Here is a 54187-nt window from a genome sequence, read left to right on the forward strand (position 1 = left end):
GAGGTTAGTGGAGGAAAATACATCTGCTTTATTTATTTATCTATCTATCTATTTATTTATTTATTTATTTATTTATCCAAGACAGTCACATGATGTTACACCCAGAGATGGTGCCACTGTCTTCCTCACATCTTAAGGGGTCAACAAGAGAGGATATGAATGGATTCATTGTATTAGTCAGGGTTCGCTAGAGGAACAGAACTGATAGACTATATTAAAGGGACTTTGTGGGGCTCAAGAGATGGCTTAGTGGTTGAGAGCACTGGCTGCTCTTCCAGAGGACCCAGGATCAATACCATCTGTAACTCCAGCTCTAGGGAATCTAATGCCTTCTGGTCTCCACGGGTACCAGGCACACACTTGATGCAGAGACACACATGTAGGTAAGATACCCGTAAATGTAAGATAAAGTAAAGAAAATAAGGGGGTTCAAGATTATCCTGGACTATGTTGTCTCCAAAACATGACACAGAGCATCATGGGAAGACCCTGCCCCTCATGATTAGGAAGGCAAGAGGGTCACCATACCCCGTGAATATGTCTCCTACCCTTATACATGTTTGTAACCCTCCCTTATTAAACAGCAAGCCCACAATCTCCCACTTGCAATCCCTGCCCTGTATCAGCAGGAATCATGGCTTCTTACCGTGCCAAATCCACACCTGCTTAAGATGCTCTGTTTCTTTGATGAAGTCCTCTCTTTTGCAGAAGTCACAAACTGAGAAAAACACCCCCTACCACACCCTCCCTACTCCCCCCCCCCCGTAGGGGTTGAAAAGATAACTCAGTGGTTAAGAGCAGCTACAGTTCATGCAGAGGGCCTGATCTGGGTTTCCAACACTCACATCTGGTGGCTCACGGCATCTGTAACTCCAGCTCCAGGGTATCTGGTGCCCTCTTCTGGCCTCCACAGGGACATACACACACACACACACACACACACACACACATAATTAAAAATAAACCTTAAACATTTTAAATACCCATAGTGTGTTGGACTTTCCCACCTACCTGACCAATCAGCAATCATGAAAACACCCTACAAATTTGCCTCCAGGTCAATCGGATGGAGGCCTTTTCTCAGTCGAGGTTCCCTTTCCGTCTATATATCTAAGTTTGCACTGATTTGACAAAGACCAACTGGCACAGCTACTCTGCCCTAGGGATGGATGCCTAACGGTTTTCTTTCCTTCTCTGAGCAAGTTTTAAATGGCCATCTTGACATCTTTGCTGAATTTGACACTTGGCAATCTTACAGGCCATCTCTGTTGCCTGCATTTTTCTCAGCCTATGGGACGCACATTCCTGGGCCTTCTCGTGTCTTATAATTCTTAAAAATAAATACATTCTGTCATTACTCCTGCCACCGTTGCATATTTAGAGCCTGTCGACTTGAGCGATCGTGTATTTTTAGTGGAATTTTCATATTTATGCGCTCCTTCAGAATGTACAACTCAGTCAGTTTCCTTGACAGGCAGTGGGAAGGGCAAGTGAGTTTGTCAGGCAACATGGTCTCTGCTCTCATTCTGTTTCTTTCTTTGGGAGGAACCCACCGATCCCCCACATCTTTGTCAGAGCATCAACAATACTTGTGCAAGTTTTTGTGGCTGCAGTTGAGCTACCTTCCCCATTTTCCACGGCTGTTTCAAACTTTTGCCCTTTCTCTTCATTTTTAAGATTTTTTTTGAAAACTTCATACATGAGTACCATATTCATATCACGTTCCCTCTTTCCTTCTCCAACTCCCCTTGTGTTACCCTACATCCTCTCAAATCCATGGCATCTTCTCTCCTTATTACACGTAGGTGCAAATGTGTATTTACACACACACGCACACACACATACACACACATCAAAATAAATTTTAAAAAAAGAACAGAAAGAAATCCATGCCCATGAGAACTTGGCCTGTGCTCCTGCCGTGTCTTCGCAGGGGCAGTGTGATTAGAGAGGACACTTGTTTGCTCTATTAGATCAAGGCAATGAAGTCACCAACTGGAAACGACACCAGTGCTTTATGGAATCCAAGCCACGGCTGAGACTCATGAAAGGGTCCACAGTGTAAGTCTTCCAGACACATTGCAACCACAGTATTCCGTTTCTACTTAAAACATATTATTATTTATGTTTCTGTGTGTATCTGTCACGTGTGTGCAGGTGCCAGCCGAGGCCAGAAGAGAGCCAGACTTCTGGAGCTGGAGTACTAGGCTGTTGTTGGTGCTGGCAACTTAACTCTGGTCCTCTGCAAGAATTGTGTGCACCCCTAAGCCACAAGCCATCATTGCAGCTCCCCCCCCCCCCCCCGCATTGCTGCATTTTAGTACTTGCCTGGTTGCAGGCTGCAGGTGACTTCATCTGTGTGGCATGCACAAGGCAGCTCAAGCCTGACTCATGATGCCGCTGGAGACTGATTAGGGTCCCACGAGACAATGTATTTGTGATTTTTTTTTTTTTTGTGGATTTTTTGAGACAGGGTTTCTCCGTAGCTTTTTTGGTTCCTGTCCTGGAACTAGCTCTTGTAGACCAGGCTGGCCTCAAACTCACAGAGATCCTCCTGCCTCTGCCTCCCAAGTGCTGGGATTAAAGGCCTGTGCCACCACCACCTGGCTTGTATTTGTGATTTTTTTTGTTGTGTTTTGTTTCTCTTAGTGCTGGGCCTGGAAAGCAAGCCTTGCCCATGCTAGGCAAGTACTTTATTGTTGAGTTACTGGGATTTTGAGACAACCTCTCATTATGTTGCACAGGTTGGCTTGGAAGATTGTTTTCCCGCCTTAGCCCTCCCCAGTGCTGGGATTCACATGTGTACCACATGATTGGCTACTGCCAATCTTTTGTTTGTTGTTGCTAAACATGCAGAGGTTTTGTTTTTTTGAGACAGAATCTCCCCATGTAGCCCTGGATGGCTTAGAATTTACATAGATCAGGCTAGCACAGCAGGGAGCTGCACCAGCCTCCGCCTCTGGTGGGATTAAAGGCACAGGCCACCACAACTTGCAATCTTTTAGTCTCAAAGTTTGACACCGCCCCTTATGAAAACTATGACTATAGCATCCAAGGACATTTTTTTTTTTTTGAAAAGCGAATTAGATAAATATTAACTGACTCAAGAAAACTTCACCCCCCCGTGCTTTTGTTGACACTGGGAAAATGTCCCACTTCAGAGTGGCCTCTGTGGCCTCACCACCCACCTGCTGCATCTGCCACTCCTGGGTGCCACACTCTCTGGTTCATGCACCTGGGAACTGGCTCACTCAGCTCAGTCCCTGGGGGCTTCACCGGGTCAGCTCTCACACTGACCTAGCTGCCATCTCAGCCGATTGCCCTGATGCTCCCCTCCCCTATTTTCAAGCACTTGGCATTTTCTTGTGCTTTTCCAACCCAGTGCCTGACGGGTCCTCCACTGTAATGTTGAGTTCAGAGAGAACATGGACTTCATCCGCACTGTCCACGGGTGGGAACCCAAAGCCGCAAAGACTAGCAGGTGAGCCAAGCGTGGTGGCACACACGTGGGGTCCCACCACGCAGGAGGATGAGGGTGACAATGGATGATCATGAGTTCTTGGCCAAGCTGTACTTCACAGAGAGACAACAGAGCAAAACAAATTACAGCGGAAAAAAAGAGACCAGTGAATGGATTTAACCAACCGGGGAAGCCAACCTGGGCTAGGTTGTCTGTAACTGGGTATGAGTCCCAAAGCTGGCACACTTCCTCAAAGGTCATGGTAATAGATTTACTGTTTACAGTTCTAGAAATGGAACTCAAGGGCTCAAACAACCTAGGCAGGGGCTCTACCACTGAGCCACACCCCAGTCCTCACTGGGGGATTCTAGGCAGGGGCTCTACCACTGAGCCACCCCCCAGTCATACCACTTTTATTCAGTCAACTAGGGGATCTTTTAGTTCTGGAGGCAGAATCATACTAGCTCAGGCTGACCTGGAACTCACTTTACAGATCAGAGTAGACAGGAATTTATAGTGGTCATCTTACCTCGATCTTACAAATGATGAGATTGTCTAGGTGTGGACCACCATGCCCAGCTTTGGGAATCGTTCTTATTCATGTTAGCAACATAAAACCCCCTTTCTAATACCTTATCATCAGGTGTCTTTTGGCTCAGAGGACTAGGTAAGTTCTCACACTCCTGGTGTCTGCCACCCAACTGGCTCTTACAGATGTGCGAAGACACTGAGATCTGGACTGGAGAGATGGCTCAGTAGTTAAGAGCACCAGCTGCTGTGGCAGAGAACCTGGGTTTGATTCCTAGCATCGCCACGGCAGCTCATAACTATCTGTAACTCTAGTTCCAGGGGACCTGCCACACTCTCCTGACTTCTACCGGCACTGCATACATATGGTACACAGACAAGCATCCATACACAGTAAAGAAAAAAGAAGAAGACTCAAACATTTTCTTCACTAAACAGGCAAGACCACCGCTTACAAAGACAGCAGAGCAAATACAGAGGGTTTCCCCAAAAGGGCTGCACTGACCATTACCCACAATCCCCAGGTAGAGATCAGGTGCTGGAATAAAACCCACATCACTGAGCACTAAATGAGCACCGCTTATGTAAATAATCTTAGTAGCAATAATAAGAGAGATAATTGTTCACAGGTGTCATTTCCTGGGGAAAAAAAATCCACCTTTTCTTCTGAGAGGAAATGCTAATAGTTTCATTCAATTTATGAGTCTTAATTAGCGCACTGCTGTTCTAATTATTGTGCGGGGCCTGAAATCATTTTCCTGCACTCTTTTCCCTCTCCTGCACATCCACACTCAATCAGCCCCTTCTCTCCTTTATGAATATGCACTTCTGGGCGTGTGCACACATCTGCGCATGTCAATCACACAGCACAAAGTGACGGCGTTTGGAAGGCAATCTGTCAGTCTTCGTCTTTGTCAATGGCCCTTTCCCAACTTCTCTTCTCGTGCTCATATACACACAGGCGCAAATGTGTCTTGATTTTAAAGATGTGTTTATTTTTTTTATGATTTAGTGTACACTGGTGTTTTTTTGCCTGCATGTGTATCTGTGTGAGGGTATTGGAACCTCTGGAACTGGACTTACAGAGTTGTGGACTGCCATGTGGGTGGTGTTAATTTAACCCAGGTCCTCTGGAAGAGCAGCCAATGCTCTTAACCACTGAGCCACCTCTCCAGTTTCACAAATGTATCTTTTCTGGCAATGTAAATAAAAACCTTGAGACAGACTCAACTGTTCTACCCTTTTCTACGTCTCTGATGGCTTTGGTGGGAAGATGTCCCCTTAATTTTACGTGTCTGTTGGTGGCTCTGTTTGAATTTCGTGCATACTGCAGTGCACATGAGGAAGTCACTTCTCTCCTTCCACTGCTGTGCTGTGTACTACGGCTGGCTGGGAAGCCAGTGACCTCGCAGTCCTCCTAGCTGCTCCCATCTTGCTGTAAGAGTGCTGGGATTACAGATGCACACCAATGTATATATATGGCCTTCCTAGATTTTTAACTATGTGTATACATTTATCTCTGTGTGGGTGTGTGCACTCAAGCCCAGGTGCCCCCAGAGTCTAGAAGAAACTGGATATGGTTGTGAGCTGCCAAGTGGGTGTTGGGAATTGAACCCAGGTCCTCTGCAAGAGCAGACAGTGCTCTTAACCACTGAACTATCTACCCAGCTACTGTGTCTGGCTTTCTACATGGGTTATAGGAATCAAAGTTGGGTCTTTGGGCTTGTCTGGTAGTACTTTTACCCACTGAGCCATCTCCTTGGCCGCCAGGTTTTTGTTTATTTTTTATTTTATTTTTTCAGTGGTTAAGAGTACTGCCTATTCTTCGGAGGATCAGGGTTTGCTTCTCATCACCCACATGGCTACTCACAACCACCTATAACTCCAGTTCCAGGGCATCTAGTGCCTATTTCTGGCTTCCATGGACACTGAATCCATGTAGTATACAAACATACATGTAGACAAAACACCCATATGCATAAAATAAATCTTTAAATATTTTTATAGAGTTGGGTGTGGTGGTGCAGCCCTGTAAGCCTGGCTTTTGGAAGGCTGAAGCGGGAGAACCCTGATGCTGAGGATAGCTTGGGCTACACAGCAAGGTCTGGGGGAGGGGGAAGAGGCCAGCTGGAGAGAATGAGTACAGCAATGCGGGGACCTCACTGCTCCCATCACTGGTGATTGCTCTGCCGGCACAGGTCTCCACCCGCTCCAATCTGACCTTTGAAGCAACGGAAGACACCTCGGATCATTGCAAAGAGCTTTATTTAGTATATAATCTCCATACAATTCAGTACAACAGATTAGAAATGCTGTCTAAGCTTTTCCCCAAAGGGTGCCACAAAGGGAAGGCCAGCTGCTGCCCCCCACAACAGACCAGCGCTTTCCCCCAGCCACAGGCTGCCATGGCTGGAGCAGCCATAGGCGTGTGATACCACAGACAGCGTCTACTTCTATGTTCCCTCTGGTTCCCAGCTGTGATTTAAAATCAAATGTTTCAAGTACACTTTGCTAAAGATGAGCTACATTTTTGGGACATATCTTTAACGGCCTTGTTGTTTATGCGCTTGGCTAATACATCTGAAATCAAATGGTGGTGCCCCAGAACCTCCGGCGGTCATGGAAGCAGTGACTGTCTGTCTTATGGTTACCACAGGGAACGGTCACCGGCGGTGGACACAGTACCCTGTCTATCTCATGGTTACCGCAGGGAATGGTCACCTGCGGTGGACACAGTACCCTGTCTGTCTCACGGTTACCACAGGGAATGGTCACCGGCGGTGGACACAGTACCCTGTCTATCTCATGGTTACCGCAGGGAATGGTCACCTGCGGTGGACACAGTACCCTGTCTGTCTCACGGTTACCACAGGGAATGGTCACCGGCGGTGGACACAGTACCCTGTCTATCTCATGGTTACCGCAGGGAATGGTCACCTGCGGTGGACACAGTACCGTCTATCTCATGGTTACCGCAGGGAATGGTCACGGGTGGTGGACACAGTACCGTCTGTCTCACGGTTATCACAGGGAATGGTCACGGGCAGTGGACACAGTACCCTGTCTTGTCTCAGTCACCGCAGGGAATGGTCACGGGCGGTGGACACAGTACCCTGTCTTGTCTCACAGTCACCACAGGGAACGGTCACGGGCAGTGGACACAGTACCGTCTATCTCATGGTTACTGCAGGGAATGGTCACCTGTGGTGGACACAGTACCTTCACTCACTGATCTTTTGATGAGAAGCCAGGGCCTTTTACTTCACAGGAGTCCTTGTCTGCAGCTCTCTATCTTGCATAAATCACACCAATAACATGAATGGGAGAAAAACGTTGAGTCTTCCTGTCAGCGGAGACTTTTTCCTCCAGTGCTAGGGACAGAACCCAGGACCTCACGCAGACTAGTTCTCTACCTGAGCCACATGCCAGCTTCCGGCTTAGACATAAGAAAGGTGGGGGACTACATGAGTTAATTCTATGAAGGAACCTAAGCTCGTTAATCTCCTTCATTTCCATCTCCTAATATTTAATAACTTTTCTGATCACATTTACTTTAAAAAAGTTTTCCTATTCTTTGAATTATTTGTGTCTGTGTGGGAATGGGCATAAGTGCAGTGTCTGTAGAGGCCTGAAGAAGGCACTGGGTCCCCCTGAAGCTGGAGTTACAGGCAGTTGTGCGCTGGCCACCATGGGTGCTGGGAACCAAACGAGGGTCCTGTGTGTGAGTCATATACTCTCTGAACTACTGAACCACTTCTGCAGAGTGGAGCACATTAAATTTAAGTGCAATTTTGATGAGAAACCGACCTTATCAAAGTATCTGACTTTAATTTTTGCAAAAGTATCTCTTTTTCTGCCTGTCTTCTGCAGTGCTGGGGATCAAGCCGAGGGCTTTGTGCAATGCCGGGCAAACACCCTACTGTCAAGCCACACACACCCTGGCCCTCTTGTGACTGGGCTCTGTATTCACAATCAGAAGCGGGAGTGTGTACCCAGAATCTGGGTTGGGCTAGGACTGGAGCCTGGCGCCAGGAGCGCAGGCACAAGGCAGGGCCACCTGCCGGATTGCAGCAGGTGGCTTCCAAGAGGGCTGGAGACTTGAGGCTCTAAGGAGTCAGAAGTGGCGCTAATTAAGAGCACTTCTGTTGTACTTAGAGATTCTCCCGAGAACTCAGAAGCAAAGCCTAGTGCCTGTTCTATCCAAAGCCACAACTGAATGTCATTACCAAGACGTAATGGTGCCCTGGGTCCGAATGGCAGGGAGTGAGGCCTACAGGGCATGGGGGCAGCAGCCAAGGTGGGTCCTCTTTCCTCCTGTGTGCTCGATGACAAGGTCACAAGCTAGAGTCCCGATCAGTGCTAAAAATATCAAACGTGATTCGCTGAAAGATTTGGTCACCAAGAGTAAAAACTTGTCCTGTACACATCACAGTGTCTCGGGGAGAGGCCGGGGTGAAGACTGGTTTCGGCACTTCTCATGACTTAGGAAACGGTCTGGCAGCAATGGCGCTGTGGGGAGCCAGCGCTGATGAGCACAACCACGGTAAGGGTGTGCATCCAAGTTAAGTCCACGGCTCTTGGATACCAAGACGCCAAACAGAGCGATGAGACAAACACATACAGGAATGTTTAAGACAGATGCAAACTCACCCACAAAGTAACAGTCATGAGACACTGTGCCTTACCTGCGCTGTGTTTTCTTAAGAGTAAGGCACTGGCCTAGAATGTTCCACCAGTGCCGGCAGCCGTGGCAGGCATGCGACATTGCTGGCTTCATTAAAGTTTTGGCATTGATGAACATGTTTTCTTGCTGTGTTACCCCAGATTGTAGTGGTCTCCAACCTCAGGGGTCCAGAAAAGGCAGGACTCCAAAGTTCCAGTGGCCTAATTTAAAAACCTAGCTGTCGATGTTTTCTTTAAATGAGTTTTGCATAAAAACCCTGAGCCTGAGGAGACAATGAAATGCATTTCTGGAAGCTACTTAGGTAGCAGCCGAGCAGCAAGTCATTGCATGCGCTGCTCTCCATCCTGATGCTCAAGGGATTTATTGCACTGACGTGAGGAGAAACACTTAAATCACTTCCAAATGGCAAGAGCAGGAGAGAAAGTTAATTTCATTAGCTATCTTGATTTAATTAAGCGGACAATGGTGCCTCTATCAGCAGCTTTTACATGCCCCCACCATTAGAAATGAATTATAAAAGCAATTATCAAAAAAACTCCGAGCAGGTAACCACTCCTCTCCGCTGTTTACAGTCGAGTGCGGCTCAGAGGCACTTGGTCACCTTAGGGAGGGAAGTGGCATCTCTGGGGCCGAGAGGGAATGCTGGAGCCCACAAGTCAAAGGGCATGAAAATGCCATACTGAACTCGAGGGCTCAAGATACAGTGTCTTAAAAAGCCCCCAGACTTTGCAAGTTTCTAGGCTATGAAAAAATACAAAGGCTAAAAACGCAAAAAGTTCATCAAGTTTTGCAAACCCAGTAAATTGCAATGCGTAAGAAATGAAGCAAAACTGTTCTCCTTGCAAGAGAGACGAAATAGCACGGAAGGGCTTGAAAACGGGCCTGCAACAGCAGCACAGGCTACCAGGCTCCATGCACTCTGCCCTCGCAGACCTGGATGAGACCTGTGACACTTGCTGCTTTGAGACAGGCTCTCTCTGCACAGCCCAGGCTGGCCTGGATCGCCTCCGAGTGCTGGGATTAAAGGAGTGCGCCACTACACCTGGCCCAGGAACACCCGGGCTGTTGAGTCCAGAACTAAAACAAACACACTCCAAGTCTGCCCCACACTCTGCACACGTGTGCAGTTTTAGAGCACAAATGGAATATTTAAGATATAAAGACCTAACGTGATTTGTTTCTTCACACGTGAAAGCATGGCAAATTGGAAAATGTTATAAAATTTTAACGAGATGGGACAATAACCTTTTAAAAAGCCACCGACTGGTCTCAGTGGTGAAGAAATATCAATGACCGAGCCGTGCAGCCTGTCAACTACGCTCACTCATAACTGGCTCAGGTTCACTGAAACCCCAGGCATTTCAGTCTTAAATAGGCTCTCATTGTCCGGGCCAGCAGTGGGTTCCACACGACGCCCTCAGGCGCATATCCCCAAGCAGTCTTGGACAGGTGCACATAGTTGGCTGAAGAACACTTGTGGAAAAGAGACAGGATGGAGACTGATGTCAACGTCAGAGGACGGCGGGACTGTCTGCAGCTGCCTGGGACCCCAGTGTTCATGCCCCGCTCCTGACTCACAGACACGTCTCAGTCAGCTGTGGATGTGCTGTGGTTTCAGGAATGGACATGGTCACTTGTTTCTGGAGAGTCTGTAGACGTGGAATGTCTTGTTCTGGAACACCCTAGTGAAGTGAGCTGCATAGGAAGGCAGGTTCCTCTTAATCTCCTCACAGAAGCGAGGGTGGTCAGCAGGCCTCAAGTCGGGGTCACTGTCTCCTGGCCCATCCATCTCCTGAAACCAAAACAAACACAAACAGAGCTGGAGTGGTGGTGACCACCCACCTACCTACCCATCCACTGTGGCTTTTGTGTATTCCTTTGCTTAGTTTTGAAACAGGGTCTTTCTGTGTAGCCCTGGAACTCCAGATATAGCCTTCCTCTGCCCTCTGCGCGCTGGAATTTAAAGGCATATGCCACTATGTCCGGCCCATATCACGGTTTTTGGGGACAGGACCTCACTATGTAGCCAGGCTGGCTTAGAGCTCTTGATCCTCCTGCTCTAGCTTCACGAAGGTTGGTTCTTAAGGCACCGGTCCCCACACCAGCTGGGGCAAATATCACATTTATAAAGGCCACAAAAATCAGGGTAGGTGCTGGGCTTTCTTAGGGATGTGATGCTATCAGATAAAGGGTATTTCAGGGCCAGCTCCGCTCAGAGATTAGACGGCTGCCTCGCTCTCCTCCCTCCAAAGAGCAAACCAAGGCTGGAAAGAGAATCCTGTGTCATGAGACTGTCACTGCCGACGGCAGATCAGAACCAGAACTCAGATCTCCCTGGATGCTGGCTAGTTTTCTGTCAACCTGGCAAAACTAGAGCCATCTTCCGGGTGGTGGTGGTGCACACCTTTAATCCCAGCACCCGGGAGGCAGAGGCAGAAGGATCTCTGTGAGTTTGAGGCCAGCCTGGTATACAGAGTAGGTTCCAGGACAGCCTCCAAAGTTACATGGAGAAAACCTGTCTCAAAAAACCAAAACCAACCAACCAAACAAACAAAAAACTAGAGCTGTCTGAGAAGAGAGGATGTTAAGAGAGGGACTATCTCCACCAGATTGCCTGTAATCAAGTCTCTGGAGCACTCTGTTGATTGACGTGGGAGGGACTAGCACTGAGGGTGTCCTCTGTGCCACCCCTGACTGGTGGTCTTGGGTTCTGTATGAAAGCAGGCTGAGGTGCCTTCAGGAAGGGCCGTAAGCTGTAAGATAGACTAAATCCTTTTCCCTTGTCTTAGGGTTTCTAACACTGTGAAGAGACACCATGGCCATGGCAACTCTTATAAAGAAAACATTTAATTGAGGCTGGTATGCATACAGTTTCAGAGGTTCAGTCCATAATCACCATGGCGGGGAGCATGGTGGCGTGCAGGCAGACATGGCGCTGGAGAGCGCTACATCTTGATCAGAAGGCAACAGGAAGTGGCCTCAGTGTCACACTGAGGGAAGTATGAGCAAAAGAGACCTCAAAGCCTAACCCCATAGTGACACACCTACTCCAACAAGGCCACACCTCCTAAGAGTGCCACTTCCTTTCAAGCTGCAGAGCCTCTCAGGTATTTGCCGCAGCACTGAAAGCTAACTGAGCCATGCTGCTCCTAGAAGCACGCTATCCTGTTCCATCCACAGACGTTAAACACAGAGAGCTCCAACAACTGGAGTCAATTCCCTAACTCAGATGCCGAGGGAGGAAAAGTGACGGGCAGACTGCACACATACAGGCAGGTGCGGGTTCTGCTCAGCCTCCGGGAAGTCGCTGCTTATTCCTCTTCTTGGGTACGGAACCTCTACTTTTCACCTTCAGGTTGTTTGTGGATTTAGGTTGGTTTCCATACACTATTAGCCACGCCACATCCCCAAAGGGACCAAGATCCCATTTACCGTGACCTGGCTCAGCTCCCAATTTCCCTTTCTCTAAGGGAGACACAGCTTGTTCTGCTGTGGAGGGCAAGCTTAGTTACCCTGAGGCTGCGTGTATGGTGGATAAGAGGGAGCAGGATGTATGGGTCATAGAGCCTGGGAAGAAGAGAGGGGCCCGCTGCCTTGTATTTAAAGATGTGCCAACAAGATGCTTTGGAACTGTGTTGATAGGCAGGTACGTTGTATACAGCAGAAAGATATTCTTTACAAATAAAATGTGCGCAGTGTGGCACCATGCCAAACAGCCAAAGGCAGAGAGGTACTCTGGACCCTTCCGGTCCCCTGGCCCAGCCCCTGCTGTCACTAAAGCCCAGGTCTACAAACGTCTGCTCATGATGCCATCCACACATGTGGTCCAAAGTGAAGGGCACCACTTGGGATGCATCCTGGATTTCCGCCCTCTCTGAGGGATCCCTGAGATGAAGAAGCAACGTGCTCACGTGTCCATTGGCGACGTCCAGCAAATCACGCAACCGGCAGCCCCTTTGGTGCCTGCGTTCATAGCAGATACTATCTTCTAGGATCACAAAGTCAGCGCCGAAGGACCTCAGGAGTGAGTGCACTTCCTCTGGGGACCGCTTGGCGTAGATCTGATAAACCTTCAAAATGAGATAAAAAAGGAAAAGGACACAGTCTCCCAATTGCCTGGGAGTTGATGGAGGAAGGGAGGAACATCCCCAAGGGGCGGTGCTAAGACCTGACACTCAAATCCCCATGCTGTCCAGGCCACTCTTGTCCTGTCAATCACAGTCTGGAGTAGGAAGGTAGGGAATTTCCAAATGGATATTGTAATTATCCAACAGGAAGAGGGAACAGGAATCACAATGGACATATCTAGCTTAGATGTAAAAAAATTCCTGGATCCAGAGTTAATCATTGTAGGTTTCGAATATATTTATTAGACGATAATTCTAAGAATTATTAAACATGGGTGAGTCAACAAGACAAGCAGGTTGGTGGTACCATTTGGCTCATGTGTCTGAGAGGGATGATGTGGGAGTGTCATATATCAATCTGTTGATTTCATTGGTTAAGCAATAAAGAAACTGCTTGGCCCTGATAGGTTAAAACATAGGTGGGAGGAGTAAACAGAACAGAATGCTGGGAGGAAGAGGAAGTGAGCTTAGAGACGCCATGCTCCCCCTCGCCCAGCCAGACACACGCCGATGAAGCTCCGACCCAGGATGGAAGTAGGCTAGAATCTCCCTGGTAAGCCACCTTGTGGGCTACACAGATTATAAGAAATGGGTTAGTCCAGGTGCGAGAGTTAGCCAAGAAGAGGCTAGATATAATGGGCCAAGCAGTGTTTAAAAGAATGCAATTTGTGTGTTGTTATTTTGGGGCATAAGCTAGCTAGGCAGCCGGGGTGCCGGGGACGCAGCCCCACCACTCCAATTACAACAGAGGGAGACCTGGCTTCCCATTACAGCAAGTGGGAACAGGGACCCAGGAAATCTGCAGTAGCGGCCTTTCCCTGGGGTGCCCTGCCCTCTTCAGGTTCACCATCATGTATCTTGAGCACACACTCCTGGGAGAAGGCATCTTGGGGCACAGCACGGGGATGTGAGAGGTGCTGCTTCCTCTGTGGCCCTGAGTCCTGATTGATGGCTGTGTGAGAGGGCCTGATACCCCAAGAGGCATCCATACCACTCAGGTCAGCAGTGGGCCTTGGCTGAAGTATACCAAAGAGTCTAAGTCACGACTGATGGCAGGGGCTGGAGAGAGGGCTCAGAGGTTAAGAGTGTATACCGTCTTGCAGCGGGCTGAGTTCAGTTCCCAGCACCCATGCTGGATAGTTCAAAACTGCCTGTAACTCTAGCTCTAGGATCTGATTGATGCCTTTGGCTTTTAAGGGCACTATACACACCTACACAACCAGCAACACCCACAAAGAAGACCCCATCTATACATAATTAAAAATAAACTTTAAAAAGAAAAGTAGCGGTTAGTATGAACCAGGCACATGAGGACTAGTAATCCTAGTACTCAGAAGGCTGAGGAAGGAGGATGACAAATTTGAGGCTAGCCTGGGCAACAAAGTGAGACCCAACATAAAAAATTAAAAATAAAAAAAAAGGTGAGCTTTCTGAAACATTCAGCAGTATGAATTCTCGGTACTCAGGTAGCAGGTGCCTTCCTGTACTGCTGACTGACACAGAAACAGAAAGGACCTGTTCAGAGGGTGCCCTGATAGACCTAAAAACCTGACATGCCAGCAGACATCACACAGAAAAGACACACTCAGTTTCCCTCTCGGCCACTCTGTGCATGTTCATGAAGACAGAAACGGCCCAAATGATTGAAGAAACCTGCCACACCCATTTGCAGCATTTACAGCTTTAAAAATGGCCAGGAGGGCAGGGTTGTGGCTTGGTAGCAGTGTTCACCTTCCTCTGAAGCCCTACTACATACAGCACCACTGCACTGATGTAATTATCCCCAGAATACAATGTCAAGAAAAAGGAAGGTGGCCTACAGCTATTCTTTGTAAGGAGACTAAGAAAGGATGGAGAGATGGCTCAGTGGTTAAGAACAGGTACTGTTCTTGTAGAGGACCCAAGTTCAGTTCCCGGGACCCACACCAGGAGGCTTATAATCACTTCTAACACAGGCTTCAGTGGGGAACTGATGCCGTCTTCTGGCTTCTACCTGCACTCCAGGGCACATACCCACATATAGGCACACACAAACATACATACATGCTATTTGTCTCCTGGGAAGGCAGTGGGTAGTAGCTAGGATACAGAGATTGGGCGAACATGCTTCAGGCCATTCCCTTCTGTATACTCTGAACTTTGAACTATGTGGCTGTATTTAAACAAACAGCAACAGCGAATACCTCCAACATGCATGCACACACGCACGCACACACCGGGAGTGGCCTGCAGCTGGTTTATGAGGCATGACCAGTCTCTAAGAGCCTTGGCCTAAACGCTGCCTCCCACACATCCCAGGGTGTTTATTCTCTTAGCATTTTCCCTATCTAAGAGAAGTATGTGCTGTACCCAGCCCCAACAGGCAGAGTCAGGAGACACCCATGCCCTTATGCTAAGGTTCCTTCCTAAGCTACAGGCTGGAGGTGTGTAGCATGCAGCCCCTCATCCTGGCACAGGGAGACTCGTCCTCTGCCCTCAGTGGCAGCACAGGGCACCGAGAAGTGAGCACAGGCAAAGATGGGCCTCACCGCTTGGGTCCGCTCTCTCAGGCTTTTGTCTTCATAGTGTGGGTGGTTGGTGAGGGTCCGTCCCGTGCACAGCTTGACTCCAGCCAGCAGCTGCATGCTCCCAGCGAACACAGCCTTTCTTGGTGTGTTAGAGCTACAAGGTTTGAGAGTGTGGATTAACCCCAACACTAAAATTTCCAGGAATCACCCAGGGGCTCTGAAGGGGAGTATGAAGAGGGGAGGGGTGGGTCACACAAATGACTTGAACTGACTTACATCCAAGGTATTTTATGCAAACTTTAATTATTTACTTATTTTAAGACAGTCTCATAATATGTAACCCAAGCTTGCCTGGAGCTCAGGATCCTCCTGCCTCAGCATCAGCCAACTTTCTGTTTTCCTGTTCACCAGAACAAAGGCTGAGGAGTGTCTCACTCTCCACACTTGGAAGGGTTGACTTTTATGATGGATGCACTGTTTTAGGAGGCAGGTAGCTAGCTCCTGAGGCACAGTCTCTTCCACCACTGCCCAGAGAGGCAGAGCCCAACACAAGATCTCAGGGGCTGCAGCTGCTTTTTGAGCTAAACTGAAGGGCGGCTGAGAGCGAAGACATGAGACATGTCTGGAGAGATGGCTCAGTGATTAAGGACACTGGCTGCTCTGACATGGCACCCAGGTTCAGTTCCCAGCACCCGCTCAGTGTCTCAGAACAGACTGTAACTCCCACTCCAGAGGATATGATTCAATTTTCTAGCCTCCTCCTCAAGCAATGCACGCATATGATATATGCATATATATATATGAATAGATATATACACACATATGTGCAGAAACTTATATACAAAAAAGCTTTAAAAAATTAATAAAAGATGTGAGAAATCAGGGAAACATCATTGATCGTGACGCAATTCCATGGGGCTAGAAGAGCAAAAAGAAACAAACAGAATCCAGTATTACTGTAGACGGCATTTGAAGAAGAAAGCCCTGCAACCATAAACCCAAGAGCTGGGAAGAAGCCTGAGTAGTAAACCCACCACCCAGAGAGGACATGGGAGCATTCTTCCTCTTTAACCCTGATAAGGAGAACTATACACAAGGCCAAAGCTCAAGCAGTGTGGGTACCATAGCACTATCCCAAGAACTGATTTTCCAATGAACACCAAGCTCCTCGTGGGCCCTGAGGAACAGTGATGGAGAACGTAGGAAAGACACTACACGGAAGGGACTTCCTCGGCCCTGGAGAGAAAGGATCTTTTTTCTTCTTTTAAATTTTACCACTGAATCTTGCTACATGGCCCAGGCTTGCCTAAACTCACCACTGTCTTGTCTCAGCTTCTTGGGTTATGGGACAGATGTATCTGGCCAAAGAGCCTATAGCTGACTCAATCCCCTTCTCTCTGGGGAGAGCTGGGAGCTGCTCTGGGAGCTCCCCAGGGGCTCTGCCTCAAAGGATTTTCCAGATGCTCACTAGGACGTCCCAAGTTGTGTTTATCTTTGAGCTAAGGAACAGGAAGGAGGGCAGTTGTTGGCACAGCTGTATATACGCCCTTCATCTCAGCACTCAGGAGACAGGTAGAGGCGGGTGGATCTCTGTGAGGTCCAGGCTAGTAGGGCACTGCATAGCAAGCCCTTGTCTCAAAAACAAAACAGAGTAAAAGACTAAGAAGAAAAGAAACACGGGGCTGCTGATCTGTGCTAAGGCACGGAGGTAATCCTGCAGAGCAGGCGGCTGCAGTCTTAAGTGGAAAGCGAGGCCACAGCCTGCTCTGCTGCCGAGAGAGAGTGCGGGCAGGGCGCTGAGACATCTCCTCACTCCTGTCTTTATTCCAACTCAACACTAAGAATGCGGCCTGAACACAGGCCAACAAAGGCCCGTGGGTGTCTGGGGGCAAGACATGCCATGCTTCGAGTGATGACACTTACAAAGAAACTACGTTTAGAAGATTCGAGGTTTCTTTCTAAGCGTGACATTCATCTAGTGTTGTATTCCAAGAAGGCTTCTCGGCTGAGGGGAGAGAAGCGGATGGAATTACAATGAGCAGGGAAGGAATGACAGACACTCTTCTACACCCGCCCTCGCTGAAGTCTAAAACTTCCGCAAGAGCTTGGCTGGCCCGATGGCGTTGTCAGCATTCTAAGAAGCAGACTGGGGAACACAGATCGGATAGGCGCTTGCTCTGCCCCCCACAGAGCCACAATTTACAGGAAAATTTGACACTGGTCCCACATGGTCAGAGGAACCGGAGGGTTACGGAGGCATGAGAGGGTTTAAATAAAGGCATGCGAGGGTAGAGAACGCCTCAGGACAAGAACTTGGGGGAGATTCAGTTTACTCCAATTATGGCTCACTGAACACTTATCCTGAGCCTTGTCTGTCTTCTACCCTCCATTTAGAGTCACAATTGTAGACTGTACCGCAGTTGCTAAAGGGAATAAACATGAATGAAAGGCAGAAAGAGCTGTTATTTTCCCAGCCTTCATTCTCATGGATCCTCTCAATGGCACAAGGCATTCCACTGCAGTAAGCCTACAGCAACGCATCTTCTGCACGACATAGGCTGAGAGTACACGGGAAGGGGAGCCTGGTTTCCATGTTTGGCAAAACAGGCGATACTGTGGCCCCATGTCATTTAGTCTTGAAGTGCCAAGCACCAACAGGTTAATTACTGCTGAACTAATGGCTAACTGAACATCAATACTTCAATTAATTTACAGAATTATGCAGATAGGAGAAATGATTTGTTAAATATAAAGGCTTGGGGGTGGAGTGCTGAAGTAGTCAAGAGCACTGGCTGCTCTTCCAGAGGAACTCAGTTGGAGTCCCAACACCAACATGGGAAACGCATGTAACTAGAATTCTGGGGATCTGACATCCTCTTCTGGACTCTGAGGGCACTAGGCACACATGGTGCACACATATACATATAGGCAGGCAAACACTTATGCAGATTTAATAAATAAGAGGCTCACCAGCACTTAAAGTCTGAACTTAAACCTCATCTTTAAAACACACGCAATTCTTTCTACTCTGATTAAAAGCAAAAGAAATTCCGGATGTGTTTTTCGGTTGTGCTGAGAACATTCTATACACGGCAAGCTTCTTGATTGCTAAGAGACAGCTTCTAGTGGAAAATCTCCTAAAAGCAAGCGATTAAAATGCCATCTTTCAAAATAATGCTATTTACAGAGCCCTCATAATTGAACAAGAAAACTTCCAGGAAACAGAAATGCTGCATCCAGGACAGACTGGCACAAGGCAGGACCCGGCCAGGCAGCTTAAGTAAACAAGCTTTCCAGCCACACCTAGAGCCTGTAAAGGCACCCCCTGGCTTTATGCTGAAAGAGATACAAGAAGGCAGAAGGGCCCAGGGATGGAATCTCTGTACCCAGTGTCAAAGGAGGGCACTTCCGAAGGCCTGCTAGGAGAGAAGGCACACAGCACTGAGCACAGGGGCGGGCTCAGAGAGGGAGACAGTGGCACCACCCCTCAGCTCTCACGTGGGCACTGGGAGGCAGCTGGGGCTACATATCCAGGGACCTATTCTCCACAAAAGGTCCTTGCAGGCTAACGTGCCTTCATATAAATGTAGTTAATTAAAATCCGCTGAGAATTGAGGCACAAGGCTAGGGTTACAGAGCAAGGTCTGGAAGAAAGGAAGGAAGTGGGAGAGGGAGAGAATTAAAGACTCTGTATCTCTGAGACAAGGTCTCCTGTAACCCAAGCGGACTGCTGCTAAAAATGACCTTGAGCACTCAACATTCCAGCTCCACCTTCAAGTTCTAGGAACGTGGTGAAGCGCTAGGGTTACAGGCAGGGTTCTCTTGGCTTATCAATTAACCTGTCCTTTCCACTAGGACACTAAACGCCAAACACCTTCCGCCCACACTTGGGAAGCTTACAAGCTGTGAGGCTGAGTGAAGTAAGAGCAGGGGGAACTGCCAGGCAGTGGTGGCGCACGCCTTTAATCCCAGCGCTCGGGAGGCAGAGGCAGGCGGATCTCTGTGAGTTCGAGGCCAGCCTGGTCTATAGAGTGAGTTCCAAGACAGCCAGGACTACACAGTGAAACCTTGTCTCGAAAAATCAATTAAAAAAAAAAAAAAAAGAACATGGAGAACACACAGACAGCCAGCAGAGAGACCCATAAGTTTAATGAAGTGTGACGGCCGGCCACTAGCGTCCACGCATGTACTCTGGTGCCCTGTGGGGGTACAGCTGCTGCCCATGCAGAAGCTAATGAACTGGACCAATAAGCATACAGCCTCAGGTGTGAAAGCTTTACAACCTAAAGGCTTCCAGTGCTTTCACAGGACTCCAGCCCCTTCATGAGTCCTAGCGTGAAGGAAGGTCTTGAGGTTCTCTCTCTTAGAAGCCCATAACTGGGCTCCTTTAAAAGACGGGACAATCACTAACTCCCACCAAGGCGATGGCCTCTTCCAATGTGTCCTCAGTCAACCTGCAGGAAGCCCAGATCTCCGGGGCCTTGCAGTTCTGTGTGTGGCTTCCACAGAGCAGGGCCTGAGGGGTGGGGTGGGGGTGGGGCAGTGGTGACAGACTGACGGGTGAGTCTCCTCTCCACACCCTGTCACAGAATCTTCTTACACTACATGGAAGACCACTGGAGGTGTCCCTGGATTTTTTGCATGCCATCCTAAGGCTGACCACCTTGAACCTGAGTGCCCTCCCTTGCTCTAGCCGACATCAGCAGGACAGCACTGACAAAGGACAGCGCCCAAGGACATAGCAGCCATCAAGAGTGACCATGCTGGGTCCCCAGCTGCAGTCCTCGCTCCTGGCAGCAAACACGTGTGACCAATCTCCACAGGGGAGCCAAAGTAGATGGGCAAAATAACAGAAGGGTAAATGAACATTGAAGCGGGATATGGCAGCACAGGCCCGTAGGTCTGGCTACTGGGGAGGCTGAGGCAGGAGGCTCAAAGTTCAAGGTCTAGATTGGGCTACAGAAGGAGTTCAAGGCCAGCCTGGACAACTTTGTGAGACCCTACCTCAATAAATAAATAAATAAATATTTTTTTTTAAAAAAACGGCAAAAAGAGGTCGGTAGTAGACTGATGCTTGCCGAGCATGCATGAGTAGCCCTAGGTTCAACCTCTAGTACTAAAAATATAAGAATATTAAATGTACTCCCTTACGGGGAGAATCAGTCTGCCGACCACAGCTGATTTGAATGTTGACTTACACAAACATACTTTGTGTCTAAATAGACCCCACTTTGGCATACATTCATCATCACTTAAGCTTGATTTACAAACATGCCAAGCAGCTAGTTTTTTTTTTTTACAAAAAAAATCGTTTCGATTTGAGGAAATTTCAGGGAAAACAGGCAAGATTAAATGACAATGGCACTGATATTTTTAGAACAATATGAATCTTTCAATTGCTGAGAATGAAAAGAGAAGAAGAAAGCCAACCAGCTAATAAGTCAGAGGAGTCTGCCAGCAAAGACACTGTTAGCTGAGGGGACTCAGATGCCAAGGCTGGTCCCCAGCAGGGAAGAGCAACAGCCCTAAGTTACCTTCTTTAGACCAGGAATATCTTCTCACCCACACTTCTGAAGAGTCAGAAATGTTGCTTAAAATACATTTTTCGAGGGGAAAACTTGAAAATAATAGATGTTGAGTCTGAGATAGTCAGAGGAGCCTGGGCTCCACCGCAATTGTCTGTCTGGACTATAATTAGGGTCTGCAAGCCAGGGAACACAGGCGTAGACGCTAAGGATGGCCCGGGGAGAGGAGAGCCATCATCCATGAGATGCCCATGGGACCATCTTCAACAGTGTCAGCTTAAAAACTAGAGGACCAGTTGGAGAAGGGGCTCAGCAGCTAAGAGGACCTGAGCTCAAGTCCCAGCACCCTGCTGGGTGGCTCACAAAGCTAAGAGGACCTGAGCTCAAGTCCCAGCACCCCTGCTGGGTGGCTCGCAATGCCCTATGACTTTAACTTTAGGGGATCCAGCACCCTTTTCTAGATTCTGTTGGCAGCCCTACACCAGCACACATCCCTACCTGCAAGTAAAAAAGATAAAATAAGTCCTTAAAAATTAGAGAGGACCAGTCTCACTTTCGGATGTACATGTTATAACTATCTAATCGATTAGCTAGCAGAAAAGAAATTAGCTTTTCTTTACATGTGTAAATAATCTTTTCCTATTTACAATACTCAAAGAATTGTTTTTCCCATAGTACCCATCATGATTTAAAGTTAATAAATAAAAACAAAGTGCTGCCCCCCCCCCAAGACATGTCAAAAATTACACTGTTGTCCAGTCAATTCAGTCTGATACTGAGACCAAAGCCACATAGATATTTAGACATAAAACCCATGCATGGTGCTCGGAAGACCTAAGCACAAGCACTTGGCATCTCTTGATTTGAAGCAGTACTAATTGGTGTGGCCAGTACCCATGAGGCTGTTGCTAAAATCCTAAGTGATGGAGACAGGGGACTCCTGCTTAAAGCAGGAGAGCTTGCTCTACAGAGCATGGGCACGCTGCTTAGGTGCAGAAGTGTGTCTCTGCTGGTGAGAGTCAGAGTTCCCGAACACAACTTCAACACACAATAGCTTCATTCTGAGGCTATAGGCTGAGGTAAAGCAACCAAGTTCAGGCAAAAAGAAGAAAAGGAGGAAAAAGAAAAAAAAAAGAGTAAAATCATGCTAGGGCATTCTGATAATTGTTTTGTATTGCAAATCTCTATGGGCTGGAGAGATGGCTCAGCGGTTAAGAGCACTTGTTGCTCTTCCAGAGGACCTGGGTTTAATTCCCAGCACCCACACGGCAGCTGACAACCATTGAGGGCACCAGACATACATGAAGGCAAAACACCCATATGCATAAAAATGTAATTAAAACATTTTAACATAGGAAAATGTTTCCTGGGTGGTGGTGGTGCATGTCTTTTAATCCCAGCATTCAGGAGACAGAAGCAGGCAGATATCTGAGTTTAAGGCCAGCCTGGTCTACAGAGTGTTACAGGACAGCCAGGGACACAGAGAAACCCTGTCTCAGGGAGGCGAAAAAAAAGGAGTTCTATTTTTTTAATTAAATAATTAATTTTTGAAATTTGAAACAGGGTTTCTCTATGTATCCCTGGCTGACCTGGAATACTTTATGTAGACCAGGTTAGCTTTGAACTCAGATATCTGCCTGCCTCTACCTCTCTAGTGCTGGGATTAAAGGCAAACACCATTATGCCCGAGTAAGAAAAACGTTTAAAATAAAACAAAATAAAGTTTTCTCTGAACTAAGAGCTTGGGCAGTGTGATGACTGTGACAAAGCCTACAGGGAGCTCTAATTTAAAACTTCAAGGAAGGATGCTTGCACGTGTGTCAGTGTAACGGAGACTCTGAACCCAACTCGAACGAGAATGAGATAAAGTCAGCAGAAAGTAGAAGCTAGGTGTCAGCGTGAGTTAAATAAAGTCGGCAAGAGGTGCTGGCTTTGCTTTTAAATATGGGTGTGTATGTACGTGTGGGGTGTGTGTGCGTACACATCCGTGTGAGAGGGGTGTGTGTGTGTGTGCACATCCGTGTGAGAGGGGTGTGTGTGTACACATCCGTGTGAGAGGGGTGTGTGTGTGTGTGCACATCCGTGTGAGAGGGGTGTGTGTGTGTGCACATCCGTGTGAGAGGGGTGTGTGTGTGTGCACACCTGTGTGAGAGAAATGTGTGTGCACATCCGTGTGAGAGGGGTGTGTGTGTGCACACCTGTGTGAGAGGGGTGTGTGTGCACATCTGTGTGAGAGGGGTGTGTGTGCACACCTGTGTGAGAGGGGTGTGCGTGTGTGCACACCTGTGTGAGAGGGGTGTGTGTGTGTGTGCACACCTGTGTGAGAGGGGTGTGTGTGTGTGCACATCCGTGTGAGAGGGGTGTGTGTGTGTGCACACCTGTGTGAGAGGGGTGTGTGTGTGCACATCCATGTGAGAGGGGTGTGTGTGTGTGCACACCTGTGTGAGAGGGGTGTGTGTGTGCACATCCGTGTGAGAGGGGTGTGTGTGTGTGTGTGCACATCCGTGTGAGAGGGGTGTATGTGCACACCTGTGTGAGGGGTGTGTGTGCGTGTGCACATCCGTGTGAGAGGGGTGTGTGTGTGCACATCTGTGTGAGAGGGGTGTGTGTGTGTGCACACCTGTGTGAGGGGTGTGTGTGTGCACATCCATGTGAGAGGGGTGTGTGTGTGTGCACACCTGTGTGAGAGGGGTGTGTGTGTGCACATCCGTGTGAGAGGGGTGTGTGTGTGTGTGCACATCCGTGTGAGAGGGGTGTATGTGCACACCTGTGTGAGGGGTGTGTGTGCGTGTGCACATCCGTGTGAGAGGGGTGTGTGTGTGCACATCCATGTGAGAGGGGTGTGTGTGTGTGTGCACATCCATGTGAGAGGAGTGTGTGTGTGTGCACACCTGTGTGAGAGGGGTGTGTGTGTGCACATCCATGTGAGAGGGGTGTGTGTGTGTGTGCACATCCGTGTGGGGCGTGTGCATGTGAATGCAGCTGCCTGTGGAGCCCAGAGGGAGGAGTCAGAGGCCCTGAAACTCGAGACCCAGGTGGTTGTGACCCATCAGGTGCAGGTATTGGGAACTGAGTTTGGGTTCTCTGCAAGAGCATAGCCTGCTCCCAACTGCTGAGCCTCATGGGTAATAAAATCCCACTCCCTTCTGTTGATGTTGGGAGTTTGTTTTCTGGTCCTGCTTTCCACTTTAAAAGAGTATTTTCTTCCCTCCAGGGGATGTAGCTGTAGAGAATCCTGTTGTTTAGAGAGTCTCACTATGTGGCCTAGGCTGGCCTCCAAGTCATGGCCTCTGCTTCTGCCTTAGTGCTGGGGTCACAGGTGTGTGGCAAACACACCCAGCTCAGAAGAGTTTCTTCCAAATCCAGGGGACTAAAGAAAAGTTTGATTAAAAAAGAAAAAAGGATGTTTCTTCACAATTAGAAAATAAACTCTCCCCTCCCCCCTAACAAATGAGATCTACAGTTGACCCCAGAAAGGCCGCTAAAGTTTTAAACTTGAAAAGTTCCTCTTACCTAATCCAGTTCATCAGTTCCACTGTATCCGGGTCATAGAATTCCTTCAACTCGGAGAGTTCATCCATCATTCCTGGCCAGGACTGAAATTAAAAACAAAAATGGAGCCTTGTAACTGTCACCAAGAGGAAATAACAGAGAAAGAGGAACTGAGCATCATAAACTCAGGAGCCAAATGCAAATGGCAACTGAAAACCAGAACCGCTTTAAAAACGTTCTGAATCACACTGAAAGGTCCAGACTCATTCATGCTGAAGCTAATGGGGTCAGCGGCTCTGTTAGCTTTTACATATGGACGTTTATGTTGTTAAAAAAAAAAAATAGGCTGCTGTTGGGGCTGGAGAGATGGCTCAGTGACTAAAAGCATTTGCTGCTCTTGCAGGGCGGCCTGGGTTCAGTTCTCAGCACCCGTATGGTAGCTGATGGCAGACTAACTCCAGTTCCAGAGGATCTGCTGCCCTCTCCTAGCCTCTGTGGGTGCTGCATGCATGTGGTGCACACACACACATATACACGCACGCGCACACACACATGTGCACACACGCACACACACACACACACACACACACACACACACGGAAGGTTTCCAGTACAGAACACCACCCTGTCCTCACCGTGACCCACAGGACAGATGGACCCGGGAAGCACCACCATCAGACTTGTCTCTCAGGATGGAAACGGGGGCTTAGGGAGGTGACTGACTTGACCAGGCTCAGCAGTGACAGAGCTGCGCCTCAGAACCGACTTCTAAATGCAACCCCCTGCTCACTGCACTGCCATGACTCTGGTCTGCTGCTGGGCAAATGGTCTGATATATGTTCATAGAAATACTGGCACAATGGGGTAAAATGGTTGGCAACTGGACTCTCCAGGAGAATCTAATGTGTTTGACTTTGCTATTTATGCTATCAGTCAACTCTTGTCACTTAAGGTTATGCAGACACAATCTAAAGATAGCATCCCTCCCCATCAGTTATCTATCATAAATTCTATCCCACTAATCAACCAAGTCTTAATTATTCTCAAATGATAGGGGACCAAGCCCCACTTCCCCTGCTAATCCTTTTTTTTTCCAAATATTTATTTATTATGTATACAATATTCTGTCTGTGTGTATGCCTGAAGGCCAGAAGAGGGTGCCAGACCTCTTTACAGATGGTTGTGAGCCACCATGTGGTTGCTGGGAATTGAACTCAGGACCTTTGGAAGAGCAGGCAATGCTCTTAACCACTGAGCCATCTCTCCAGCCCCCCCTGCTAATCCTTATTTTTGTTGTTTTGAGACAGCTTTACTGTGTAGCCCAGGCTAGCCTCAAACTCCTGACCCGCTCCAATAAGTGCTTTGGAGAGTAAATGTGCTGTCCCTGTTACTTGACAGTCAACAAAATACCAACATTTATCTAATAAGATGCTTCAATTATTTTGGTATGTCTGTGAATTCAATGGGTACTGGATATTTTTCTAATCTTAAAGTTCTGATACCGAATGTTAAAATCTAGTGCATCCTGAGGGAAAGTCCTTAAATAATACGCAAATAAAAACCAAGTATCACCCTTGAGCAGAATGAAATAGATTAGCTGGGATTTCACCAATCCAATAAACTAATCGAGCTAACCAGAGCAAATACTTTAAATCTCTGGCTCTGAGGAGCCTAGCACAAGCTTTTCCCTTTGAATGGGATTATCCCAGAGGAAAGAATTCAACCCACAGTATAACTGCCAGGGAAACGCAAGCCAGGCCCCAAATAATTACATCGCTGACAGAGTATCTTAATAGCTGGTGCAGATGGGAAACAGTTTCAGTGTCAGGGAAAAATTCCGAATGTCTTTATTGTTCATTTGCTGTCTGATTTTATACTTATACTTTATGCAGATTTTTTGTTTTGTTTTGTTTTCTGAGACAGGGTTTCTCAGCATAGCCCTGGCTGTCCTGGAACTCACTCTCACAGAGATCAGCCTGCCTCTGCTGGAATTAAAGGCGTGTGCCCTGGCAACAATCCTTTTATAAAAAATCAGACCCTCACTCACTACGTAGCCCTGGCTGCCCTGAAACTCACTATGTAGACCAAGCCGGCAACTGAACAAACCGAGTTCTCCTGCCTCTGCCTCCCCAAAGCTGTGACTGGAGTCATATGCCACCACTTTACACATTTGAGATAAAGTATCCAAAGGATTCTGTAGAGTCTAAGTAGAGGCATCAGGCTATCTGCTCAAGGCCTGAGCAGCAGTCTGGAGAAACTCATTAGAATCCCAATTCCCTCACCCCAGGATCACTGTTTGCTGCAGGGAGTGAAGGCTTTCCGGGTTCTTCCACTGGAACCCTTCCAGTGGTTCTTGGAGATGAGGGGACTTTGCTCCCACCAGGTGAGACTGGCAGTCACAGGGAAGGGCCTACCAGCATCAAGGACTTGAAGGCAGGTACTTTGCTTCCCTATCAGCTTGGTGCAGGTCAGTCCTGCAGGACATAGTCATCTGTGAGAACGTCCTAGTGTTCCGAGAACCTAGGCCACAGCAGCGCATCTCGCTAACCTGATGCCGTCTGTCTGCATCACCTCACGGCTGAGCATGAGCTCAACCCACACCTGGCATGTCCTAGTTCCCTGCCGCTGATGCTTCTGCCTGCCTGGGGGCCATGTTTAAGAACAGAAGCTTTAGAGCATGCTTTACCTATTCTCTAAACCCTTCCTTAATCTTATCACTAAATCCTTAAGCAGTTTTTAAAAAAATTATCAAATTTCAACAAGTAGTGGACAATTCAGCCTACACACAAACACACTCACACACAAACATACCCATACACACACATATAGGTAGACACATATACACATGCATGCGGACACACATTTATGCACACACAGATGTGCGTATGCATACATACACACAGAGACACATGTAGTCAGTCCCGAGTTCCTTACTGTCCTGTTCCAACAGCTGCAGTGCTGACAACAGAGCTCTTGGGGTTTAGCCCTCAACTCCATGTAAAGGTGGAGCTGCCAAGTGGCTTATTAAACATTTATCTTGTTTCACCTATCTACACAAAAGAACAAAATTCAGGGAGCTGGGGGGCTCTGCCCGCAGTGGCAGCTGTTCTGATAGGACGTGGACTATCACATGCAGTTTCCAAGCCTAAAGCCTTTAGATTATAAACACTCTGTTACAACAGAAGCAGGCCTGTCTGGAGGCCAAGCTGTGGGCAGATTCTCTCTTAACCACTCTGTCAACTGAGGGAGGGCCTCTCCACAGTTACCTCTGGCCCACTGCTCTAACTTAAAATCACACATAAAAATAAAAGAGTAAGTTTGTTTTGTTTAAATTTGGTTTTGGTTTAAGAAAGGGCAAGAGAGCTGAGTGGTGGCAGCACACTCCTTTAATCCCAGCACTCAGGAGGCAGAGGCGGGTGGATCTCTGTGAGTTCAAGGCCTGTCTGGTCTACAGAGTAAGTTCCAGAACAGCCAAGGCTATAGAGAAACCTTGTCTCAACAAACAAACAAGCAAACAAGGGCAAGAGTCCAAATGGATTAAGTATTCTACACTATTTTCCCAGGTAACAGATGAATCACCAAGTGGCCGAATGACCCATGATGGTGTCTCTGAGGGTGTCCTGGAACACCTGCAAATCAGTTAAAGGAGAATGTGACAGTTTTCTCTGCATCACTAAAGTGTCTTCAGGTGCGGAGAGGGGGCAACCGTTGCTTTCGTTGTTTTTGTTTGGGTCGCCTTATGAAGCCCAGGTTGGCTCTGAATGCTGAATCCTCCACCCCAGACTCCCAGTGTTGAGATTACTGCCGGGTACCACCACACCCGCACCCAAAGACGAACCTTACAGTGTTTATTCCATGTGTCCAGCTCTCACGACAGCATCTAATGGAGGGTATCTTAAAACCTCTCATTCTACATACACATTTTTTTTTCTGCCTTATTTGTTTCAAAATAGGCCTAAAAACATTTTCAGGATCTGCTTCCAGTAAGACTCGAAACAAATAGGATGGCTTTTTCTAATCTCGTTTTTTCTTCTCTGAATGGCTTTTCTACTAAGACACAAAACCTCTAGAAACTACAAGTTTAGAGGCTGCTTTTCCTACCAGTGCCAACTAAACAAGGTCAAGGAAGTCTTTACGGATGCCACAAGTCCATCTGCACAAAGGAGGAGTGAGATGAGCCTTACCTTACAGCACAGGTACAGCAGGGTGAGGATGGGCACCGAATACCGCATGACCCAGATCTGCGGGACAAAGACTCTGTTAAGATCGAATGTCTCTGGACTGCTTTGGCCTCCAAGTCTGGCTTTGCTCGCTCACACCTTTCGAAGACAGCAACAAACCCAAACAGACTGAACGGTATCAGCCTCCAGTCTGCCAACCACTGAGCTGACTGAGTCTCCTGTAGCTTCCTCTCCCTGCCACCTAACGAAAGCAGAGGGCAAAGCGGGCTTGCCTAGGGCTGGCCAGCTCTGTCATGTAGATGCCAGCAAATTATCTTTAAGAAAATGTCTTATAATACTCATTGTAATTCTGGTCAATAGAACGATCTGAAAATTTTAATTTCGTTTTTTGTGCTTTTATTGTATTCCTAAATTCTGTGTATAAGTGGACACATCTGACATGTAGAAATATAAGTGACTTCAAAATATACTGACAGGGCCAGGCGGTGGTGGCGCACACCTTTAATCCCGGCAATCGGGAGGCAGACGCAGGCGGATCTCTGTGAGTTTGAGGCCACTGCTCTACAGAGTGAGAGGACAGCCAGGGCTACACAGAGAAACCCTGTCTCAAAGAACAAAACAAAACAAAGCAATCCAGATTCTGTACCCACTCTGTCCAACACCTGGCACCTACTGAAACACCGATACAGAAGAAACTCTGCAGCTCACTTCCAACTGCATGGACAGAGGATGGCACTAACCCTCTTTGGGTTACAGAGATGAACCAGCCTCAGAAGCAGTTCCCAGATCTCAGAGCTGCACAGGCCAAATGACGCGAACACACACATATGGGAGGTCCACAGGTACTTCATCCTGAAACAGCAGAGAGAGGGCCGTCAGCGGTGCCTGCTGGAGTGAGCATCCTGTCGATTTCCGCAGAAGCCATCGGCCACAGGGTTACCTATCCGCTTCCTAGAAACGGTCGCGTAAGTGAACCATGGAAAGAATGTTTGCAACTAAGAAAAACACCGTATAGTGATATTTCATAGAGGGCAGATGTGTGCGGACAGAGTCATCAACGAAGGTGACTGCCAGGGTCGGAATTGTGCTGCTGGACCACATCAATTAAAGAGCTGTCAAGCTAAATCAAAGACACCGGCTGAGATGGAAATACCTCATCGTACTCAGCGCCAAGACTCCGAACAGAATGGTGTGGATTAAGTTGTAAGCGGCTTCCGGCTTCAGGTCAACTGCACACTTTCTTGTCTGACCCATGGACTGCGGACTCGCGGAATCACTGGGAAAACAGCAAAGGAGCGACAGTAAAGCCGGTGCCTTAATCCCAGCGTGTGGAGAGCTCTGAGTTTGAGGCCAGCCTGGTCTGCAGAGCGAGTTCCAGGATGGTCAGGGCTACACAGAGAAACCCCGTCTTAAAAACAAGCAAATAACAACAACAAAAAATTATGAACTTATAAACTTCGAATTCAGTTAGTGGATCAGGGATCATTTCACCTACCAATGCCTCATTATCTATATCCAATAAATGAATGTTATTATGTTAAAAGGATGCTCCAGGTGCACAATTAGAGAGTAGGAATGGAACTTAAACACCCAGCAGAAAGAACACTAACTCTTAATGTCATTTAACTGTGTTCTTAGTTATTCATTTATTTTCCTTATTTATTTTTGAGCAGGGTCTCACTATGTGGCTCTGGCTGGATTGAACTTAATTCTCCTGCTTCTGTTCCCCAACTGCTGCGATTATGGGGGTGCACCACCAGGTCCAGCAGCAGGAATTGTGTTTTGCTTCTTATTTGTTTTTGTTTTTCTTTTATGTGTATGGGTGTTTTATCTGCATGCATGCGTATGCACCATGTATGTGCCTGATGCCCTTAGAGTCCAGAAGGGGGAAATGGGATCCTTTGGGATTGGGGGCAAGGCACCATGTGACCACTGGGAATCGTACCAGTCCTCTTAACTTTTGATCAATCTCTTGGGCCCCAGTTTTAAAACATTAAAACAAAACAAACAAAAAAAAAACCCCAACAAAGCAAGCAAGCAAACAAACAAAAAACCCACCTAGAAACCAAGGGCTGGAGAGATGTCTCAGTGATTAAGAGCACTGTCTGCTCTTCCAGAGAACCTGGGTTTGGTTCCTAGCAGTTAACAGTGGTCTCTTAATGCCAGTTCCAGAGGAACAAACACCCCCTTCTGGCCTCTGCAGATATTGCAAGCATGTTATATAAGCACAACACACATACACATTAAATAAAAGTAAATAAACCTTAAAAAAAAAATCACCCTTTGACCACTAAGTCAGCACATGTTAAGAAACTACCATTCTTTAATTAACATGGTGCTTTTCCTTGAAGGACATCTAAAACCTCCAACAGGTAGATGAGGGACCCTCTAATCCTACAGTTCTCAACCTGTGGGCCACAACCCCACAACCCCTTTGGGGAACAAATGACCCTTTCACAGGGGTTGCCTATCAGATATCCTGTGTACCAGATATTTACACTAAGATTTGTAACAGTAGCAAAATTACAGTTATGAAGTAGCAACAAAAATAATTTTATGGTTGGGGGTCACCACAACATGAGAAACTGTTTTAAAGGGTCCCAGCATCAAGCCTCAGCAGACTTAGCAGGTTCACTGGGCTCCCCTGCTCTGGATATGGACTAGGGTCCTGTCCACATCTGTGTATCTGCAGTGACATTAATTGTGCCATCTAGAAGAACTTTCCTGTTTCCATGGGGCTACGGTTTATCTTGAGTCAGCTGATGACTGATGAAATATTTTCATAGTTTCTTTTTAAAGAAGACTTCTTTGGGGCTGGAGGGATGGCTCAGAGGTTAGAAGCACTGGCGGTTCTTCCAGAAGACCTGAGTTCAATTCCCAGCAACCACATGGTGGCTCACAACCATCTGTGGTGAGATCTGGTGCCCTTTTCTGGTCTGTAGGTATATACACAGATAGATTGATTACCCACATACATTAAATCAATCAATCTTAAAAAAAAAAAAAGATTTCTACTGTGTGTCTGTGTGTGAGGGCCTTCAGAGGCCAAAAGAGGACATCAGGTCCCCTGGGACTGGAATCACAGGAGGTTGTGAACCACCAAACTCGGGTGCTAGGAACTAAACTCAGGACTTCTGGAAGAGCAGCAAGCCCTCTTATCCACTGAGCCATCTCTCAGGTCCTGCATTATTCTTAATAATCTTAATAATCATAAGGCTGGAGCGACCTGGACTCACTCTTCCCGCACTTCCTGCCTGGGAATCACAGTATTTTAAGTGGCTGTGGAACTACACAGAAAAGGGGCTTCCCTGAGAACTCCATCAAGCTCCCACAAACGACGGTGGCTTCAACTTTGTAATTTTCTCTCAAGGAAACTTGCACTGTAAATGCAAAACTCATCAGCCTGAAGGGAGGTATTCTACAGGTCTTCCAAAAAACATGTTTGGACTCCTTGATGGTTTCTTCTGTAGCTGGGAGACGAGCTAAGTTTTAAATACAGGCACGAGGACATGAAAGTTTCAGTAAACACTCATAATTATGTCCATACCAACTTCATGAGCTTTCAAACGAGACCCAGGGAACAAACAAACAACAATTAACTCTTTATTTTTCTGGTACCAGGAATCAAAACCAGGGTCTCAGGCATGTGAGCTAAGCGACAGACCACTGGGCCACATGTCTGGCCTTATTTTCCCTTGTTATTTTGAAACAGGGTCTAAGTTGCTCACATTGTCCCTGAACTCATTTTAGTGTGTAGGGACACACTACTACTTAAACCTAAAATCCTCCGGCTTCAGCTTACAGGTCTTTGTCACCATGTATAAAGTTCTTACTTGAACCAACATAACCGAGTTACCAAAAAATATCTCACATACACACACCACACAAAAAACTAAAACTCCCCCCATTTCCAGTGTTTTCACTATTTTGTATTGTGCCACATCATAACTCTCACTGGTAGGACTAGGACTGCATGTGCCTAGTCTAGAAGAAGAAAGAAAAAAGTTGTGAACCAACAACAGCAACAGCAGCTAGTGGTCGCTAATGCCCACAAAAGGGTCTTGGTACAAGACACTTTTTCTATACCTAGTGTGGATTTTTCAGTTACACAGCAGCTGCACTGAAGGTCTTCTTGTCCTACAGGAAAGGAGACAGAAGTACCCACAGGTCACCCAACTCGCCCAGGATGGGCGCTTCCAAGCATGCCGACCGGCCAGGAACGCAGCCCGCTCTGCACTGCAGCAGCCCTAGGTGCTCTCTTCCCTTGTAAGATGAACGGCGCTCTTCTGTTCTGGGCTTACCCTTTGTGTTCTCGTCCTCCCTCCCTCCCCAGCTCCCACTGGAACAACCTCATTAGGGCAGGAGTGTTGAACAGTCCTACCTGAGGTTGCGAAAGGCAACCACCGAGGCTGTGACCACTGTGACAAACAGGACAAACATGTACGCGTAGAAGAGAAGAGTCTCCGAGAGCCTCTGGAATGTGTTGAGAGGCAGGAGGCCGAAGGCTTCTTCACACAGGTAGAGATTCGCATCGAAATCCCTGGGGAAGGAAGGAGGGCAAGCTGTCACACCCGAGAGGCAAGAGGATTGCAGGAAGGGCTGAAGGCTTTGGGGCTTCGGGATCAAACAGCAGGCAGAGTCTCACGCCAGTCATACCTCGTTGCTCCAAAGCCAAATTTGGCCTTCAGAAATTTAAAGATGTGTTCGTCTGACTTCAGGTTAAGAATTTTCTGTTAGGAAGAGAGAAAAGGAAAGGAGCTATTAGTGTCTCCCCCCCAGCCCGTGATACAAACAGTGCGGGAGGGACACGTGAGGCCAGTCAACGGTCAGTTCCCAAACTCTCACCTCGGCCTCACCTCCTCTCCCCTAACGTCTGCATGAACTCAACATGTGAAGGGGATAAAGGAAAGGTGACCTTTTTGGTTTTACATCAGAAAAATCAACAAAATGGTCTGAAATCTCAAGCAGGTACACAGCCCATGTACCTGCTTTCGGGTGTTGGTTCTGAAGACAAAAATGACACAGGACTCCGTCATTCACAGATAACTCTGGAGAGAAGTGACCCTAAGGTGTAGATGCCCCTAATTTCAGTGTTCATCATTAGTGACTATAATTTTAATTCATACAATTTTATTTTTTATTTATGGATTATAAAAAAATCCACATAATATAAAGAGTGGGGGCTGGCTCTTGCAGAGGACCTGAGTGGGGCTCCTAAGCACCCCAGTAGAGCAAATCAGAACTGTGCATAACCCCAGCTTCAGGGGAGCTGATGTCCTCTTCTAGCCTCCAGGGATACCATGCACAGCCCCAGCCCCCACATACGCATCATTAAAAACAACAAAAATAAAATCCTAAGGAAAATAATGGGAGAAATAGTATCAGATAAAGAAAGGCAGGGAAAAAAATAAAGTCAGAACTGCAATTAGAAAACACAATACATTCATTAACAATAAGGCAAAAATGTGATTTGGGCCTTTGAGCGGCAAATACAACTGCCCGGAGCAAGGGAAATGCTTCCTGTGGGCCCCATATGTGCAGGGAGATCACAGACTTTTTTTTAATTTGCCATTGTGGGTCTCTGCTGAAACATTCAGGGAGGGCCGATCAATAGACTCTTATCCTTTGGAGTGTCAAAAACAGAAGTCTGGGCTCAAAGGTCTCTCCTGGTTCAATCAAAGAGCAGATTGCCGAGTCTGGCGAGCGGGGAAGGTGGATGAGCTTTGCACGTGTAAGCTGCAAGTGAGCACACTCAATCCTTGCTATTATCACAGAAATTGATTCAGAGAATCCTTTAGCGTCCAGTGATCAATGTAGTGTTTCCATACAAACATTCGTCTGCACTCTTTTTTTGGGGGGAGGATGCAGTTTGAGGTATTGGACTTAGGACCTTGCACATGCTAAGGAGTCAGTCGACTGCTTTGCACAGCCCTCTGTTTCCCTGCAGAGCACAGGCTGACCTTGAACTCAGGAACCTCCTGCCTTAGTCTCCTAAGTGCTGTGATTACAGGAATGCACCACCACCACCATGCTTGGCTTTCTATAGACTTGAAACCAACTCTAGATTACTTTTAATATCAGATATAAAATAAATGCTATATAAGTGGCTGTTATACTGTATTATTTAGGAAACATAAGAGAAAAATCTATTTTCTGAGTGTGTGTGTGTGTGTGTGTGCCCGCCCGTGTATGTGCACATGTATATGTGTGAAGGGCAGATGTTAGTGCCAGATGTCTTCTTACACCTTAGTGTTTGAGACAGGGCCTCTCGAAGAACCTGAAACTCATGGCTCAGGTAGACTAGGTGACCAGTGAGTTCCAGGGATAAGCCTGTCTGCCTCCCGGGCCCTGGGGTTACAGACACATGCCACCATGCCCAGCCTTTCACATGGGACCCGAGGATCTGAACTTAGGTCTTCGTGCTTGGATGGCAAACACTTTACCAACTGAGTCATCTTTCTAACTCCTTTTCTGAACAATTTTGAGTCCTCCAATTAGGAAAGTGTGGGTATGATACAGAGTTTAAGAACATAGTGGCAGCCTGGAGTTGGTAGCGGTACATATCTTTAATCCCAACACTTTGGGAGGCAGAAGCAGTCGGATCTCTGTGAGCTCGAGACCAGCCTGGTCTATAGAGTGAGTTAGTTCTAGGACAAGTCGTGGCTACACACAGAGAAACCCTGTCTAGAAAAACCAAAACCAAAACAAGCCAAAATAAAACAACAACAACAACAACAACAACAAAAAACCAAAACAAAAAAAGTGGCATGCTCACTGTGGTTCACTGACTACATTTTTTCCTTTTCGACAGTAAACAGGGAGAAGAAACAGAGACTGCCAAGCTCCTCTGAAGGGAAGAAAGACGTTTTATTGATGTCTCTAACACTAGACCAGTCTTGAAGAAGATGGGAGTGGGGGTGCAAAGGTGTCTGGTGTAATCACTGAAGCTTTGCTCTAGCTTAAAAACTAGTGGGGGGCCAGGCGGTGGTGGCACACGCCTTTAATCCCAGCATTCAGGAGGCAGAGGCAGGCGGATCTCTGTGAGTTCGAGACCAGCCTGGTCTACAACAGCTAGTTCCAGCACAGGCTCCAAAGCCACAGAGAAACCCTGTCTCAAAAAACCAAAAAAAAAAAAAACAAACAAACAAAAAAACAAACAAAAAAACAAAACAAAACAAAAAAACAGTGGGGCACTGGGAAGGCAGCTCAGCAGTTAAGAGCACTCTTTGCTCTTCCAGAGGACCCCACCACCCACACGGTGGCTCATAGCCATTTGTTTAGAAGATCTGATGCTTCTCCTAGAGCACCTGCCACAAATGTGGTGCACAGACATACATGCAGGCAAAACACCTATACACAGAAAATAAAAATAATAAAAAATTAAAAGCAAAATTGAATGGGGCACCAAGGTCCAAGATGTATACCCTGAGGGAAAGCCTGCCCTCAGAAAACAGAAGATAAAACAGAACAGAAACCACCAGATAAACAGTAAAGAAAGCCATGCCACAGAGCATGCAACAAAATCTTAGTAAAGCTGGGCATGATGGTGCTCTCCTTTAATGCCAGCACCCGGCAGGCAGTCAGGAGGATGTCTGGGAATCCCAGGCCAGACTATTCTGCACAGTGACCAGGCTGCTAAATGAGTCACCCTACTATCTAGTTACTTTTTGATTCGTTTTGGTGGTGTGAATGGAACTTGGGGCTCTGTACAGGGTGACTTCATGCATGCCCCAATGACACCCCAGCCTGGGCTTGTTCATTTTAACGGAGCAAAAATGAACACACATCTTCTTCTAAACAACAAAATCCCAATAAGCCCACCTTGTGGGGAGTGGCAGTGCACACCAGCAGTCCCAGCACAAGGGTGGCTGAGGCAGTGGGATGCAGAGTTCAAGGCCAATTAGGTTACACCCTGTCTCAAAAAACTCCCCAAAAACAAATAAAACTTGATTGTTAAAAAAAAAAATCCCATGGTGCTTTTAGGAAATAGTTAATGTTTTTAAAGTTGAGCCTTCAGTCTGATAAGTTCAAAGACAGACACTGTGCTGACTAGTTTTAGGAGAGGAGGGAGCCTCAATTGAGAAAATGCTTCCATAAGACCAGGCTATAGGCAAGCCTGTGGGGTATTTTCCTAGTTAGTGATCAATGGGGGGAGGGCCCAGTCCACTGTGGGTGGGGCCATCCCTGGGCTGGTGGTCCTGGGTTCTATAAGAAAGTGGGCTGAGCAAGCCATGAGGAACAAGCCTGTAAGCAGCTCCCTCCACGGCCTCTGATCCAGTTCCTGCCTCCAGGTTCCTGCCCAGTTTGAGTTCCTGCCTTGGCTTCCCTCAATGAACTGTGACTGCAGATGTATAAGCAAAATAAACCCTTTCCTGCCCAAGCTGCCGTTGGTCATGGAGTTTCATGACAACAACAGCAACCCCACCTAAGACAGACACCACCGTGATTTGACTGAGACGTCCTCCATAGTCGCAGGCATTTGAATACTTGGTCTTTACTTGGTGGCACTATTTGAGGAGGCTTGGAAGGTGCAGCTTTGCCGGAAGAAATATGTCATCACTGGGGTGGGCTTTGAGAGTTTTAGGCTTCACCCCACTCCCAGTTTGATCTCTCTGTTTCCTGCTCTCAGCCTGCTTGGCCCCCCATCATGGACTCTAAGCGTCTGGAACCACAGGCCCAAATAAAGTCTTCTCTGAATTGCTTTGGCCATGGTGCTTTCTCATAGCAACAGAGAAGTGACTAAGGCAGATGTGTTGTGAAAGGGAAAAGAAATGAATAATTAAAACTACCAAAACCAAGCGTGGCCCTCGTCAGGTCAACCATCACTCACTGTTTGGGTGGAAGCTCCATCTCAGTGCCCCCTTCCAGAAAACATGCCAAGTGGCAGCTCCACCCCCCCCCCCCCCCCCCCCCCAGCTACTGAAGACTACACCTACAGGGTAGTAAACTGCCGCCAGGAGCCTAGCCACGTGGTTTTTCCTGGTCTCCTCTCCTTACTTCAACTCTGGGGGTTGGGAAAATCACCTGGGGACGTTTTACCAATAAACCTGGTCTTTTAATTCAGTTTGATTATAATTACTGTGTCGGCAGAGAGACCCAATATCCGGGTACAGAAACCTTTCATCAGTGATTCAAGTATGTTTTATAGAAAGAACTATTTCTAATTAAAAGTTCAAAGCTTATCTCCAATACCATACATATATTTCCGATGGATTAACTTACCTTAATGATGTTGTTGAGGAAAAGTGTCAAGCAGAAAACTAGAAGTGCATGCAGCAAGAGTTTCCCAATCCTACGCAGGAAGTTCCCAGTTTTTAGGTTTTTCTAGAAATTAAAAGAAGTGTGTTTTATTTTTTAAGAAACATTTAAATAAATTTTAATGTCAACTACAACTTCATAATCACTTGAGATTGCTTGAAGATTTAAAATGTTGGCTCATGCAACACACACATAAGTGAGAAAAAAACCTACTTCATGGGGTCTCTATTTCTTTGTTTTAGTAATTTTACATGTAATATGAAAAAGGGGGCATACTGGTGGTTAAAGTCTGAGCAGGGGTGAGGGAGAGAAAGGTGCAGGGAGCTGGTGAGATGGCACCAAGGATGTATGAAAAAGCCTCGTGGGGACCAACGAGTCTGTAAGGTAATTTACAAATGCAATTAAATAAAGAAGGAGTTTGATGAGCAGAGGTCACCTGTATGGGTGCACAAGAAGACACTGGTTAGTAAATGAAAACCTTGGTGTGAACACTTGGGAAACCTATGAGTTACTGAACAGGGAGGCTCCAGCAGACCTTAAGACAACACAAATTCAAGACAAGATCTCCTGAGTAAATTGGGAGCATGGGGGCCATGGGAAAGGGTAGAAAGGGAGAGGAGAGAAAGGGAGGAGAGTGGAGGAAAATATATAGTTCAATAAAAACAATAAAAAATATGCATATTGGAAAAAAAGACAACACAAATTCTTAGCTGCCCACTGGTGAAGACACCACACACATGGGTTGTAGTGAATCCAAACTGGAACAGACTGGGGAACTCCCTCTCAGCAGGTAAGCTCTCACAGTGCAGGAAGGAGCTATGCAGGATGCTGGGTAGGGTGGGGGTTGGAGGCAGAGAAGACATCAATGGTCTTATCTAGCACTGACCCTGCCTGCTAAAATATTGGCCGGCCAGGTAAAGAGTGCTCACTGGTGTGACAGTGGCATGACCTTTATGGGAGCAATCAACCACTTTCTGATTGGATGAGGTCTATGCACCAGAAGAGAGTTCATGCCTGGTTCTATAAACTTAATCAAAAGCACATGACTGGGGAGGTCATTAGCCCTGGGAAAAACCTATGGTTGTTGTTTTGTTGAGTGGCCATGCTGTCGAACTGTCTTCTAAATATTTATGTTTTTATCTACAGGTCTGTCTTTCTCCTAGCCTTGGTTAGAGAAGCTTGTTCCACACTTTCCCAGTGGTTAATATAGAGATTCATAACTGACCAAAGTATAGAGAATTATTATTAACTATGAGTGTTTAGCCTTAAGTGAGACACCTTTATCGCGTCCCCACCCCAAGGCTCAGGGAACCACAGGACACAGTGGGTGGAGAGGATGCAAGAGTTGGAGGATGGAGAGAAAAGCCCTGGGATGCTGTCTTCAGGACACAACACAGCGACACATTGAACTCACAGCAGGTGTGGCTCCCTTCAAAAGACCTAGACAGATCAAGCAGATTCCAGCATGGGTGGGGAGGGGCTGAAGAGGCCCAACCCTAATGGAGGAGCTACCAGCAGCGGCTGGCTGCTGGGAGAGAGAGGGTCATTTTTCTGAGGATATGGCTTCCGGTAGGTTGCCCATGCTGCAGCGGGTGGGCCCACAGCCATTTGCATAGCTCAGAACTAACTGCATTCCATGGGTAATTTTATAAATGAGGAAGAAGACACAAAGTTGGAAAGGGGACATGTTGGGGACTCTGGGGAGAGACTGAAGGGTCAAGAGTGGGAGCAGATATGACGGAAATACATAGCATACAAGTATAAAATTCTCAAAGGATTAAACGTCTAAAAGAACTTCACATGATTTCAGAATAGCTTAGGAGATGCCCCACGCCTTTGTAAGCAGTTATCTGGATTCTCTGAATTGTGAAAACAGTGCATTTTAATTCACTTCAATGTCACTAACAGGCTATGTAAAGACAGGAAAGGGTGTCAAACAGCAAGAGCTCCAGACCTGGAAGGCACTACTGAATACAGATGATTTTTTTAAATCTTTGATTGCAGTTTTCCATCTATGACATATAATAATGTAATTCAAATAAACAACCCTGGCTAGTGCAGGAATTAAGGTTTCAATTGCGTAAGAAACAATCACTGCTAACAGCAAAGAACGACATGTGGACCAGAAGAAGCTTAAAACAAATGTTCCAGCATGCATTTCAAAAGGAAAAGGCAAAGGTAACCCTGATGGAGCTCTTTACTGGGAGCTGGGTCATTTTCATCTGAATTCTGGATGAGAGTAAGGTTCAGTGAGCCACACCAAAAATAGATCTTATAGGGCTGGAGAGATGGCTCAGCAGTTAAGACTGTGTTCTGCCTTTGCAGAGGACCCCAGTTTGGCTCCCAGCACCCAGTTTAAGTAGCTCACAACAGCACATAACTCAAGGTCCCGGGGACCTGGTGCCCTCTTCTGTCTTCCCTAGGAACTGCAGTCACGTGCACATTCACAAAACACAGTCGCAGAACTAAAGACTAAAATATTTTAAAATCGTCTACAAAAATTAAAAAGTCCTACCTGAAGTTTTCTTACAATCAGTACTGAAAGGTTAAAACTGATGAGCAATGATCCCAGAATCATGGAGTTAAAGAACTGAAGTGCGCAGACGAGGAGCAGGCAGCTTATCTGTACGCCATACAGCCAGGTGACCTGCAACAAAGACGGCACATCAGGAGACAAGACACAGTGGCACAGTGACCACATTTCAGGTGACCAGCAATGCAGAACACACACCTAGCTCCAGGAAACCCATCTACATAGGAATGCAACACTGTATAAATTCCATTTGTTTTTCATCTTTACTGATAGAAAATGCCTTAAAGATTTCTATTTGTGTGTGTGCGCGCCTGCATGTGAGTTTGAGCCTGTGTACGCAGTGCCTACAGAGGCCTGAAGAGGGCGCCAGATGCCCTGGAGCTGGAGTTACACATGGTTGAGAGCCACTTGATGCAGATGCTGAGTCTTTAACCACTGAGCATCTCTCCAGCCCAATAATAGGATATTTTAATTTTGTGACATTAATGAAAAGGGAAACCAACAAAGGGATAAATATATTTGGGGAAATGAAAATGTGACTTGTAATTTTCAATTTTCTTTCCAATTCTTTTTATAAATAGTATCTACAACCAACAGTTGGGACTTCATCTCTTCCCATTACTTTCCAGACCATCCACTTCAAGCCCAAGTCATGCATGACTTCATTTAGTTTGTATTCATCCCCAGGGTAAGTCTGAAAACCCACATGACAGCTCACAACTGCTTGTAATTCCAGCTCCAAGGGATCCAACACCCTCTTCTGGCCTCAGTGGGCACTGCATGCATGTGGTGTCATCACACACACACACACACACACACACACACACACACGCAAACACTCATTCACATTCTAGGAAAAGTAAGTAAATCTTTTTCAAAGCAAGTTAGCATTTTCAATTCCATAATTACACAGATCTATGGAAAATAACCATTTTGTTCACCAGACCTGACTTCCCTAATGGGTTCATGCTTTTGACCTCAAAGGAAACCAATCTGCTTCAAGCATGGAGAAGGGAGGGTGTCACTAGGAAAGCAGGGCAGAGGATGCTAAGGGTTTTTAGGACTACAATGTATCTTACTATATACAGAAAAACATGAAACGGAATTGTAATTGATAGGATGGCAGGGCAAGAATTACCAGACACCAACAGGCAACGCGGGGTCAGACTGGCACGTCCCATTTCATACAAACAACATACTCCACACTGTGTGCAGTTTTCTCACACCAGTGACTATTTTGTGAAAATTTAAACTTCAAAGCACTGCATAACTGTGACGATCTGATTCTGAAATGTACCCCCATATGTTTTGAAGGCTTGTTCCTCAACCTGTGGGGCCTTAAAACTTTTGGGGGAGAGAATTACATTCATGAATACAGTGAGTATGATCTTATCTAGCCCGTTTCCATCCTATGTCCCCCAATATGCTCCCTCCCAAATTTCAGTCTTTTTGACAACTCACTAAGTCCAGTTAGTACTGCCCACAGGTGTATGGATGTGAGACACCCATCACAGCGTGCAAAACCTACCAGGACTACATCCTCAGAAAAGCAGCTACTTGGCGGGGTTGGGGTAGGGGGCTAAATGCCAGGATTTCAGCTGGTTTGATCTTGTGCGGGCAACCACAGCTGTGGAGTCTTTGGGAGATGGGGCCCATCAGTGGAAGGTGGTCACGGGCACCAGGCCTTCACGGCTACGCACAACTCTGGTTCTGGTCCTTGCTTCTGCTTCCTGCCTGCTGGTTCTAACTAATGTTGCCTTGGCCTCTGGACACCACAGAGAGAACCAACCCATCCCATCATCACGTCTTCACCAAGATAGACGGAAATCTTTGCAGCCGTGAGGCGAAAAGAACCTTTTATGCTTAACTTGTTCTGTCCCCGCAGAAAGAACAGTCACTAAGATCACTGTTTCACCAGAGGCCATAATGACACAGCTACCTCATGTGGGTGTATCTGCTGTCATATATTTTTTAAAGTTTATGTGTATGAGCTTGACCGTATGCACCCAGCTCCTCCCTCCCACCCACCCCAGGCACTAATATTTTTAGTTGTGAGCCTAGCCTTTAACAGCTGAGCCGTCTCTCCAGCCCCATCCCAGGCACTCTTAACATGTATCCCTTCCCCCTTCATGTCCTCTCCACTGAGTGCAATGCATGCTGCCTGCTGGGATACTGATTCATCTAGTGCAGCGGGCCACAGCTGTGATGAGTTCACAGTGCGCAGAGGTCGTGTCATGTCCCAAAGATAGCATTTCTCAGCCCTCCTGGCCATTCCCCAGTGCTCACATTCTTTCTGACCCCTTCTTAGGAAAAGGGGATTGAGACGGGGTCCCGTTTAGGGCTGAGCACTGGGTACCAGGTGCTTTCCTGACTGTGAAGTTTCTTCGTGTTCTGACCTTGGCAGTGGAAGGCAAAGCTGGCTTTCTCTGATACCATCCTGGCAGGGAGGGAAAGGATGTCGCCAGGCTAAGTGCGGGCTGAAGTTAGACTCCCCATGTGGCTTGTGGGAGATGGTGAAAACTCCAGATTTTCTGACAGTGCCCTGACATGAAGCAGATATGCTTCAGCAGAGCTGGATGAGGCAGAAATCCAGGTGCTCCCACGATCAGCTGCTGTCAGAGTTGGGAGTGGAGCTGCATGTGTTTGGAAGGTGTTGCCACCATGGGCTGTTAGTTTTCTGTCTTGTTAAGTTTTTTCCTTTCTGGTCCTCTGCTACAGAAAAGGTTTTTCTTGTGTTTTTCTGTCTGAATCTACTGCTATTTCTGGGTTTCTGATTTTTCAAAGGACTACTCTGGGATCTGTGAAGGAGAGAGGAAACACAGGTGATTTGTCACATTGTCCTTCTGGTCTGGAAGTTTCTAATTGTCCTAGTCAGTGTTCTATTGAGGCACCATGACCACGGCAACTCTTATAAGGAAAGCATTTAATTGGGGATGGCTTACAATTCAGAGGTTTAGTCCACTATTGTCTTGGTGGGACACAGTGGCATTCAGACAGCCATGGTGCTGGAGAGGTAGCCAAAAATTTTATATCTGGATCAGCAGGCAGCAGGAAGAGAGGGTGACACTGGGCCTGGCTTGAGCACTTGAAACCTCAAAGCCCAGTGACACCACACACACTAGGAGGCAGATATGGCTTTGTTTATTTTATATGTAGTGTTTGACCAGTCAATAAAAGCACACATTCTATGTATCAGGAGAATATGACTATGAAAATTCTATAAAATACTATGGAAGAAAATAATTGTTTGGTCTGGAATGGCGGCTTGTGTCTGCAACGCCAGCACTTAGAAGGCTGAGGCCAGAGGAGGTCAGCCTGGCTTACAGAGGATTGCGGGAGGTTGCAGGTCAGCCTGGCTTACAGAGGATTGTGGGAGGTTGCAGGTCAGCCTGGCTTACAGAGGATTGTGGGAGGTTGCAGGTCAGCCTGGCTTACAGAGGATTGCGGGAGGTTGCAGGTCAGCCTGGCTTACAGAGGATTGGGGGAGGTTGCAGGTCAGCCTGGCTTACAGAGGATTGTGGGAGGTTGCAGGTCAGCCTGGCTTACAGAGGATTGTGGGAGGTTGCAGGTCAGTCTGACTTACAGAGGATTGTGGGAGGTTGCAGGTCAGCCTGGCTTACAGAGGATTGTGGGAGGTTGCAGGTCAGCCTGGCTTACAGAGGAAGGTTTTGTCAGATGGCTCAGCAGTTAAGATCACTTGTGCTCTTATAGAGGACTCAGGTTTGGTTCTTAGCACCCATTTGTCAGCTTATAACCATTCATAACTTCACTAATAAGGGATCTGAGCCCCTTCTGGCCTCTGCAGGTACCAGGCATGCAAGTGGTACACACATATACATGCAAGCAAAACACTCATATATGTAACGTAAAAATAAACCCTTTTTTTAAAAAAATAAAAACAAAACACTTCCAAAAGAATTATATGCCCAATTGAGTTTTGTATTAAAAAATAAGTACTCTATATTAAGAAAATTTAAGAGCTACACTGTATTTTAAATTGTAATCCATGTTTATAAATGGCAACCGACAGATACACCTGTACCTCAAATAGATGTACTGTCAAAGGATTCATTTCTTTATTATTATTTGCCTGTATGAGTTTATGTGCACCATATGCACGCAGTACCCAAGGAAGCCAGAAGAGGGCCCTGGATCTCCTGGAGTTGAATTTACTCCATATGAGCTGCTACGTGATTGTGGGGAGTTGAACCCAGGTCCTTTGTAAGAGCAGTATGCGCTCTAAACCATCGAGCTATCCCTCCGGTTGTCTAGAGGCGCCACTTAGCTTGAAGATGAAGGCAGAGTGCTCACCTTCATGGCTGGCAGCATGTCCAGGGAGTCCAGGATGAACAGCACTAGTGCCTGCAGCAGCATCATGAACTGATTGAATTGCCATGTCAGGCTAAAGAGGAAAGTTGATATGAAAATGGCAAGAAGTGTCAGCCTCTGTGGGGGAAAAAAAGAGAAACCTTTGGGTAATTTACATGTCTGCAGTCATAAAAAAAAATCTCTCAGTTCAGCTTTCAGAGTAGCCTGTGTCCCTGTAAACCAAATAAAAGTAGAGAAAGCATAAACTGCTGCTTTGAAAACCGTTGCGTTTGTTATTTAAGCTCCAAATATCCCGAAGTGACATTCTCATATAAATATTCACATATGGTATGTGCATTCCACGCTGATCTGGAGGCCGCAACACACCCATCCCCATCTCAAGAGCAACGACTTGGAAATTCTGACAGCTCCACAGAACTGTGTGTGGGCTTCCTGCAACTACTTGAGGGCAGACTGTAAAGAGGACGTTTTTCACTTGAAAACATTTTCTTTACAGGGGAGGAGAAGAGAGTTCAACCTGGAAGTGAAGAGGTGGCTCGGCAGTCAACTTGCTGTTGTGGCAGAAGACACCCACTCGGGGCTGCTCACAACTGCCCGTAACTCCAGCTTGAGGAGGTCGATGCCCCTCTCTCCACGCTCAGGCACCAAAACCCAAGCAACTGTACCCACACAACACATGCCTGCACACATAATTTAAAAATAATAAATCTGCTCATGGAATGAGAGCTCTCCCTGGGAACCACAGCATCTTAGACAAAATCGGGGGTTAAAAAATAGTCTAGAAACTTTGGACTGGCAAAATACTTAAGTGGGTAGAGACACTGAGAACCCTGGTTTAATCCCTGGATCTTACAAACCAGTAGGAGGAGAAATGATTCCCCCAAGTTTTCCTCTGACCTCCACATGAGTGTTGTGGCAACTCCCACACCCACACTCATACATACAGTCAGGCATACATATTCTTGCACACGTACACATACAAGTAACTAAAGTGTTTTAGAAACTTACTTCAGAAAGAGGCTGTAAGTTTGGTCTCAGGAAGTAGGTAATCGCTGCAATCTGAATTGCAAAGAAAGGCAGAGCCCAGTTCTCCCTCAGCGGGATGGTAAACTCAACCCTCGTGGTATCTGTTCTGTAGGAAGAGAACACAGACAACCAGAATAGTAGCTCTTGGACTCATTTCCTCAAGAGATTCCCTGATAGCTATAGGGCATGTTTCGTTCAGGGACACAGAGATCTGGCCACAGCTCTTGATGGCAACCGTCACCACCCTCTTCATCACTATTACCCCGCTGGCATGAAATCCCTTGTCCTCCTCGGAGCTCAAGCCCATGTTAGTGAGGGTACTGAGGACACTGAGGCCTCTGCCAAACTCCCCTTCCTACTCTTCTCTAGATGCTAAAGCAAATTCTTTTCTTTATTTTTTTCTTTTAAAGATTGATTTTTATGTACATGAGTGTTTTGCCAGCAGTGGCCAAAAGAGGGCATCAGATTCCCTAGAACTGGAGTAGCAGGTGGCTGTGAGCTGCCATGTGGGTGGGTGCTGAGAACCAAACCTGTTTCCCTGTGTCCTCTGCCTTTTTTTTTTTTTTTTTTTTTTTTTTTTTTTGTGAGACAGGGTCTCTCTGTGTAGCTCTGGCTGTCCTGGAGCTCACTATGTAGACCAGGCTGGCCTTGAACTCACAGAGATCTGACTGTCTCTATTTTTGGTATACTACTAAATCCAGCCCCTTATAGCATTGTTAAAAGAATAGATTTTGTAAAGTGTTGAGCATATCATAAGCATTCACTAGACTTATAATAAAAAAAATAATTTTGGGAAGGCTGGAGAGATGGCTCAAAGGTTAAGAGCACTGCCTGCTCTTGCAGAGAACCCAGCTTTAGGTCACAGCATCCACAAGGCAGCTCATAACCGTCTCTTGGATGCCTTCTTATGGCCTTCACAGGTAACAGGCACATACATGGTACACATACACACATGCAGGCAAACACTTAAATACATAAAATACGACTAAATCTAAAACACAAGTTTTATAAGATTAAGAAGAAAAGCTACATTAGAACTCATGCTAAAACTTTAGCAGCCTTACTAACTATTGCTGCTGCTGCTTTAAGCTGGGGAACAACCCAATAAGTCTTTTTTCAAGACCGGGATCTCATTATATAGCACAGACTGGTCAGTTACTTGCTATATAGTTCAGGCTGCTCTCATACTTGTGGTGATCCTCCTGCCTCCGACTCCTGAGTTCTAGGAATATAAAGCATAAGCCACCCTGCCCACCAATAATCCTGAATAGGTTTTTATACTGCTATTTCATAAGGCTCCCACATTTACAAATTAATATGAAAATATGTCAATAATAACAAATAATGAAAGAACGGCATATACATAGCACTGTATATTTTGCTGCAAATCCTATTATGATGTATAAGGAAGCTAGGTGTGCTGAGGAAGCCTCTTACTGCAGCAGCTAGGACAGCAGAGGCAAGAGGACCTGAACTCAAACCCTGCTTTAGTCACAAAGTGAGTTTAAAGATAGTCTGGCAACATAGTAAGACCATGTCACAAAATTTAAAAATTACAAAGGGAGTTTGGGACATAGTTTAGTAATAGAATTCCTTCAGGGCATATACAATGCCATGGGTTTAACACACTCACACTCTCTCTCATACACACTCACACATATACTCTCACACACATATATTCATACACACTCTCACACACATATACACATGCACACACACACTCAGGCACACTCTCACATAGACTTATATACTCGCACACACATACACACTCTCTCACAAACATACACTCATACACAAACTCATACAAACTCATACAAACATACACATGCACACACATAGGTTCATACACTCATACACATACTCACATACACACACTCACAGTACACTCTTAATACGTACATACTCACATACATACACTCAAACATATACTTTCACATAATACAGACACTCATACACATACTCACATACACTAACACATACACACTCATGTACACACACACATACATACATACACTGACATACACACACTTGCATACACATACTCATACACACACACATTCTCTCTCTCTCAAACACACACACACATACATACACTGACATATACTCACACACTCACATACACGCACTCATACACACACCCCACACTCTCTCATACACCCCTGCTATCACTTAACTGTGCGGAGATGAGGTGTGTAGCTAAAGAAATACTGACCATGGTATGAGCAGGTATTGACAGTGGGACTGTAACAGATGAGGCTGTGCTGTGGTATTTTTTGAGGGAAAGCTCTGGAATAGGGCTTTCTGTCTTGCTGAACAAGAAGAACCTCTCAAGCAGCACACTGTGCTTTGGCTCGCCAATCACACTATTTACAGTGGTCCCTTGCATAAGAAAACAGTCACTTCCTTCCCACCCAAAACCTGAAGAAGAGCAAACTGACTCAACTCACCTGTTGGTGACATACCAGAGAGCAGCCAACAGTCCTGACAGCCAGGTGCCACTAAGGAGCCAGCTGGTTATATAAAGGGCTGTGACGTAGACTGCTTGGAGCCCGAAAAGAGTGTAGATATAAAAATAAACAGGTTCGAGATATTTCTGCAAAGGCAACAATAAAAACTACTCATCAGGGCTGGGGAGGCAGCTCAGTGGTAGCCTATTTGCCTAATGTCTTAGTTACTGCTCTCTTGCTGTGAAGGGAACCATGGTAACCATGGTAACATACAGAAGAAAGAGTTTAGTGGGTGCAGTTTCAGGGGGTGAGTCCATGACCATCATGGTGGGAGCATGGCGGCAGGTAGGCAGGGTGGAGCTTACATATTGATCCAAAAGCAGGACATAGAGAGAGAGCTAACTAGGAATGGTATCGGCTTTAAACACCCCTTCTATCTCCTCCAACACACACCCACTCCAACAAGGCCACATCTCCTAATTCTAATCCTAATTCAAATATATGATCTTATGGGGGCCATTCTCACGTAGACACCACACCTAGGAGAGACAGGCCCTTGGTTCATTCCACAATCCACGAAAGTTTATCATAGATGTCCTAACCCTCCTTACTGGCATTTAAAAAATATGTCCATAGAGGGGCCTAGAGAGCTGGTTCAGTGATTAAGAGTGCACATCACTCTTTCAGAGGACCCAAGTTCAGTTCCCAGCACCCATGCTGGGCAGCTCACAGCCACCTGTAACTCCAATCCCTGGAGATTCTAAAGCCCCACCATGTACAAAACCCTTCACATTCAAACAAATCCAAAATAACAGAAATCCTTGCAAAAGTACGTCCATAGAAAGGTAACATTGAAAAGCTTGCAGTGGACCCTAGCAGTAGGGCCATCACCACTTTCCACCTACCAGAGAGCAGCTGTCCTTCTTCACACTAGCAAGAGAAAAGAAGAAAGGGCCTCTAGACAGACCAACACCTAACTTTGTCTAATTCTGCCTCATGCACATAAGAAATGGTCACTGTGATCTGATAATTTTATGTATTTTTTTAAATCATAAAGATAAGTCATAGAGCAGGGTGGTGGTGGCACACGTTTTTATCCCAGCACTAGGAAGGCAGAGGCAGGTGGATCTCTCCGAGTTCAAGGTCAGTCTGATCTATGGAGCAAGTTCCAGGATAACCAAGGCTACACAGAGAAACCCTGTCTTGATCCCTCTACCAAAAAAAAGTTGTCTTAGGAAAACAGGTTAGTCAAGAATAGTTACAAATGAAACTATTTCTGAAGCTTCTAGACTGCATGCATATTATGACATAAGCCAGGAGGCATCTACTTGTAAAAATAAAATAATAGTATTTTACAGGATTAAAGAGCAATGAAAACAAAGCAAAGCTCTCAGAGCCCGCAGGCTGATCCTCTACCAAACCAGCTGAAATCAGAGCAAGAGTGAGACATCCATCCTGAGCGGCGGCAGGTGAGGACCACCATCAGACACTAAGAACTCAGTGAAGACAAGGCTACATACCTGTATGGGGAGAACTCTATATAAAACACTGAGAAAAACTTCTTGGTAAATATTCATTCGCTGAAGGAGGTTAATCGTCCTCATGGATTCAGTTTTATTGTCATAGATCAAGCCATGAAAACCTAAGGATATTTGAAAAAAATGTTAAGAGAAAAAAATGACATACTTCTCCATTCATTCAACATGATGCATAAATTGTTTTATGTGGGGAGTGTGGTTAAAACAACTGACCTCAGAGTAAGCTATAGAGCCACAGTGACAAAGCGTAACAACGAGACAAAAAAAAACCCAAAGCCAAAACAAAACAAAACAAAAAAAACAGATGTGTCAAACAATGGGAGGCAATAATAAACCCATGCAATGATGGCAGACTAATGTTTGACAAAAGCAGCAGAAACATGTGTTAGAAAAAAAACAACATGGCAGAGTGGTGATGGCTCACGCCTTTAATCCCAGCACTGTAGAGGCAGAGGCAGGTGGATCTCTGTGAGTTCAAGGCCAGCCTGGTCTACAGAGAGAGTTCCAGGACAGTCAGGGCTGTTACACAGAGAAAACCTGTCTCAAAAAACAAAACAACAACAACAAACGCCTCTATGACACCTGCTGGGGAAGACATTCACACACAGGTACAGTTAAGAGTTTCTGAAGAGAACCCCAACAGACAAATGTGCTGACACAAATTTAAAAAGCTCATGCACAGCGAAGGAAACACATCACAGAGCGGACACAAAAGCCTATAGAGTGGGAGAGAATCCTTGCCAGATTAATCTCTAGAACACATAAACAACTACAAAAGTTGAACACCATGAAAACAAACTTGCTAATCAATAAATGAGTATGAAAACTGTTGAACAGTTTTCCAAAGGAAGAACACAAATGGCTGACACAGCTCTTTAAAGGTGTTCCACATCCTTAACCACCAGGGAAGTGCACATGCAGATGACTTGGAGAGCCCATTTCCTGCAGGTCACACTGGCCATCACCAGAAGAAGCAACGACAACAAGTTCTGGAGAGGACCTGGGGGAAGGAGGAGCCTTATCCACTGCTGGTGGGAGTGTGGACACCAACATGGAGGCTTTTCAAAAAAAAATTAGAAATGACCATTAAAAACTAGTGCCTCCCTTCCATACACACACGCCCGGATAAGCTAATGGCAGTTAGTGTTTGCTGGGGCGGGCGGATTGAGCGGCCCATGCTCCAGTAAACACCACCCACAAACGATTATGCAGGCAACCTCGATTTAACTCAGTGGGTCACAAACAAAATGAAATAAAACCAAAAGAGATGTGAAAGCACATGAGAAACTTGTTAGGAAGAAAACAAGGTTTAGCGGAGGCAGGGGGATGAGAGTGGAACACTCGGGAGGTAAAATGATCAAAATGCATTATATATATACACATAGGGAATTTGACAAAGAATTCTAAAAGACAATTTCTTCCTCAAGAGTACTCATCGTAGAATTGCTGGTCCCGTGTCAGCCCGTCAATGGCATCAGCTGTTTTTGCCATGTGGCAGGAGTACACAGGCTGGGACTTAAGGAATACAAGTCCACTCGAGATCAAGCCCACAGATGGCTCTGGATAGAGGGTGTGCTATTGCATGTGATGAAGTGGTACTCCTAAGAACACGCTCTGTCACAGCTACATCCTGAGGAACTGCTGATTCTGAGACCCCCTGACCAGGGCTTAAATCAGCAGTGAGGGGTCAAAGACCCAGCCCCCACGATGCTACCCTGGTCCGCAGCATCCTGAGGTTACCTTAAATTCTCAGGTACCCTGACTCTTGCCAAACCAGGATTTGTGGCTTTGATGTTGGAAACAGTTTGAGAATTAGCCAGTATGTTGAAGGCAGAATTGATTAAAGTTGCTCAGATAGACTCTCAAGAGAGGGCCAGCACTTCCAAGACACAGATTCGGGCTGCTGTAAGAGTGCTTGCTACATCTCGTGCCCCATGGTGACCGTGTGGAAGGTGCTGGAAGCTGTGGGAATTTCACTGCTCAGTGCTTCTTGAGACACCATCTGCCTCCTTTGCCTCTGTTTCCCTCTTTGAAAGCTGGGAAGACAGGCTGGCTCCAGGAGGTGCCTTGAATGAGCTTACAATCTGATAAAGCCAGGAGCAACGGGAGCTGGAGATGGCTCAGTGGTTAAGAGCACTGGCTGTCTTTTAGAGGACCTCAGTCTGAACTCACATGGCAGCTCTAACTCCAGTCGTAGAGAACCTGGTACTCTCTTCTGACTTCCACAGGCACCAGGAGGAACATACATGGTACACAAGATATTCATACACTGAAATTATGAGCCAGGTGTGGTGGCACACGCCTTTATCCCAGCACTGAGGAGGCAGAGGCAGGTGGATCTTTGAGTTTGAGGCCAGCCTGATCTACATAGGACAACCAGGGCTACACAGAGAAACTCTGCCTCAAAAAGCCAAAACAAATGCACATACATGTCTCTCTCTCTCTCTCTCTCTCTCTCTCTCTCTCTCTCTCACACACATACACACACACACCAGTGCCCAGTGCAAAGCAGGCCTTGAGTGACGGCAGAGAAAGCAATAGCGCCCAGACTATGGCAGCTACAGTTACCTTGCAGGAGGGTCGGCGCTTGCAGCATCTGCTTGTAGTAAGAATAGTACAGTCCACACTCCGTCCTGAATGAGATTTCTCGCTCTACTTCCTGAAACAAAGTGAGAACGACTGGGTTTACTTGACCTAGTTTTGTTGAAACACCACCGTTACTATAGAAACAAGATGCAGAACTACAGAACTTGGGCAAGAAAAGATACTCTGCAAATACCAGAAATCTTGACCCAGGGAGGCATGGCAGCAAGCGCCTGCAATCCCAGCAGCGGGAGGCCGAGACAGGAGGATCATGAGCTCAAGGCTGGTCTAGAGGCTACATAGAGAGATCCTGCCTCAAAACAACCAAAAGAAGGCTGAAGATGCTGATATGGGGCCACAGACTGGACGCCCAGGGATTGGGCCATTATTCTTTTTTTTAAAAAAATATTTATTTATTATATATACAATATTCTGTCTGTGTGTATGCCTGTAGGTCAGAAGAGGGCACCAGACCTCATTACAGATGGTTGTGAGCCACCATGTGGTTGCTAGGAATTGAACTCAGGACCTTTGGAAGAGCAGGCAATGCTCTTAACTGCTGAGCCATCTCTCCAGCCTGTCCATTATTCTTTCTACTTTTGTAGGTATAGTTTCATAAGAAACTGGTTTTAAAACCTGACAGAACTTGTTCCATTTAAGTGGGTATTTCAAAGTTCATGGCTTCACACAAATTACAACTACAAAAAAAAAAAACTCAAAAAATTACCACAAGTCCCAAGTAATATTAATATCTCAGAGCGCTGAGGATGGAGAGATAGCTTAGCAATGAAGAGACTTCATGTGAGTTTTTTTCTTTTCTTTTTTAAAAACATGTAAGTAATTTAAAAGGCTTTAATCTATGCTGTTACAGATGCATTTGCTCCAGTGTCCCAGAAGCCAAGTCCTAGAGCTGAGGTCACACTGTGTGCAGAGCGGTAGAGCTGAGGTCACACTGTGTGCAGAGCGGTAGAGCTGAGGTCACACTGTGTGCAGAGCGGTAGAGCTGAGGTCACACTGTGTGCAGAGCGGTAGAGCTGAGGTCACACTGTGTGCAGAGCGGTAGAGCTGAGGTCACACTGCAGAGCGGTAGAGCTGAGGCCACACTGTGTGCAGAGTGGTAGAGCTGAGGTCACACTGTGTGCAGAACGGTGCCGCACACAGCTGCACTCCACAAACCTCATGCAGCCAGGGAGGTCTCAAACCCTCACTCTCGCTGCTACGAGTCCTCGTTTCAATGCATCTTTGCTCACCTCCTATCTGCCAGGATTGACTCAAAGAGTAATAAACATTCTATTAAAAGAGCCACTTATGGGCTAGAGAGATAAATCAGAGGTTAAGATAAATTATTGGCTGCTCTTGCAGAGAACATGGGTTCATTTCCCAGCACCCACATGGCAGCTCACAACCACCTATAACTCCAGTTCGAGGGGGATCTGATGGTTTCTTCTGACCTTGTGGGCACTGCATGCACGTGGTACACTTAGAAAAACATGCAGGCACAGTCAGGCACATAAAATTTAAAAAAAAAATTTTTTTTTTTTAAAAAGGAGAAGCACTTGGGCTATTTAGCTCCAGACCTGTAAATTAATATGTTTCTTGGACACATCCTTTAAAAATATCGTGAATTTGGGCCGGTGAGTGGGCTCAGCAGATGAAAGTGCTTGCTGCCAAGACTGGCAACCTGAGTTCCATCCCCATGACCCACTTGGTAGAAATAAGCTAACTTCTGACCTCCACACGTGTGTTGGAAAATATGTGCTCCACACATGCATGTACACACACACACACACACACACACACACATTTTAAAAGAAATTTTATAATAATGTCAAAATATCCAACTATTGACTCTAAGAAACTATTAGCTGGCATTTATTCTTTCTAGGAACATGTGAGGATAAACTATATACTGAACTTTTCATAGAAAATAAGCATATCTTGGGGAAGTTAGGCATTGAAGAAGAGAAGG

General features: G+C 46.5%; 1 protein-coding gene across 1 annotated transcript; it reads right to left on the minus strand.

The window, feature by feature from the left end:
* Positions 1-6248: 6248 nt before the first annotated feature.
* Positions 6249-52294, minus strand: Dpy19l3 (dpy-19 like C-mannosyltransferase 3; the record flags this gene model as incomplete). The annotated part of the gene is made up of 16 exons (XM_041654628.1): positions 6249-10464; positions 12584-12742; positions 15328-15460; positions 24345-24427; positions 28508-28564; positions 29245-29356; positions 29658-29780; positions 32886-33044; positions 33161-33234; positions 37727-37828; positions 40278-40409; positions 44607-44741; positions 45633-45756; positions 48098-48243; positions 49618-49739; positions 52204-52294. Coding segments are annotated over 16 exons (1914 nt in total), but the record flags the coding sequence as incomplete, so codon positions are not given.
* Positions 52295-54187: the final 1893 nt, after the last annotated feature.

This window comes from Microtus oregoni, unplaced genomic scaffold, assembly GCF_018167655.1.
Source record: "Microtus oregoni isolate MIOR12 unplaced genomic scaffold, Mior012 000006F_ref0000085, whole genome shotgun sequence".
NCBI lineage: Eukaryota > Metazoa > Chordata > Mammalia > Rodentia > Cricetidae > Microtus > Microtus oregoni.